This window comes from Leuciscus leuciscus (genome assembly GCF_965113295.1).
Source record: "Leuciscus leuciscus genome assembly, chromosome: 6".
Classification (NCBI taxonomy): Eukaryota; Metazoa; Chordata; class Actinopteri; order Cypriniformes; family Leuciscidae; genus Leuciscus; species Leuciscus leuciscus.
Window position 1 is genome coordinate 6,504,069 of NC_138730.1, and position 72,089 is coordinate 6,576,157.

At 40.5% G+C, this 72,089-nt stretch overlaps 4 long non-coding RNA genes across 6 annotated transcripts; 2 read left to right on the plus strand and 2 right to left on the minus strand.

The window, feature by feature from the left end:
* Positions 1 to 7,595: 7,595 nt before the first annotated feature.
* LOC309502057 lies at positions 7,596 to 10,755 on the plus strand. Its single transcript, XR_014207108.1, has 2 exons — positions 7,596 to 8,523; positions 9,164 to 10,755. It is a non-coding gene; the product is annotated as an uncharacterized lncRNA (long non-coding RNA).
* An 8,946-nt stretch (positions 10,756 to 19,701) lies between these two features.
* Positions 19,702 to 23,251, minus strand: LOC309502053. Of its 2 annotated transcripts, XR_014207102.1 has the most exons (5): positions 23,026 to 23,251; positions 22,185 to 22,371; positions 21,639 to 21,695; positions 21,071 to 21,143; positions 19,702 to 20,992 (listed from the first exon to the last, which is right to left on the minus strand). It is a non-coding gene; the product is annotated as an uncharacterized lncRNA (long non-coding RNA). The 2 variants fall into 2 exon arrangements; XR_014207101.1 differs by having other exon boundaries at positions 19,702 to 21,143; positions 22,189 to 22,371.
* An 11,168-nt stretch (positions 23,252 to 34,419) lies between these two features.
* On the minus strand, positions 34,420 to 46,323 carry LOC309502089. Of its 2 annotated transcripts, XR_014207141.1 has the most exons (4): positions 45,997 to 46,323; positions 45,785 to 45,879; positions 36,572 to 36,625; positions 34,420 to 35,328 (listed from the first exon to the last, which is right to left on the minus strand). It is a non-coding gene; the product is annotated as an uncharacterized lncRNA (long non-coding RNA). The 2 variants fall into 2 exon arrangements; XR_014207142.1 differs by lacking the exons at positions 34,420 to 35,328; positions 36,572 to 36,625 and adding an exon at positions 39,744 to 40,283 and having other exon boundaries at positions 41,611 to 45,879.
* A 21,010-nt stretch (positions 46,324 to 67,333) lies between these two features.
* LOC309501884 lies at positions 67,334 to 68,511 on the plus strand. The gene is made up of 2 exons (XR_014207032.1): positions 67,334 to 67,552; positions 67,819 to 68,511. It is a non-coding gene; the product is annotated as an uncharacterized lncRNA (long non-coding RNA).
* Positions 68,512 to 72,089: the final 3,578 nt, after the last annotated feature.

A 72,089-nucleotide genomic window follows, 5' to 3' on the forward strand; every position in this document is an offset into this window, starting at 1 on the left:
CCAGCTTAGTGCTTGTCCTTGAACACCAGTATAATTTTGTAGTCGATCTAAGAGTATTGTGTGATCTATAGTATCGAACGCAGCACTAAGATCAAGTAAAACTAGTATTGAGATACAGCCTTGGTCAGAAGCTAAAAGTAAATCATTTGTGATTTTAACGAGCGCAGTTTCAGTGCTATGATGCGGTCTGAATCCAGACTGAAACTTTTCATAGATATCATTTTGTTGCAAGAAAGAGCCCAGTTGAGCGGACACCACTTTTTCTAATATTTTAGACATAAATGGAAGATTTGAAATGGGTCTATAATTTGCTAGATTATTATGATCTAATTGCGGTTTCTTAATGAGAGGTTTTATAACTGCCAGTTTAAATGTTCTTGGAACATGACCTAGAGATAAAGACGAGTTAATAATATTGAGGAGAGGCTCTTCCACTACAGGTAACACTTCTTTCAGTAGTTTAGTTGGTATAGGATCTAATAAACATGATGTTGTTTTAGATGAAGTGATAAGTTTATTTAACTCTTTTTGTTCTATAGTTGTAAAGCACTGTAATTGTTCTTGCGGGGTGATAATTGAAGCTGAATTATAAGGCGCGATTGAAGATTGAACGTTTACAATTGTGGTTCTGATGCTTTCTATTTTCTCAGTGAAGAAGTTCATGAAATCATTACTACTGAACTGTAACGGGATATTTTGTTCGGGTGACGTCTGTTTATTTGTTAGTTTAGCCACGGTGTTAAATAAAAACCTTGGATTATTTTGGTTGTTTTCTATTAGTTTGCGGAGGTGCTCAGCCCTGGCCGCTTTTAGGGCCTTTTTATAACGTGACATACTGTCTTTCCACGCGATTCTAAAGACCTCTAAATTAGTTTGTTTCCATTTACGCTCTAAAATACGGGTTTCTCTCTTTAAAACATGCGTAGTATTGTTATACCATGGTGCTTTATTTTTCTCTCTGACCTTTTTTAATTTAATAGGTGCAACCACATCCAATGTTCTAGGGAGAATGGTGCTCATAGTGCTAGTTAGTTCTTCTAGTTCATCTGTTTGTTTGGGTTCAGGCGGCAGCTGAGACAGATTAGATAAGCAATTTGAGAAATTATCTATGGTGGATGGAAGGATTGTTCTGCCTGGTTGATAACGCGACGCCGCATGACATATTACAGCAGTACGTAATATGCAAGTTACCATGTAGTGATCAGTGACTTCATCACTTTGTGGAATGGTATCTATATCGGTTGGATCGGTTCCATGTGATAAAATTAAATCGAGTGTATGATTAAGACGATGTGTTGGTCCGGTGACGTTTTGCTTGACCCCAAATGAATTTAATAAATCTGTAAACGCAGCTCCTAACGCATCATTTGGATTATCTACGTGTATGTTAAAATCTCCAACAATTAATGCTTTATCGACATTGACTAATAGGTCTGAGAGAAAATCTGCAAACTCTTTTAGGAAATCAGCGTAAGGCCCTGGCGGTCTATATACGGTAGCCAAGGCTAGAGATAATAGGGATGTTTTTCTAACATCTAAGAGCGTAACATTTAGTACAAGTACTTCAAATGAAATAAACGTATAACCCGTTTTCTGAGTAACATTTAGAATATCTTTATAAATGGTTGCAACACCTCCGCCACGACCAATCAGACGGGGCTCATGCTTATAACAGTATCCAGGAGGAGTAGACTCATTAATACCGAAATAATCATTTGGTTTAAGCCAGGTTTCAGTAAGGCAAAGTACATCGAAGCTATTATCTGTGACTATTTCATTTACAATAACTGCCTTAGGTGTGAGTGATCTAATGTTTAGAAGACCTAGCTTTAGAAATAGTTTTTGTTTACTAATAGCAACATTTTCTGTTTTAATAACAATTCGATTTTTCCTAGATCCTGCATTAGATTTATTATTTGATCTCACTAAACGAGGAATAGACACGGTTTCTATGCAATGTTCTACACTAGTATTTATATCAGTTGAATTGGTGCAGCAGAGACTATGATTTGGACTTTTGGTTACTAGTCAAAGGGTATTTAACATTTTGGAGATGTTATCTGACAGAAGAGCCGCTCCGAATCTGCTTGGGTGTAAGCCATCAGCACGGAAAAGCCTAGGACGCTCCCAAAACAGATTCCAATTATTTACAAAGAGCAGTTTCTGCTCATTGCACCATGACATTAACCATTCATTTAGCGCAAATAATCTGCTGAACTTTTCATGCCCTAGTCGGTACGTGGGAAGCGGTCCTGACACAATGATCGTTGTTTCAGGCGATGTGCTGCGTACCGTATCGAATAGATTCCTGAAGTCTTTCTTCAGAATCTCCGTCTGGCGCAGCCTGATGTCGTTCACTCCCGCGTGCAGGACCACAGTTCCGACGCGCTCGTCACCGTTCAGGATCTCGGGAACGCGAGCAGCGATTTCAGAAACACGAGCACCAGGAAAGCAGTGACTTTGCACCTTACTTTTACCTAACGTAGCGTGTACGTGCCGAACGATGGAATCGCCGATGATCACAGCATCGTGTTCTGTTTCGCGTAGAGGGGAGAAGCGGTTTTGTGTGGATAACTCGAAAACCGGGAGGGTCGGAGAAAGTCTTGGTCTAAACCTGACTCGCGTCTTCCGCTGCGGAACCACCCAGGATTCGTGGTGGCGTGTTGGAGCCGGAGTGAACGAGACCATGGCTGATTGCGACCGATGCTGAGGAACGCACGGAGTAGACGCGGTCGGAGTCAGCGGGTTAGTAACGTTAAACACTGATTTGTGTGCATCGGCGCGTGATGTTTCTAGAGCCAAACACCGGTCTCTCAGCTCGGCCTGTCTCAATAAAAGGTTGTGGATCTGTTTCTCAACAGCTTCCAGCTCAGACTGCAGTGCGTGCAGCTCAAATGTGTCCTCACCTGCACCAAACGGTAGACTACTTACATCTGATATATTCGCCATTTTAACAGATGGACAGTGAGTTAGCAACGAAGCTACCAGTGATGCTATCAATATTAATACTAATTTATATTATAAGTTTGTTTGTTTGTAAGTGAGTGTGGAGAAGACGCGTTCAGCCGTGATCCACGGACGTAACCTTTAAGAGTATGCAGCGTTGGATCACTAATAGGCTTGAGACGCGTCTGCTCAACAGTCCGCGTCGTAACTATGAGGTTTTTTAGGTTTTTTTTAGTGGTAGGGGTGTAGAGTAGACGCACGATAGGCGAAAAAAAAAAAAAAAAAATTGTTTATAAGTGAGTGTGGAGAAGACGCGTTCAGCCGTGATCCACGGACGTAACCTTTAAGAGTATGCAGCGTTGGATCACTAATAGGCTTGAGACGCATCTGCTCAACAGTCCGCGTTGTAACAATGAGGTTTGAGCAGTGCTTCTTCAGTGAGGAAAAGTAGAAAATCTTCGTTGTAAGCGAGTTTAAAGAGAAAAATCAAGAATTATAAATCAAATCGATAGAGCTCAAAAAACAACAACACATTCAGACGCAACGCATGATAATAACAGGACAAGACATTACTCACCGTGTTTGTTGAGTGTTTCTTACTCACCTGAGCTTTTATGAACTCAAAGGCGCGAGAGAAAATAGATAAATAAAAATAGCAAAGCGCACGGGTGGCGTGATAACAGGCTAGCGAATTACTAGCGTGTTGTAACGGAAGCCAGCGATGTTGGGTAAGCTGTATTTAGTAGTAGTATAAACAACTAGAAATTGTAGTAAATGATGGTTCAAAACAAGGAAATACGAGGCTATACGAGGCTAATACGGAGCTTACAGCACCGAAGCAGACAAACTCACAGCAGGCAGCGAGGCAGACAGCCTGTACAACCTGTAGTCCATTATAACATCTACAAAGACAGCCTTCATGCTTTCAATATGGAACTAGGCAAAGCTAGACAGACTTTCTTCTCAAATATTATAAACTGCAATTTAAACAACACACGCACTCTTTTTGCTACTGTAGAGAGACTGACAAACCCCCCAAGCCAGATTCCCAGTGAAATGCTCTCAAACAGCAAGTGCAGTGAGTTTGCTTCTTTCTTCTCTGACAAAATCAATAATATCAGACAGGTGATCAGCACATCATTGAGTTGCGCTGGGGTCAGACAGATCAGACCACCTGAAAAAGTAGTAACTTTGTCTGATTTCAATCAAATTGATGGCAAAATTTTGGTAGAAACCGTACAGCACCTTAAAACATCAACATGCGCTCTTGACACACTTCCCACATCTTTTTTCAAAAGTGTGTTAAACAGTTTAGAAGCAGATCTTCTAGAAGTGGTAAATGCCTCACTTCTCTCTGGGAGTTTTCCAAACTCCCTGAAAACTGCAGTTGTCAAGCCCCTCCTGAAAAAGAACAATCTGGATAAGACCATATTAAGCAACTATAGACCGATCTCAAATCTTCCTTTCATAGGCAAGATCATAGAAAAAGTTATCTTCAATCAGCTGAACAAATTCTTAAGCTCGAATGGATACTTTGACAATTTTCAATCTGGTTTCCGACCGCATCACAGCACAGAGACAGCGCTCATAAAGATAATAAACGATATTCGCTTTAATACTGATTCAGGCAAATTATCAGTGCTGGTACTACTCGACCTCAGTGCTGCATTTGACACTGTCGATCATAACATACTTCTTGACAGGCTGGAAAACTGGGTGGGGCTTTCTGGGATAGTACTTAGATGGGAGAGGTTATTATGTGAGTATAGGAGACCATAAGTCTGAGTGGACATCCATGACATGTGGAGTCCCTCAAGGCTCAATTCTTGCGCCACTCCTGTTCAACCTGTATATGCTCCCAATTAGCCAAATAATGAGAAAGAACCAAATTGCTTTCCACAGCTATGCAGACGACACACAGCTGTACTTAGCCCTATCGCCTAACGATTACAGCCCAATTGACTCCCTGTGCCAATGCATTGATGAAGTCAACAGTTGGATGTGCCAAAACTTTCTTCAGTTAAACAAAGATAAAACTGAAGTCATTGCGTTTGGAAACAAAGATGAAGTTCTCAAGGTGAACGCATACCAGGGGTCAAACAACTAAAAATCAAGTCAGGAATCTTGGTGTGACACTAGAGTCAGACCTTAGTTTCAGTAGTCATGTCAAAGCAATAACTAAATCAGCATACTATCATCTAAAATATATTGCAAGAATTAGATGCTTTGTTTCCAGACAAGACTTAGAGAAACTTGTGCATGCTTTCATCACCAGCAGGGTGGATTATTGTAATGGACTCCTCACTGGCCTTCCCAAAAAGACCATAAGACAGTTGCAGCTCATACAGAACGCTGCCGCCAGGATTCTGAGCAGAATCAGAAAATATGAACATATCACACCAGTCCTCAGGTCTTTACACTGGCTCCCAGTTAGATTTAGGATTGATTTCAAAGTATTATTACTGGTATATAAATTATTCAATGGCCTAGGACCTCAATACATTGCAGATATGCTCACTGAATATAAACCCAACAGATCACTCGGATCATTAGGATCATATCAGCTAGAAATACCAAGGGTTCACTCTAAGCATGGTGAGTCTGCTTTTAGCTATTATGCCAGCCGCAGCTGGAACCAGCTTCCAGAAGAGATCAGATGTGCTCCTACAGTGGTCACATTCAAATCAAGACTCAAAACACTTTTGTTTAGCTATGCATTTACTGAATGAGCACTGTGCCACTGTTCGTCCGACTGTACTGTACTGTATTTCATTTTATTTTCCACAGAGAATTTCATTTTATTTTCATTTTATTTTCCGACCAATCCTCACTGCCCGACGCCAGGATAGAGCAGCTGTCCTCCTCTACAATCGCCACTTCTTCAGTGTCATCCACAACGGAAGCGGCGGCAGACGGCAGCCGTTGTCCGGGAGTAATAGACTCAGGTGAAGCGGGCGGTGAAGCTGGCGGGCGAACCGGCGAGCTTGTATCGGTTGGAGGAGGCTCCGGGACCCGCTGAGCACGGCGCTTTTTACGGCGCGGTACCACAGCGGGCGGGAGTGCAGTCTCGTGGAAGGATGCCAGGCGAGTCCTCAGAGTCGCCATAGGCAGTAGCTCGCAGTGAGGGCATCCGCTGTCAGCGAGAGCGAGAGCTGCATGTCCTTCACCCAGGCAGGAAACGCAGATGACATGGCGGTCCCCGTCGCTGAGTGGGGCTCGGCACGAGCCACAGAAGGTGCGAGACATCTTAAAAAAGACGCTCGAGCTCTTTTAGAGAGAGAGAGTGTGTGTCGCGGCTGCGAAGACACACTTATATGAAAAGGATATAGTGCGCCGGATAGCGCAGCAGGAATGGCGGCAGAAGGCGGCTCGGCCAGCGGCTTCGATGCAAGGCTCGTCCCGCTGAAAGGCTTTCTCGACGGTGCGGCTTCTTCTCTCTGGATCCAGCGATGCGTGAGCTCCGCTGAAGAGATGAAAATCAGCTATACCACCCTCTCGAGCTATATTTATAGCCCAAGGCCACGCCCGTTTCGGCGGGACGTGACGCAGTGGGCGCGAAGCGCCCTCATTTGAGCTAACGTCACGACGGGGCCTTCCGATAGGCTGCTGCAGTTGCCGCAGAGCAGCCAATAGGCGCGCGAGCTGTTTCGCCTATGTCTGTGTGCTGCCGCAACGCGTTTTACATTATTCCAAAATTAAGGATAATTTTTGGCTTCAATATCTCGCGGAAAAGAGATTTCCCCATAGCGTAAGATATTACGCAGTACGAGAGAACCTCTCGTAAGAGAACTGTAAGATCAGTTAGATTAAATCATAGACAAATGTAGTAAACTGAACAAGAAGAGATGCTTTATGAAAGGCAGTTACTGTGAATGAAACATTTCTATAGACGAAACACTTATTTTGTGTTGTGAAAAGGATACTTTGTGATTTTGTGTATTGTACTTACACAATTGAAAACATAATGAAATGTTTGAAAAAAGTGCACTTTTGATGATCTGTTGTGATATTAGCACTAGGAGTTTTGAAAATGTACACCTAACTTGTGAAAATAAATAGTACCAAAGCGAATAAAAAAAACTGTAATAAGTAATAATATAATAATAAAGATATAAATGTATAATTGTGTAAAATGTATTATGAAAATTGGCTAGCAATTTCGACAAGCAAAATCCACGATGGGACTGAGCTCGAATAGCTTCAGCGTCAGCGACTTTTTATTGTATGAAATCACTGTCAAACAAAAGGAGATGCAGCCTTTCGACAGACCCTCCAATGATCACGCAGAAGCCCGGAGTCCAGGCCAGCCCACTCCTCCATTCACTCCAGAGACGCTGAGCGTCCGTGGGCGGGACATAATCGCAGCATTTATCCAATGACCGTCTAGTTTTGAAGCACTGAAAAAACCTGTTGAAGTCAATGGACGCTGGGCTTCAACAGGGAAATGTACTGTGACGCTCAAGGGGGTAATCAATCTGTCACTTTACATCTGAGGCGTTTAAAGACTCCATTTGTCCATTATTTATTTCTAAAGAAACACGAAAATGTATAAAAGGCTCCATTACCTTGTATCTTACGTTATGGCCCCCGTAGAAGCAGTTTTTGTAAAAATAGGCTAACGATTGCGTCATAACCACGCGACTCTCTGTCCAGACTGATCTCATGAAATGGCGTATGTATGACACGCCAATTCGATTTCCATTTTTGGCGTGCTATCAACACGCATAATCGCTTTTCAGCGTGTTTATCAACGCCGTTGACTTACCGTTACATTACTTAGTCTGTATAGATATGACCTACCCCAACTCCCTAAAAGTCCCTAAACCTACCCGTCACTGGGGTTAATCTTCCCACACCTAAACATACCCATTTTATGGACAATATTAAAATGATCAAACGTAATGGACAGATATGTAGGAAAATGGCATTTTTATGAACAATATGGCATTAAAAGATAGTTTGAGCCACGAATCCTACCCCTACCCCTAAACCTAACCATAACCATTTCTTAAAACTACCTAGGCAACAATTATAAAGAAAAACAACAGACAGACGAGTATAATCACAATAATTTATTTATGGTTCCTATTCACCTTATTTTCCATGACAACAAGGGCGACGCCATTACGCTCATTTTGTCATCTTACTTCCGGCTGAGCGGGACTTCAACTTCCGGCTGAAAGGACCTACGCTAGTTTCTAGCGTAATTCTATAGTTGTAACAGTAAAATATGTTAAGTATTATATGCTCAGTTAGGGGCTGCCATAACAATTGGATTAAGAGGATAGAACAATTTAACCAACGGTGTTACGAACACAATGTAAAGCGATCGGATTGTTGTGGTGTACTTTATGATTTACACCCACCACCACCTCAAGACGACGAGGAGGAGCACCTGAGGCAGTGGCGGAAGGCGCTAAACTTGAAGTGCTCACCCAAGCGCTCTTATGTGTGTTCGTACCATTTTATGGACGGGGAGCAGACTGACGAACGAACACCCTTACCCAGAGTAAAGGCTCGGCTACGATGTTCTGGTAAAGAAGTCCCGACGGGTGCTGAACAGGTTGTCAGATTCAGGTAAGCTAACGTTAACTTACCTAACTGTTGTTCCCTAACTTACCTATCTATGTGCTTGTTAGCCTAACGTTAGATGAAGTCCGTTCTATGAATACATTTAAGATTAGTAACGAGCCGTTCACAAAATACAACGAATCTTGCATGATTACCATTGGTGAAAAGGAGAGATGCATTAAAAACGAGACACACAATCTCCTTACTCTACGTAGGTCAATATCAATATCTGAGTTAGAGATGTAGCTAGCTGGCCTCCTTACAGGAATAATGTGAGCTATTGTAAGACTGTAATGTACCATAATATATTGTACTATCGTGAATATTCATTCATTCTTTATTACAGACCCTTAGGTCCATTTCACAAAGTAAACGAAATGTAAGAAATATGACATATAGGTGATATATGTCATATTTTGGTGTAGCCAAACATGACACCTATATGTCATATTTCTTATATTTCGTTTACTTTGTGATATGGACCTAAGGGTCTGAAATAAAGAGTGAATGAATATTCACGATTGTGTGTCTCGTTTTTAATGCATCTCTCCTTTTCACACTGTTCTAAGTATGAGTGCCATCATAAATTCATTCTCATGATCTATTTTAAGTATTAATGTCAAAATGTTTATGGTTACTTCCATAGAACATCGATGAGCGTCAGTGTTGCAGTGGACAACTGTGAGGATGATCACAACCACATGCCCCAGACCTGTGATGCAGAAACACAATGGGAGGATCCATCTGTCTCTGACCACAACTACGCTCCAAAATCTCAACTCAACCTGAAGCCACCTACATCTGAAATGGGAACACAATGCGTTGAGCCAGTGCCATAGTACATAACTCTGCTGAGAAACAACCACCATTGTCAGCTCTACACAGGGTCGACATTGGATGCGTTCCATTCAGTTGCCGAGCACCTTACCAGTTCATACACCAACAGCTTTCAGCTACACACTTGGGATCAGCTCCTGATGACTCTGATGAAGCGGCGTCTTAAAGGGTTAGTTCACCCAAAAATGAAAATTCTGTCAGTAATTACTCACCCTCATGTTGTTCCAACCCCGTAAGACCTTTGTTCATTTTCGGAACACAAATTAAGATATTTTTGATTAAACTGAGAGCTGTCTCACTCCTCCATTTTTTTTCCCTCAATTTGTGTTCCGAAGATGAACGAAGGTCTTACGGGGTTGGAACAACATGAGGGTGAGTAATTACTGACAGAATTTTCATTTTTGGGTGAACTAACCCTTTAATTTATTGCAGGGTGATCTTGCTGAAAGGTTTGGTGTTTCTCAGTCCACTGTAAGGAAGGTGATTTTGCGTTGGCTTGACATCATGGAGAAGTGTTTCAGAGAGCAGTTTCCAAACACAACATGTAGAGCACAATATATCAAAATATCGCAAATGTATATATCGCAATATGCATAATTTTTTTTTAGCTTTAATAAGCTTTAATCAGTTTATATAATTCATACAGTGAAAAACTAAGCAGTGTTTTACTTTTACATTTGATTATTCAGTTTCTGTTGTTAAATAGACCTAATGTAGGATAACCTGAACCCTGTGGTTTACACTGATGTTAAAATAACACTTCTTATATACAGTAAAACACTGATGTTCACTTTCACAAGTTGAAGGGATGTTTTCTTGTTACAAAAAGAATGTGAAACACATATGTAGGTTATATAATTTTAAATCTAATTTAAGTTAATTTTATATACTTTAAGCATTATCGTATCACATATCGAATATCGCATTGTTTAATGAGTTATTATCGCATATCGCATTTTTCTTCAATATCGTGCACTTAATAACTTCTTCCAGGCAATGAAGTAATGGCAGACAGAGGCTTCACCATTACCGATCTCCTCTATGAAAGGAAGGGGAAACTTGTCCTTCTTCTGAATCTTGTAAAACAGATTTTACCTGTTATGAATAGTTATTTTTATAAACCTTTACAGTGTGAGCAGATGTTACCTGTTATGAATAGTTGTTTTTATAAACCTTTACAGTGTGAGCAGATATTACCTGTTATGAATAGTTGTTTTTATAAACCTTTACAGTGTGAGCAGATGTTACCTGTTATGAATAGTTGTTTTTATAAACCTTTACAGTGTGAGCAGATGTTACCTGTTATGAATAGTTGTTTTTATAAACCTTTACAGTGTGAGCAGATGTTACCTGTTATGAATAGTTGTTTTTATAAACCTTTACAGTGTGAGCAGATGTTACCTGTTATGAATAGTTGTTTTTATAAACCTTTACAGTGTGCCCATATTTTACCTGTCAGTCATTTATTATTAAACCATATAATGTGAGCTCTGTAGATTCCCCTTAAAACTTAAATGATTCTTCTAGTTAGAAGGAATAAGTCACGTCAAGTTTGCAAATGAATACCATCTTGGTTTATTACTTATGAAATGTAAATGGTGAAATGTATCTACATGAAGGTCAGCAGAAGGTGTCTCTAGCTTCCTGAAAACATCAAACACTTCTTACAGCTGATTTTATACAACTTATTTAATCATTCATATTTAACCAATTACCTAATCTCCTATCCTTAACCCTAAATATTCTCATTCCTTCTTATTTACAAATAATTTTTCATTGCTGCTCCATCAACTCCTGACCGGACGTAGTTAAATATTCCCATAGGTTAACGTTACCTCTGGCCACGTTAACAATGACGATGGATGAGACAATGTGAGACCAACTGATCGTCGTACGAAGTTTTCTCCGTGCTCCCAATTTAAAACATTTACGGTATTAACGTTATTTGTCATTTTGATAAAGTTTTGGCTAACTATAAACAATCTTCTAACTACTGAAATAGCTACCGGATGTGCCGTGTCAGTTTAGCGGAAGTCGGATGACAAAATGCGGATGCGCGAAGTATTAAAAGTGGGCGGGGCGGAATAAGGTGAATAGAACCATAATATACTAACCTTACAACACAACATCGATTCACAAAATACACCAATTTTATTAGCTTGATGTAATCCAAACCTTCAGAATCCATATTTGCAAGAAAAAGATCCAAACTCAGCCCTTTATCCAGTAATCGTCATCTTGACCGTAAACGTCAAACCCCGCGCTTGTTGTGAATTCAAATTCAAAAATTGCGCCCTCCCTCAAGAAGCGACAGGTTACTATGGTTACGGCAGTAATATCAAACGCTCATTATAACATCCATGCTAGATTATTGCAACTCTCTTTATTATGGGATTTCTAAGAATCAAATCTCAAGATTACAAGTTGTTCAGAATGCAACAGCACGTTTTTTGAAAGGAGGCAAAAAGTTTGATCATGTGACACCGCTTTTGAGATCACTTCACTGGTTACCGGTTCAATATAGAATCAACTATAAAATTTTATTGCTAGTCTACAAATCCTTAAATAATCTTGCACCATCTTACTTATCGGATTTACTCCACCCATATACTTCAAATCGAGAACTGAGATCAGGAAACAAATCCCTCCTTCGTATTCCTAGAACCCGCTTGAAAAAGAGGGGAAATAGAGCTTTCGAAGTGGTGGGCCCCACTCTATGGAACAATCTTCCTATTCAACTTAAAAAGGCTTCCACTTTGTCAGAGTTTAAAACAGCACTAAAAACATATTTGTTTGGATTAGCTTTTAACGTGTAATTTACTTGAAATTATCATTTAATGCACCATAATTGACTGTTGATAGTGATGTTGTTGGTTCATTATGTATTTTGTCGTGATTATTGTACAGCACTTTGGTCGGCCAAAAACCGGAAGTAAATGTGCTCTAGAAATAAACAAACTTGAACTTGAACTTGAACTTGGTACCGATTTTGACATTTTCTCATTAAATAAATTATTGTGATTATACTTGTCTGTCTGTTGTTTTTCTTTATAATTGTAGCCTATAGTTTTAAGAAATGGTTATGATTAGATTTAGGGGTAACGTTAGGATTAGCAAACATCCGGGGATAATGGTACGTGTAAGATTCACGTCTGAGGCTGTTAAACTGTGACATCTACACGTTTTCCAAAGGGGACTAACATGATTATTTCACGTACATTTTGCTCCGTTTCGCTCGGACATTGGCGTAGACATACACGCGGAAGATGACGGTTCGTTTCGGCGTGATCATACACGCGGATAGCTCAAAATGCGTATAGATAACACGCCACTTTTGACTTGAAAGTGGCGTGTATGTTTACGCAAAGTCATGATGTCATGTTGCTCTGTCGCACAGTAGAGAAATTACCGTATGGACAGGAGGAGAAGCTCGCGGGCAATCGGGGGGACGTGGAGGCATAAAGTCTGATAAATTCATGAATACTTAGCAAAAGTTGCTCCTGCTCCTAGCTCATGGACACCTCCTACTCACACTCTCCGTCTCTGCAAGATTCGGAAGGGAATGATTCAGATTTCTCGTGGCACAGCTACTAGAAGACAGACGGGTTGCTCACGTCAGATATACGTCGTCAAGCTCAGTTTGAGTCTGCACAGTTCGCTCAGCCATCAGGAAGTGAGTGCTTCTAATTGACTTAACTTTTCTCCGTTGAATCCAATGGGGTCGCTGTGTCCATTTCTTTTACTGTCTATAGCCCTATTCGCACGGGATTTGTATTACCCCTGGACCTCTGTAATTAAGAAATGACCCCCTGACGTCTGTGTTTTTGGTGGCTCATTCACATGGGCAAATAAATGTTCGTAATTCCCTCGAGTTTACCGCCTTTACAGCGTGCGCCCACCCATTCACACTTCACTAGCTGAACATGCTGAAACGAAGATCGCGCTACAGTATTGCAATTCAAAAAACGAACTTATTTAAAACCAATTTATTAGAGAAATATATGATATATATTATAGAATATGATATTATTGTATAAATATATAATATATCTTCTTTTTCTTTTATTCTTTGTCCATATTTACAACAAGCCTGCCTGAAGAAGGTATTATAAATACCGAAACGTCGCGATAGGCTTGTTGTTCTATTCATTTTATTTGGTTTATTTCATTTTATTTAATTTTTACTCTTTCACACTTTGATTTCTTGAGATACTTACAGGATGGACGTCTTTAGAGGCCGTGGGAGACAAAGAAATGCTCCACGATACAGACTACTAAATTACTGTTGAGAAGTTGTGTGTCCCTAAGCTTCAAGGTGCCAAGCATGTGCCACACCCCTCTTGGCTTGTTAATTTTACTATTAACTTCTAGCTCCACCCACCTGATCTCAAGCCAATTAGGACACTATCAGGCTTTATAAATTGCACCTGTGCCCACAGCACCTTCATTCTGGTGCACATGGATGCACTGTGCAGAGGACTGAGTTCTTTCTCCTTTGTGTTTTTCTGCGTGTGCGTATTTTACCATAAACCACACGCTCACACATACACCCCTACATACACACACATATCCAATACCTGATTTGGAAGGAAAATAAAGATCTTAACACCAGAGTGACTAGACTGGACCTGTTCTTACTGACAGCCCCATTGGCTTCAAGCTAGCTACCTAAGCATCCTCTTACTCCTTTTCAATTACACTACCACAAAAAGCGTCCAAACTTTCCAAAAGAGCTTCCATGTTGCGCCAAAATACTTAATTTGACGTTTCCATGACAACGGTCCGAGTTGAGCTTCCGGATCACGTCTTTTACTGTAGTTTGTTTTCTCTTTTGCAGCACTTCATAGTTTTTATTGGAGAAAAACTATAATCGGATTGGAGTAGAGCATATCGAGAGATTTTATTGTTAATATAGTTTTAATACAGACGTAAAATTGACTGTTAAACGGCCCATAATGGTTATTACGTTCTTTAGGAAACGATAGGCTCACAGAAAAACAGCCAAAATCACAGACATGGGGATTCACACGGGACTGGTATTATCAGAGGACCCCTGTGTTGGCCGAAATACGGTAGGTAATTTTCGGGGGAATTTTTACAGACATTTTTACAGACATGGCAGATTCGCACGGGATAAAAATCACAGACGACCTCTGCGATTATTACAAATTACCGGAGGTCCCTAGATAATACTAATCCCGTGCGAATAGGCCTTATGGTGACGCTGCGGGAATGTATGAGAAGGAAATCAAGTCAGCCGACCTGCTATATGTAAATGATTCTGAACGAACTCGTCTTTGAGATGAACGTGTTCTAACGCATTTTTAGTCAATAAAATGTTAACATAATAGTACATATTTGACCATTAATTTTTTGATATTATAGGGGAAGCCAAGCTTCCCTTGCAGTCTTAAAAAAATCCCCACTGGTAAGTATTAAAATTTAATCTGGCATAATTAAATTGAATTAATCTGAAATGTTTGAATATGCTATTGACAAAAAGCTGTTTACAAATACATATTCCTAAGTTATAGTCAAAATAATAAAAATGTAAAAAAAAAAAAGGAGGTTAAAAATAATTTGACACTAATATGGAATTTTCTCTCTCTCTCTCTCTCTCTCTCTCTCTCTCTCTCTCTCTCTCTCTCTCTCTCTCTCTCTCTCTCTCTCTCTCTCTCTCTCTCTCTCTCTCTCTCTCTCTCTCTCCCTCTCTCCCTCCCTGTTTTATATAGTGTTGGAACTGGGATCTCCTCTGAAGGACTGAGTACATTTGTGTTTGTGGACACGCATACAGACCAGGGAACATTCTGATGTCAAGTTCTGAACAGGGACCAATCTTTGGAGAAGTTCATTTATTCGCAAATGTGGACAAAAACATTGTGTTGGCTTTTTAAAGATTATTTTGATGATGACTTTTACTCCTATGCTGTGGAAAATATGGAGGAGTAGACAGTTAGACATTATTGATAATAATAATAAATATTTCTTGAGCATCAAAGAGACTTCTTTCAAAAACATTAAGACCCTTAAATACTTATTTTGGCCACCAGTGTACATGAATCCAACAAATTTTGGGAAATAAGTGAAATTATTTTGAAGGTGGGGTTATTAGGGGCCAAGCCCCGAAGGGGCAAGGCACCTATTGTATCTGTTAGTTTTCTTCTTCTTCTTATTATTCCGTAAATGGAAGTCTATGGCAGCCCTATGAACCGTACATAGGAAAATGATGAAATTTGGTACACTTCTAGTGATGCTAATGAATAGTAATTGGACCAATTTTTGAGCCTCTAGGACCAACTCTATAGCGCCACCACCAGTTCAAAAATTCAACATTGAAATGGTTATAACTTTTGAACCCTTTAATCTAGAGACATGAAACTTAGTACACCTGATTCCTCTCATCATGCTGATCACAATCAATATCTTACATTAAGACTCCGCCCATTACAGTAGTAGCCATTTTGAAAAGTACAGTATTCATTTTTTTCGCTACTCCTCCTTCAAATTTTGTCCAATTTTGTCCAACCATGTGCTCAAATGATCTTCGGACTGAGCCGCATAGAAATGACTGAACAGATTTTTTTTATTCATCTTTGTTCAAAAGTTATTGTGTCGCAAACTTAATGAGGTCAACCCAAAATTGGCTAAGAGGCTGTATCTCGGCCAAAAATTGATCAATCGAAACGAAAATTGGTACACTTCATCGGAAGTATGCTCTGAGGGTCTATGCCAAAGTTGGGAACAGCGCCACCTATGGGTCATGAGATATGGAAAATGGCTATTTTGGCCAATAACTTGTGAACAGTTTGTCAGAAAATCATAAATGTGGTATCTATGGATTCCTTGCGTCATGCCGAATCCGTCGATACCGATTTTGCCAGGATGGGATCTACCACGTGTCCGCCATTTTGATTTATGTCATAAATTGCAATATCTTATAAAGTATTTGACATATCGGCACAAAAATTGGTAAGGATCATCATTAGCCTGGCCTGAAGGTACCTGAGAAGTTTGAACACAGCGCCACCTAGTGTTCCAGAGGTATAAGGTATTTTGCAAAAATGCTTATAACTTTTGAAAACATTGTTAAAATTTTGATTGCTTTATGTCATTATGTTCCTTGGCTTATCCCAATTCCGACGATATCTCATTTGTCATTTTGCAACAATGTGACTGTCCGCCATATTGGAGCAAATGAAAAACAGTTTTTTCGCTACTCCTCCTTCAAATTTTGCTAAATTTTGCCCAAAATTTGATCAGATGTTCTTTGGACCAAGCCGCACAGGAATGACTGAACAGATTTTTGATATTCGCTACCGTTCCCGAGATATTCGTCTACAAAGTTGACCTAGCCTGTGTTTCTTGACTTATGCTAGTTAGCTTAGCATAATAATTGGTTAGCATGCTAACCAGATGCCATTCTTTCTAATGTGGCTCTTCAGCTATCAGGATAACCATAAGCTACATTAGCATTAAGCTAGCTTAGCATGCTAATCTCGTTTACTTGATTTTGTGTGCTCATTCATACACTGAACCCTCTCCTCTGCGGCTTTGAAATTCACGTCCTCTGAGTGGCGCAATCTGCTAAACCATGTATCTCAAATCCCGAACCATTCTGGTCGTGGGTTCGAGTCCTATGTGGGACGACTTTAAAGTTGTCATTTAAATTCCTTCCGGCTCTGCACTGCTGTTGGTGCTTAAATGCTCACTGTGCTTCATTTACATGTACATTTAATTTCTGATGTTTTGTTCTTCCGCCTCCGCACTGCTGTTGGTGCTTAAATGCTTGCGTGCTGCAGTGCTTACAGTACTTGCTGTGCTTGATGTACACGATGTGCTGGCTGTGCTTGCTGTGCGCCATACTTGTTCTGCTTGCGGTGCGTTTAAGGGCTTGGCCCCTGTATTGCTGCTTGCAGCTATATTGTGTCATGTATTGTGAAAAGAACTGTGTTTTGTCCTGTGTTGGACATTTCCTTTTTGACTGCTTAAAAATGTATTTATATTCTGCAGTTTTATGAATGTAATAGTTGATAGTTCATTATAATAATTGTATAAGCTAAACGACCAATGACTCTACAATCATTTTGTCAAATGCTAACGTTTTGTTTAGGATTTAATGTATGTTTTTTTTAACAATGTGTGCAGTGAAGGACAGCACATAATTAGTTTATTATTTCTGACATATTTAGTTTGTTAAAATCAACACAATGAATGAGTTAAAATTAACACAAAAAAAACGTTGTCCCTAAACCATTAATGTGTAAAAATTTAACAAATCATTTCCAGCATTGGCAGACTGTTTATTTTGTGAGGTATATGAAATGTTTTAAATAAAAAAGTGGTATTTTGTAATAATTTTGTACTTATGTAGGATAAAATTAAAATTAATTCTATATCAGAATTATGAAATCTAATTTATATTTAGTACAAATAAAAAAATAATTACAGTAGTGTACTGATTAGCTTGGTTTTTACAGTATTACACTGTATTACACAATTACAGTACCATGTAGTTACTGTAAAACTGAAATATGGTAATGGTACTGTAAATCTTAGTTACTGTAAAAAAAAACTTGAAATGTCTAACAGTATAGTTAAAATAAGAAATAGGTTATTAAAGAGAGTTAAAAAGTGATAAATCTTTTGATGATTTTATTTCATCCAAGAAAGCACAGGCAGTGGTAAGGAAAATAATCTGTGTAGCTAAAATAAATCATTGGAGAGAGTTGTGTGAATGAATTGGTGACAAGATAGACATCAGTGATATATGGGGAATGATTAGAAAAATGGAAGGGATACATACATTTAATAGTATTCCAGTTTTAATCAGTGGAAATAAACAAATTTTCAGTAATAAGTAAAAGGCAGAGGTGTTGGCTGAGACATTTGTAAAGGTCCATAGTAATAATAACATTTCAGAAGATATGAAGAAACAAAGAGAACAAAGTTTAAAAAAGATAATCCAGATGTTTTAATTCAAAAAGTCTCCTCGGAAAGTCCAATGGATGCATTCTTCACATTGTATGAACTCAAACAGGTGCTGAAAGGGGTAAAACCTACTTCTCCGGGGAAGGATGAAGTGTGTTACGATATGATCAAGCATTTATCAGAAAATGCATTAAATATAATCTTAAAGCTTTACGATGAAGTATGGGAATCAGGAAAACCTGTCTTCATGGAAACAAGGAGTGGTAGTAACTATTGCAAAGCCTGGGAAAGACCATTCAATTCCGACAAATTATAGGCCTATTGCTTTGACATCAATTAAATGCAAAGTAATGGAAAGAATGGTTGTCTTGATTATCATTTTATTTGGAGACCAGAAATTTGATACATCCATATCAAAGTGGGTTCAGAAAGGGACGTACACTGTAAAAATAAAAGGTGCCTGGAGGAACCTTTTGGGGTTCTTCACTTTGCCACACCGGCGGAACCGTCTGTAGATCCTCTAGGCACCCTTTAAAAAGGAGTGGTTCTCTGAAGAACCACACAAGTTTCCTGAGGAACTCTTTATGTGTGAAACCACTTTGGGTGCCTCCAGGAACCAAATTTCATTTTTTTAAAATATTTAATTTCATGTTGTTACTATGGTTACCTTTGACTTCTATTATAATTAAAGCTGCAAGCAGCATTTATCGGGGTTCAAGCATTTAAGGCCTTTAAGCACATAAGCATTCAAATACAGTAAGTTTTATTGATAATTATTAATCTAGGGAGTCCAGAGCTTGTACTGCGGTCTAAGAGTTATGAGTTTTGTACTATTGCTTGCTGTAGCGCCACCTATGGGCCAATCGGGGTCATAGTCTGATAGGTTGTCCCCAAATTGAAGCCTACCATCTGGTCAGGTTTCAAGTGTCATGAGTCTGGTTCTTTTCTCTGGCTTTTCCTTCCCTTTTCCCCCCTCTGCTGGTCACTTTCTCTTTTTCCCTTCTTCCCTCTTCAGCTGATTTTCATTAGCTGTGATCGTGCTGATTCCTTTCACCTGTTCTTCCTCTAGCCCCGCTAGCTATTTAATGTTCTCTGTTCCCTTTGTCATTTGCCAGATTATTTCGTGAGAGTACACTGTAAAAATAAAAGGTGCCTGGAGGAACCTTTTGGGGTTCTTCACTTTGCCACACCGGCGGAACCGTCTGTAGATCCTCTAGGCACCCTTTAAAAAGGGGCGGTTCTCTGAGGAACCACACAGGTTTCCTGAGGAACTCTTATATAAGGCACTGTGTGGAACCACTGTGGGTGCCTCCAGGAACCAAATTTCTATTTTATTTTATTTGTATTAAATTATTTTCATGTTGTTACTATGGTTACCACCACCATTAACTTCTGTTATAATAAACAAACTGAACCAAATACAAAATAAGAATTGTTTATTACATATTTTAGATCCATTTTAATACATACACTTCCATGCACTTGAAAAAAAAAGCTAGTAATAGAATAGAATAGAATAAGGCATTTATATAGCGCTTTCATATGTACTACTGTACACCCAAAGCGCTTTACAATCATATCAGGGGATCTCTCCTCAACCACCTCTAGTGTGCAGCATCCACTTGGATGATGCGACGGCAGCCACAGTACAACGGCGCCAGTGCGCTCACCACACACCAGCTATAGGTGGAGAGAGGAGAGAGAGTGATAGAGCCAATTCAATGTAAGGGGATTAATAATTAATAGATTAGTAATAGATTAATATCAATGAATACACACACACACACAAAAAAAGTATAATACATAAGTAACATGAATAATCAACCGTGTGTATACAATAGGCTACACAAGAAAAGACATCTCAACAAAATGCATGGAAAACACATGTTCCATGTAATAAATCAATGTAATTTTTTTTAATTTTGACTAATTAAAAATGTCCATCTTCACTTAATTTTAAAACATGTGTTTCAGTCCGCTTGTTAAGTCTGACGCCACAGTTTCCAAGTCCAAAAGCTCTATCAGATGCCAAAAACAAACAACAAACAGTGCTAATATACACTCATTGTGCTGTAATATTCCTGAAAATTAGGATCCTAACCGTTATCTCTATTCCGAAATCTCAGATGGTTAGTTATTCAGCTATTTTGAATCATAAAATGTTGAAGTCTGGGATGCCGTTTGACTGGAGACTGTATTGAAAAGCTTAAATGTGTGACTTGAATCAACAGTTCATAAATGGTTGTTGAGTATTCTCATGAAACAAGATAGAGGAAGTAGAAGTAGAGGCTTCGACCCGAAAACAGTATTAAGGTGCAGTAAAATTATCTGTTGTTCTGTGAATGTTCACTGGTGAATTCAGTCATTTCAATAAGAATCCACACGATCAGCAATTTTGTGTGGTGCTTCATACATTACATCGCTACACTGCTGACAATGGTCAATGGACCTTTTTGCCTGTGTAATTTCACGAAATTCACAAATGTGATGCACCTTTACTCGCTGCAACATAAAATGCAATCAATTATAAAATCTTCACAAAGGACATGTGAGGTACTTAAAGAGTTAGAAAAGTGAAAAGGTGCATCAGCTTCATTTTCTGTTTGTTTTTCCTCTTTTCTGGTGGATGGTCCAGGCACTTCAGTGATTTTCAGGTCTACAGGAGGATTTTTATTCTTGATCAAACTTGTATTTCAGCTTACCGAGATCCCTGCAAAGTACAAAATTTACTGTTAGTAAGGTTATTAAAGTTATTAAATAATTTCCTCAGCCTTGTGACGTTCCAAACCTGTTTGACTTTCTGTCTGTGGAACCCGAAAGCAGATCTCAGGCATAATGCAACCCGTCACCATTCAATATCACTGCATGAAACACAAGCATACATTTTTTTTGTAATTCATTCAAACCATTCTTATGTACACTTGTCTAGTTCAATTCAATGCAACAATTTATGTAAAAATGGTTAAGCTCCAAAAATGTCCCAGAAAAGATCCTAAAAATAGTCAATGAGTTCACAACTCATGTGTTATGAATTGTGTTGTAAGTCTTCTGAAGCCATATAATAGCTTTTTCCTTTTTTTTGTCGAAAAAGACTAAACTTGAAGTTATAATTCAGGGTTCAAATGTCTTATATTCAAATGCATATGATTAAGGTATAGCCTATAAAAAATGCATAGCATTATTAGCTCCAAACCTGTGATATTATTTTTCTGAGTATGAATGAGATTTGAGAGCATGAGGGAAGATTTTCAGAGAATAACTGATTAAAAAACACAAGTACACAGTCAAACAATACAATTTCACACAGAGAAAGTTCATAGTAATAAGCACTTGCATGTGGTGTATAGGTAACTTACTGTAATTCAATGTTGCCACTGAAATGTTCAGATTATTTTAGAAATGTACTGGTTGTTCTGGGGAAACAAAAGAACAAAGCTGATTATTCACAACATAATATTTATTGACCAGTAAATGGCTTTAAAATGGTATTTGAGAGAATGAGGGCACTTGTAAGTAAGTAAAGTTAGGCTAAACAAAAACAGACCAAACTATATTAACTGGCTTTTGTTATTCATAACAAACAATGACGACAGCAGGAATCAGTTAAATTAGTTAGGCTATATCAGCAATTTGAAGACACAGTTTTACAGAATAGGTTGAATTGAATGACTAAATCAATCGAAGACAGTAAGTCAATAATTTCCATTTGTTCATTAACTTACGTTAGATCAACGTAACGTTAGTTAGCATCGCGGCTAAAACCTTCATACCAGATACTGTGCAATAAACAAGTGGTAAACACAGTAAAAACATAGCAAAGTATAATACATGTAGTTTATATATATGTGTGTTTGAATATATAGTGAGTAGACTCTGTATTTATATTTATTTGGCGAGTTTACAAACCTTGTAACGGAGAGCCGAACAAACGGCGGAAGCTTTGATGAGAGGACGGAGCCGTTACCCGATGACGTCGATCAGCTGAGCTTTGATGTGCGCAAGCAGCGCGAGGATCACTGAAGCGACGACAGCAGAGGAATAGCAGCAGTTTCATGACAGAATAAAACTTTTCTCCTCCTGGTTCTTCTTCTTCAAATAATAATTTATGAAGAAGTAGGTGAAAATTATTATTTTATTACTATTATTTATTCAATAATAATTAATTAATTCTTATTATTAATATTATTATAATTTAGTGTTGTTGTTTAAGGTTTAAATTAATCAATAAAATAGGCCTATAGATACTAAATAAATGTAAGCTACCCAGGTGAAAAAGACGTAGGCTACTGTTAAATGTATTAAAAATGCATTAAAGTATATTTGTATTGTAGGCCTACTAAAAACACACTCAAGTACATTTTTAATAGTACGTCTTTTTCACCTGGGCATGTATACTGAATCAAACTTAAGTAGCCTATAATAATAATAATAGGATAATAATAATCTCATTCTGGCCTCACTGAACCATTGGGTTCCTCCAGATGCTGGCTTTAACATAAGAGATCTTCCAGGAACCACTTAAATGTTAAAAGATCTTCCAATAACCCTTTTATCGCATTCAAGTTCCTCTATTTTCCCCCAAAGCACTTCGAGGTCTCATGGTAATGAAAAGGTGACTCCAGAACCTCTGAACTAAATACAAAGTGCTTAAAGGATCCCATAAGTTCCAGCAAGAACCTCAAAGATTGTCAATGCTCCAGTAACCCTACTATAGGAGAAAGAGCTTTGAGGCACTTAAATTACATTTTGAAGTTCCTTGAGTATCCGACAGGATATTTGAGGCTCCTTTAGTTTTTACAGTGTATCATGCCAGTGGCTCTTCTCAAACCCTGCTGTTTCTGTCTTGTCTTGTCTTGTCTTGTCTTGTCTTGTCTTGTCGTGTCCAAGTCCTGTCTACAGTCTGGTTCAGGTCAGCTCATTTATCTCTCGCTCTACTAATCATCTGTTCTACACTGTGTTCAGCTGTCCCGCTGTCGACGAACGCCCTGTGCTGTTGTCTATGCATTGCTACTACCGCTCTTTACGAGGAGACGAGAGGTCTGAGCTCAACCGGCCGATCTCCCTGACGTTCTGCTGCACTTCACCCTACGAGCGAGAGCTGTGAGAGAGTTGCTGACCCGCTTGGAGGATTTATCTACGGAGTCTGTTCTGTTTTCCTTTCTAAAGACTTTTCTTCCGCATAATCTGCAAGCATCCTGTGTTCCTGTTTGAAGAACTATTATTTTGCTCTCTCTCAATAAACTCTGACTTTTGTTCGCATTTGGATCCTATCTCTTCTTTACAACATCAAGTCTCTAGGCCTTACGGTTTGGCCTGCACGATGCGTTTTACGAATCCTTACAATTATAATAGGGTTTCAGCATTTCATGCTTGAACCCCTAATAAACAAATTGAACCAAATACAAAATAAGAATTGTTTATGACATCTTTTATATTCATTTTTATACATACACTTCCATACACATGGGGAAAAAAAGCTAACTATAGATTAATATCAATGAATACACAAAAAAATTGTATAATACATAAGCAACATGAATAATCAACCAAGTATATGCAATAGGCTATACGAGAAAAGACATTTCAACAAAAGGCATGGAAACACATATGTTCCATGAAATAAATCAATGTAATTTTTTTTAATTTTGACTAATTAAAAATGTCCATCTTCACTTAACTTTAAAACATTTGTGTTTCAGTCCGATGGTAAGTCTGACATCACTGTTTCCGAGTCTAAAAGCTCTATCAGATGCCAAAAACAAACAGTGCTAATATGCACTCATTGTGCTGTAATATTCCTGAAAATTATGATCCTAACCTTTATCTCTATACAGAAATCTCAGATGGTTAGTTATTCAGCTATTTTGAATCATAAAATGTTGAAGTCTGTGATGCCGTTTGACTGGAGACTGTAATGTACACTATGCCTTTTGAAAAGCTTAAATGTGTGACTTGAATCAACAGTGTTCATAAATGGTTGTTGAGTATTCTCATGAAACAAGATAGAGGAAGTAGAAGTAGAGATAGAGAAGTAGAATTCCAGTCATTTCAATAAGAATCCACACGATCAGCAGTTTCGTTTATGGTCATAAGTGTCACTTTGGGACCAAGTTGGTCACTGGAATTCGCTAGATTTGACCAACAGAAAGCTGCTTGAAAGTGACTCCTGTGTGAGCTGTGCTTCATACATTACATCGCTACACTGCTGACAATGGTCAATGGACTTTTTTGCCCGTGTAATTTCACGAAATTCACAAATGTGATGCACCTTTACTCGCTGCAACATAAAATGCAGTCAATAATAAAATCTTCACAAAGGACATGTGAGGTACTTAAAGAGTTAGAAAAGTGAAAAGGTACAGCAGATTCGTTTTCCGTTTGTTTTTCCTCTTTTCTGGTGGATGGTCCAGGCACTTCAGTGATTTCCAGGTCTACAGGAGGATTTTTATTCTTGATCAAACTTGTATTTCAGCTTACCGAGATCCCTGCAAAGTACAACATTTACTGTTAGTAAGGTTATTAAAGTGATAGTTGTGAAATTTAAATAATTTCCACAGCCTTGTGACGTTCCAAACCTGTTTGACTTTCTGTCTGTGGAACCCAAAAGCAGATCTCAGGCATAATGCAACCCGTCACCATTCGCTTTCACTGCAACACAAGCTGAAAAAAAAATTGTGTAAATCATTCATGAAACCATTCTTATGTACACTTGTCTTCTTAGTTCAATTCAATGCAACAATTTATGTAAAATGGATATTCTGTTAAGCTCCAAAAATGCCCCAGAAAAGATCCTAAAAATAATCAATGAGTCCACAACTCATGTGTTATGGGTTGTGTTGTAAGTCTTCTGAAGCCATTAAATAACTTTTTCCTTTTTCTTTCTTTTTTTTTTTTTTTTTGTCGAAAAAGACTAAACTTGAAGTTATAATTCAGAGTTAAAATGTCTTATATTCAAATACAAATGATAAAGATATAAGAAAAAATGCATAGCATTATTGGCGCCAAACCTGTGATATTATTTTTCTGAGTATGAATGAGATTTGAGAGCATGAGGGAAGATTTTCAGAGAATAACTGATTAAAAAACACAAGTACACAGTCAAACAATACAATTTCACACAGAGAAAGTTCATAGTAATAAGCACTTGCATGTGGTGTATAGGTAACTTACTGTAATTCAATGTTGCCACTGAAATGTTCAGATTATTTTAGAAATGTACTGGTTGTTCTGGGGAAACAAAAGAACAAAGCTGATTATTCACAAATATTTATTGACCAGTAAATGGCTTTAAAATGTTATTTGAGAGAATGAGGGCACCTGTAGTAAGTAAAGATAGGCTAAACAAAAACAGACCAAACTATATTAACCTGCTTTTGTTATTCATAACAAACGCCAATGACGACGGCAGGAATCAGTTAAATTAGTTAGGCTATCTCAGCAATTTGAAGACACATGTTGAATTGAATGACTAAATCAATCTAAGACAATAAGTCAATAATTTCCATTTGTTCATTAGATCTAACGTTACGTAGTTAGCATCGCGGCTAAAACCTTCATACCAGATACTGTGCAATAAACGAGTGGTAAACACTGTAAAAACGTAGTATTGTATAATACATTTAGTTTATATATGTGTGTGATTGAATATATAGTGAGTAGACTCTGTATTTATATTTATTTGGCGAGTTTACAAACCTTGTAATGGAGAGCAGAACAAACGGCGGAAGCTTTGATGAGAGGAGCCGTTACTTTCCCGATGACGTCGATCAGCTGAGCTTTGTTGCACGCGAGCATCACTGAAGCGACGACAGCAGAGGAATAGCAGCAGTTTCATGACAGAATAAAACTTTTAACTTAAAACTTTTCTCCTCCTGGTTCTTCTTCTTCTTCATATTATTAATATTATTATTATTTAGTGTTGTAGTTTAAGGTTTAAATTAATCTATAAAATAGGCTTATACTAAATAAATGTAAGCTACCCAGGTGAAAAGACGTAGGCTACTGTTAAATGTATTACAAATGCATTAAAGTATATTTGTATTGTAGGCCTACTAAAAACACTCTCAAGTACATTTTTTTTTTAACTTGTTATTCATATTTTTCACAGAACAAAACAAAAAGAACATTATCTGAGACAAGTGATAAAATAACAAATATAATACAGAGAAAAATAATAATAAATACAAATATACAGTATATATATATATATATATATATATATATATATATATATATATATATATATTGCTGCACCTAATATGCATGTTCACATCTCAACAAACATGATACAATAATATACAGCCCTATAATGAAATAAAATATACAATGTATATATATATATATATATATATATATATATATATATATATATACATACACATACATACATACACATACATACATACAAAAAAATATATATATAAAAAAAAATATATATATATATATATATATATATATATACACACATACACACATATATATACATACATATACATATAATAATAAAATAATAAAAAAAAAAAAGTGCCATCTCTGATTAAAAAGGTCAGTTTTCAATTGTAATGATGCAGTCATTTTATCCATCATATAAATCTGTTTTAGTCTCTGTTTCCATTCGGTTACAGTTGGTGATTTCACAGACTTCCAATTAGCCGTAATGTTTTTTTTTGCAATTAGTAGTAGTGCCCGTAAAATATATCTTTGGTCGGCATTGAAAACTTCAACTGATATAACACCCAATAAGAAAAAGCTTACATTTGAGGGAACTTCTCTTTTTACAATTTTCTCCATTTCTTCTTTAATATTTTTCCAATACGCAAGGATGACTGGACAGTCCCAAAATATATGTGTATGGTCACCTGTTTTACCACATTGTCTCCAGCATAAAGCTGCAGAGGGGTCTTTTACAAAATGTGAAATAACCAGAGGAGTATGAAAATAACGTATTTAAATTTTCCAGTCGAATTCCTTCCACTGTTGACTATTAATTCCCTTATGGCACCTATAACAGAGTTTATCCCATAACTCATCCTCTATTACTGTATTAGCTTCCATTTCCCACTTTTCCTTAATATTGTAAGTGTTTCCAACCATGTCTGTTAACAATATTTTATAAAGATGAGAAACATGTTTACCAACAGGGAGACGTTTTTCTGAAATTGTGATAAAATATTGGTCTATGCCATTTGGGATTTTGCCAATTCTCTCTTTTTCCTTGTGGTTTGTAATGTAATGCCTAATTTGCAAATATCTATACAAATCACTTGAGGGAAGATCAAATTGTTCCTGAAGTTGTGAGAAAGACTTTAAGTGTGTTTCTTCAAAGAGCTGATTAAAAATAAAGAGGCCTTTAACTGCCCATCTCCTAAAACCATGGTCGCACATCGAAGGTGGAAAATCTACATTACCCACTATGGGCATAGCTCGAGAAATTGTTCCAACATCCTTAAGCATTTTCTTTACTTCTGCCCATACCTTTATTGTATGTTTTATCCATTCATTTTCAATCTTCATTTTATTGACATGTTTTAGATCCATAAAGGGTAGGGCTGACAGTTGTACACCCTTAACTTCCCCTTGCTCTATTTGAGTCCACTTTGCTTCCTCATCTCCACTGATCCAAGTCACAATTGCTGCTAGTTGAGCTGCCCAATAATAACCTTTTATATTTGGCAAAGCCAGACCTCCTTTATTTTTAGCCAGATGAAGTGTTTTAGGTTTAATTCTGGGTCTTTTGTGTTGCCGTATAAATTGAGAAATTAATTTGTTTAACATATTAAAAGTGGAAATTGGAACTCTTATGGGCAACGACTGGAATAAAAATAGGAAACGTGGGAGCAGGTTCATCCTTACGGTCTCAACTCTGCCAAACAAAGATAAAGGAAGAACTTCCCAACGACCTAGATCACTCCTTATTTGATTAATTAGCTTCTTATAGTTTGCCTCAAAAAGTCTTGTAGTTTCAGGTGTGATAATAATCCCCAAGTACCTAAATCCTTGTTTAGACCAGTGAAATGATACCATCTCGTTTAGTTGTTTAGGCCATATTCCTGATATCATCATTGCCTCTGATTTATTTTGATTAATTTTGTATCCAGAAATGTCTCCATAGTCTTTTAGGCATTGCATTAGTCGCGGTATTGAAGTAAGGGGATGTTTTATAAAGAGCAGGATATCGTCAGCGAAAAGGGAAATTTGATGAACTCTCCCCCCACCATCCTCAACCCCCTCAATCTGAACATCCTGTCTTATTGCCTCCGCTAGAGGCTCGATACTAGAGCAAAGAGAATGGGTGAGAGAGAGTCACCCTGTCTTACGCCTCTCTCTATATCAAAAAAGTCAGAGCAATGTCCGTTAACTCTAATTTTTGATTTGGGATTCTTGTACATCATCCGGAACCAAAAGGTAAATGTTTCACTGAAGCCCATCTCAATTAATGTTTGTTCTAAAAATTGCCAATCAACCCGATCAAATGCTTTCTCAGCATCTAAGCTGAGAAGCATTGACGTTTGAGTACCCTTTGCCATGAGTGACTGAAGGTTTAATGCTCTCCTTATATTATTTGTCCCTTGGCGGCCTGAAATGAACCCCGTCTGATCTGGTTTTACTAATTTCCTAATGTATTTTTGTACTCTAGTTGCTAAAATAGATGTTAAAATTTTATATTCCACACACAGAAGGCTAATAGGACGATAGCTAGAACACTGCAATGGATCTTTTCCTTCCTTATGCAGGACTGTGATGATAGCCTCTGACCATGACTCTGGAGGGTTCCCTGAATTTAACACATAATTATATAACTTACATAATACTGGAGTGAGGTCATCAACAAACACTTTATAATATTCTCCTGCAAATCCGTCTATTCCTGGCGTTTTGTTATTTTTTTAATTTAATAATTGTTTCTTTCACCTCCTTTTCTCTAATTGGCTCTACTAACGCAGAGGCTTCATCCGTTGTCAATTTGTCTAATTTAAGATTTTTAAAGAAATCATGTATTTTTTCTTCTTTCAATTCCTGATGTTGACCCTTATATAATTGTTCATAATATTTGGCAAAGGTATTTGCTACTGCTTTTGGGCTAGTTTCCACATTGTTGGAATGAGGTTGTATAATTTTAGCAATTGTTCGACTAGCTTGTGCTTTCTGTAGTTGAAATGATAATAACCTGCTAGCCTTGTTTCCCAATTCATAGTATTTTCTATCGATAAACCTAAGGGCACCCTCTGCCTTATAGGTCAGAATCTCATCTAACTTGGCTCTATTCTCTTTAAGTTTATTAAATACTTCTTGTTTTCCACTTCGTTTATGTTCATTTTCTAATCTCTTAATTTCAGTTTCTAATTCTACTTGTTTTTTAAGTCTGTCTTTCTTTAACTTTGATCCTATAGATATTATTTTCCCCCTTATTGTGGCTTTTCCTGCGTCCCATAAAACAGTAGGTGAGACCATTCCATTGTCGTTCAAAGCAAAATATTCCATTATTGCTGATGTGGCATAATGAGCTGAAAGTCCATTTGTTGGCGTTCTAAGTTATGTGACGTCATTAATCTGCGCTTGTATTTAGGCTCCTTGCGCGTCTTCTGTGAACGCTCGCCTGTTTGCTTCATGCTGCTGTGGCCGTGTCCAGCGCGTCTTTTGGGAACTCTCGCCTGCTCGCTTAATGCTGCACGCTTGTACGTGTTGTGACCGCTACTAGCGGACAACAATTTCCCATTTGCGTTTCATTACAAACATGGTTTTGGCTTAATTCGGATGGCTGCTGTGCAGGCGTCTGTGGACTTCAGGTGCGGGTATGACAGGTTTTAATTTATTGTTGTCGCCTTAAAGTGTAGCAACTGGTTAGATGGCAACTCTCCTGCATTTGTTTTTGTTAGTTTGTGATTTGGTGTGTAAATGACGACTGCATTAAACTATTGAGGGTTTGTCCTTTTGGGTGCCTGGCCCCGCAGCTACGGTAGGTCACCATCTAACTACTTTTAAAAATGTATATGTGCATATATAGATTGTCTTAATCGTTTGTGTGAATTTCAGGAGAACTACAGTTCGTGCAGTGTCACCGCTGTTTTGTCATAGGCCATGTTTGATACTGCTGTGATACAATGTTTTGATACTGCTGTGCTTTGTTACATCTTTATATTTTCTGCTTGCACACACTTCCTCAGTGGATATTTTGCCCATATTAAGATCTCAAATTATCGACAAATTATTTTCTTTCTTTTGTATAATTTTCCATGTCTTAAATTGTTTTTTTGGTAAATATAAAGAGACTGTTGAATTTGTTTACTTTAATTGTTTTCTTCATTTGATTGGGCCTATTAAGGTTGAACGTCAAGGCCTGTTGGTGGATGAGTATTTGCCATCCACCTGTTAGCTTGTATAACCTTTTTTTAATCTTTTCTTGTGTGTGTGGTGTGTGTGTGGTGTGGAGAGTGTTCTTTTTCAGGAGCTGTGGCCTTTTTGGCTTAGGAAATTGATCGTTTCCCTCCTATCTTTGGTGGTGGTGTCTACAACGTGTGTGTGTGTGTAACACGCATATCTCTTGCAAGGCCGCAGCTTCCTTTTTGTGAACAGTGTATTTGACTGTTTGAGGCTTGTCCCTTTTTCTGTGTATGTTTTTTTTTTATTATTGTAAATTTATAATAAACTTCTTTTTTGTAATTTTGTATAAATACCCGTGTCTCCATACTTTTCTGTCTTTAGTGGGGAACCTGTGCGCGGATAATATTCTCTGGGTGAAATTTCCAGCGTGGCGTAGTCTAAACTAAAACATATAACATAGGCCTATATAGTGTCCTTTGTCCCTGTGGTTGCCACACTGACCTTATTTCTTCTCTTATATTAACATCTGTTAATAGTGAAACATTAATTCTCCAATACTTCATACACGGTTCCAATCCCAAATCAAGTGTCATTTGTACTGGGCTATGATCTGAAGTGGTTATTGGCTCAATAACACAGTTTTTAACTCGGTATGTGTCCTTTTTGAACACCAAAAAATGATCCAGCCGTGAGTAGCTTCCATGCACTTGTGAAGTCTCTCTCTTTTGGATGAAGGTGTCGCCAAGCATCTATCAACCCTAATTCCTTCATCATATTCATTAGACTTTTTGACATTCTGCTTTGAGGTTTTGAGGATGATGGTAATTTATCTATTCTATTATTCAGTACGCAATTTAAGTCCCCACCCATTAAAAAAAAGCCTTCCCCATGATCTGCTACCAAATGTGCAAGCTTTTTGAAAAATTGTGGACAATCTTCATTTGGTGCATAGGCATTCAAAAGAGTTAATTTAAAACCAGCAATCCTTCCTATGACCATAACATAACGACCCTCAGTATCCTGGAAAACCTTTTCACAATGAAAGTACACAGACCTACTAAATAGTATAGTTACACCTCTCTTTTTACGTTTCCCATAAGAGCTACTGTAAACCTGATCCACCCATTCTCTTTTTAATTTTTGGTGTTCTGTTTCTGTGAGGTGAGTTTCTTGCAGTAAGGCTATAGAGCACTGCATTTTCTTCAACTGTCACAGTATCTTTTTTATTTTAATTGGGTTGTTTATTCCTTTTATGTTGTAGGTAATTCAATTAAGTAATGCCATCATTGTATTTATACTGATTCATGTAACACAGCCCGAATCTCTCATAAGCATCTGTTAGACAAAAACAAATAAAATAATTTAACTCCAAATGTACAAAGTTAAAGAAAAATAAATTTGCAACCTGCCTCAGATAAAACAAAACAATAACATTATGAACATATAGAACAGAACTTCCACATTTCCAGTCAGACACAGAGAATAGACTATAACTATGTCTGACCCCCGGTGATAATGGGACAGAGAGTGGTGACCTAATCCCTCTGTGGAGAAAAGCACCCAATGTGCAATAATGACTAATATTACACTAGCATGTAAGAAAGGTCTTAATGAGTGTGACCCACTCATGTAAACATCAAGAGTCCGTCAGAACTTTTTCCTTTTTTTTTTTTTTTTACCCTTTGTGACACCTTTACTTTTTTATTTTGTATTATGCTGTTATTGCTTTCAGTCTATGCATTGTTCATACACATTCAACATTATGTGTGCCCTTAGCAGCCCTAATCTTAAATCAAACTGAAATAAATTTCAAGTGTTATATACCTCCGACTACTCATCTTCCTCTTGAATCATAGCCTTCAAGTCAGCTATCGCCAGCATGTTGGTTCTCCTCCTCTTCGCGCTAATGGTCCATCCTCCAGTTAGTTTCTCCTCGATGCGCTCTTTCTCTCCGCACTGCACCTCTACACCCATCTCTCTCAAAGTATCCGCGGCATTTGTCAGCGAGGGAAAAGTTTTTTTTCTCCCGAGTCCATCTGGACTTTCAGTCGTGCTGGATACAGACACTTTGCCTGAATGCCCTTCTGCTTTAGCTGCTTGACGACTGCGTGAACCTTAGCTCGCTTCTTTTGTAGCTCAGGAGAATAATCTTGATCGAAGAAAATCCTCTTGTCTTCAAACATCACCTTTCCTTGGCTCCATGCTTGCTGCAAAACAATGTCTTTCACCGCTGCGTCAAGGAATCTCACAATGATTGATCTGGGGGGAGCCGCTGGATCTGTCGGTTTGGACTGAAGTGAGCGATGCGCTCTTTCAATTTTAATGTCCAAATTAGGTGGTAACGTCAGTACTTTGGGGAGCAGGGCTTTCACAAATGCAACCACGTCTCCATGTTCACTCTCCTCCGGTATTTGAAATATTCGAAGGTTGTTTCTCCTCAGCCTGTTTTGCAAATCATCACAAACAGCTGAGAGTTGTTTTTCGCGTTGAAACAGGTACCGTATCACACCGTATTCCTCTATTTTCCCCCAAAGCACTTTGAGGTCTCATGGTAATGAAAAGGTGACTCCAGAACCTATGAACTAAATACAAAGTGCTTAAAGGATCCCATAAGTTCCAGCAAGAACCTCAAAGCTTGTCAATGCTCCAGTAACCCTACTATAGGAGAAAGAGCTTTGAGGCACTTAAATTACATTTTGAAGTTCCTTGAGACAGGATATTTGAGGCTCCTTTAGTTTTTACAGTGTAGTTCACTAGATGCTGTTGTATGCTTGGAGAATGAAATAAGGAAAGCTCATGAGAATAAAGAAGCGGTAACAGGAGTATTTTTGACATTGCGAAAGCGTATGACATGGTGTGGAAGGAAGGACTGCTAATGAATTTAGATCAAGTGGGCATCAAGGGGAGATTATATAACTCTTTTATGAAAAGTGAGAGTAGGTACTGAATACTCTGATATTTATCAAATAGACAATGGAACCCAAGGTAGTGTTTGTAGCTCCATCTTTTTTAATATGATGATAAATGATATTTTTGGGGAAATTGTCTGCAGTATATAGGGAAAAAATGCAATGGGGATTCCGGCTTTCAGTTGTTAAAACCCAGGTAATATTTTTTTCAAAAAAGAAGAAAAATCCTGAAATTAAATTACAATTATAAAATCAAACACTAGAGCAAGTAACAATAATTAGGTATCTGGGAGTGTGGATGGATTCCAAATTAACATTTGGGTCTCATATTCAGAAGATAGTTGATAATTGTAAGAAGGGTAAGAAAGGATAGTTGATTGTGTTGAGGTGCTAGGCAGGAGTGGATTGGGGTGTTACAAGGCTTAAAAGGGTATATTGTGCATTAATTAGGTCATCAATTGATTATTGTAGAATAATATATGGCTCAGCATCAACCTCACTGCTTACTAAGATAGAGGTGATTCAAAACCAAGCTCTTAGAATATGCTGTGGAGCTTTTAGATAATCTCCTGTGACAGCTTAGCCAATAGCAGGTAGAAATGGGTGAAATGGCACTTGGCATTCATGAAATTCAGCTACAAATGGTATATTGGACTGGTATTAAAGGTCATTTTACAAATCACCCAGTCAAAAAAATGTTGGAAAACTGCTGGGATTATAAGAAGACATATCTGAATAGCTTTAGCTGGACAGCAGGCAAGCAGGCCCAACAAAAAGGCATCAGTAATATCAATATTAGCCCAACAGAGCCTGCCAGTCTATCCACCTTGGCTCTTCTCTATGCCAACAGTTGATCTGCAAATACTTAAGCAAATAAATGAAAACCAGAAATATGTTCCAAAAGAGATAATAGTGCAGCAGTATTTTAATACTTAAATTTTTGGCAAATGTATACAAATGGTTCAGAAACTCGGCGTTCAGCCGCTGCAATGCATATTCCTCACTTTAAATATAAATCTGCAAAAAGAACTGCTAACAATATATCAGTTGTTGGTTTTAATAAAGACTCGGAGCACTCATTTCTCAGTAAAACCCACAGAACAAAAAGTGCGTCACACTTTACTGTGTTTTCAACCACATGTGCATCTCTTCCTCTCTTCCTCTGTGAAAAACGACCAGAATACAAAAATATGCTTAGAGCACCACCTAGTGGTTATATTATCAAAATGAAAGGAGAAATTGACATTTGAGACAGCTTGATAACTTAAACAGCTTTAACTGAAATACACACAAGTTTAATATAACTATTCTGGTAAGAGTGTTTTTTTTTCCAACAAGAGAATGTGTCCACTCGTACTAAACATCCTCTCCGAAGGCACACTCGTGGCAGGGACACAAAGACACTTTCTGGCCACATTTGCCAGAAGAGGCATTTCGTCAGCATGCATTTTCCACCATGCCAGTGGGTCAGTGTCCGTGCTGATGGTTGGAAGAGACTTGTACATCTTCATTGCAGACTGCAGATTGCATCTCTGCGATGTTTTCTGAGGTGTGGTCTTTAGGAAACATTTTTTTTTTATTAGTGGAAAAATATGTTCTGGATGGTACCTTGTATATTGGGACTGATTTCTTCATCAGGTGGAGAAAGCCAGGTTTTTCCACTACTCTAAAGGGCATCATGTCTTTAGCAATGAAATAAGCTACACCATGATTCTGGCTTGTTTGGATGTAGGATCTAACTTGATTCCTTTTGCAAGTGACCATGTGGCAGTTGGTTGAGCTGGATCAGGAAGTGTTTTATAGAGGTAGCCTGACCCTAAAGAATTAACAGAATTATAAACATGATTTTTTTTTTAAAAGCATGTAACTACACATAACCACATAATGAACCAACAACATGGATGTAAATGGGAACTGAAATGTGGGATATAAAACATGTCTAATCAATCAATCGAATTCATAAAAACGTAACTTATTTGTATTCTTAACTTATTATTTATTAAATAAGATAAATGTATTTTATTTCCACATAACTTCTGGGTTGTCTGATATAATTTGTCTGGATTCTATGATGTAATACTAAATATATTATTGAAAATGCAATCAGATGAAATGTAACAACTTTTGTTTGTCTGCAGACTCTCCACAACAGAGGTTTACAACAGAGGTTTACTAAATTAAAACACAAACAAAAATCTATATTATTTCTTAAATAATGTTTAAATAAACTTAATTATTATTGTTGTTGTTATAACTTTAAGTTGGCTACATTCTATTGTACAACAGTAATATATTTCATATTCTGGACCCTGTATAAATGCTGATGTATGCAAGTAAAAGCTGAGAAGGTTTCTGAACACCAATAGGCTTCATGTTCCTGATTCTCCCAGGCCTGTAATTCTTTTCAATTAGTGAAAAAGGAACAAGATAGAGATAAAATAATCTAACAATTAAAAAAAAATCATGGTTTTGCCTAAAATCATAGTATGAGATAGAAAAAAAGCACAATGACAAGGTTAAATATCTTTGAATAATTCATCATAATGCATAAAAAATGCTATTTATTTTATTTTATTTATAAGCCTGAGGGATGAAACGAGAGTTGAATTCAACAAGAAAAAGAGGGGAAAATGAGAGATTTAAGCCACTTGCTTGTGGATGAAATATTTTGCTTATAAAATAAAGAAATTAAAACATATTCAAGAGATAACTATTTGGGGTTTTTGTAATTAAAAATAATATAAGGATACAACTGTGGGTCTTATTAGAAGGGTTAAAAATATAAGAACTTAAATCAACCCTAAATGTATTTGCTATACTACAAACACGAAATAAAGGGGCAGCTGTTTTTTCAACAAGACCACAAAATGAACAAGTTTCATCAATATCAAGATATTTACAGAGAGATGAATTAAACCTTTCGCTCATATCTTTTAAGCTGTTGTGCTTGTGATAATGTCGTAGGTCACACGATTACATCAACATGGCAGATGTCCGGATCGCATTCATACTTCATGCTTTCAGGCTATTTAGCGCTCATACTTGTTGAAATTAAGTACCTATTCAGTGAGTATGCAGTTTCAAACGCAGCCACTTTCTGTCTTCTTCTGCATCTGTCACAAGCAGAAGAAGGGAGATGGTCTGAGGCATATGTTGATTAATTTATTCTTATGCATTTAAACTACAATGTAGAAAAAAGTTCATGATGCAGCATCTCCCTCTTGTGGCTTTGAGTTGCATTTAAATAGTTATCACCTTTACCCTCTTCACCTGTAGAGGGGCACACACATAAATCAAAGAATGTATTAAAATAATGAAATGCTTCATAATGCATAAATTAAATACAATACATTTTATAAGTAAGTACTTGGCTTCTACAGTTTTAATACATCAAGTTATTATTTTTTTGTAATATTTCAGTACGGACCTATTGAAAATAACCACTAAGGTGGACAGTGAATCATTTTATTGAATCACTTTTACTTCTCCACAAGTTCATCTGTATTATGCTTTTAGTACGATGTGGTGTGTATCCTTTTACTTGTTCAGATACTGAAAACCAAAAAAAACAAAAACTAAAAAACCTTAAAATCAAATCATAAACAGGTTATTTAAATCAACAAATATATTACAGGCAGTTTCATAAACTGTCTCCTGAAATGATAAATTCCTCTCTTTGGTTTTGTTTGTTTTTGTTTTGTTTTTTAAATCCAGAATACTCTAACTTTGTTCCATTTTACAAACTTTTTGGGTACTGTGATATTTGTATATAAAAGTAAGTTTTTCAAAAATAACTAATAATACAGTAAGACGCATATTTATTGTATCTTTTATGTATTACTTTGGTAACAATTTACAATATGGTTTCATTTGTTAACATTAGTTATCTACATTTGTTAACATATGAAATACTTCTAAAGCATTTATTATACTTAATGTTAATTTTAGCATTAACAAATTTTTACAATCAAAAGTTGCATCTATTATTATTTAATGGACCTCAGCTTAATTTAACTAAAAAGGCACAGTTGTATTTTTATTAACTAACATTTACAAAGAGGAATATATACTGTATAGCTCAATTAATGTTAATGCATTATAATTAGAACTAGTGGGACCTTATTAATTGGTATTATTTCTTTAAGTTTTTTGTCTGGATATTTAGAGTGTTTTCATGCACAGCAATACGCTGATAAAAATCAGTTCATTGAAATATCCCGAATTACTTGTTTACAAGTAAACCCCAGCATCCTTAAAAAAACTGTCTATAAGTTGTTTTTTTCTTTTTTCTAAGGAATAGTTCACCCAAAATTGAAAATTTGCTTTGAAACTCTTGATGAGAAGAGTACCATTGGTTTCCGAATCAGAGCACAGGAGAAGAGCGACTCATCTAACTCGTGCCTAACAGAGTGAAAGAGGTTCTATACAGGCATCATAGTTGCATGATGACCCAATGACCTCCTAGATATTTGTTCTTTATAGAGCTGTGTGATTAATGGTTAAAAGATTGCGATAATGATTCAAATACCCCATGCACTCTTTTTCCCAAATGACAACAATTCGACTATTTCTACTAAACCAGTGGTTCTCAAACTTGAGAATTCACTTTCACAAAAGTACTTGGTCACGAAGGACATCAAAGTCTTTACAGCGCGATTTGCCAATGTGTAATCCTGCATGCAGGACTCTCCAGAAATCTGGCAGTGATTTTTGTGATCCACTAGTAGGGTTTCAACAAGAGCCTCTTGCTCAGAAATGGGCAGGTATGTGCCGTGGCATGCAGAAATTTGTTTAATTGTGAGGGTGTGTGTGTTTTTAATGATCTGCATCAGCTCTTTCACACAGGAAAAAACATCACCCAGATAGACCAGTATTATGAGCCACTCTTTGTTGTGTAAGCGGTGACACAATTCAAAAGGATGTTCAAGAAAAACAGATTTAAGTTCATCCCTCAATTCAAACTCAGTACCTTTGCCCTGGACAGCCATCGAACAGCAGAATGGACTAACAGTGTGACGTTGTTGCTGCCCATTTCATTGCACAATGTAGACAACATACAGGAATTTAAAGGCCTTGCTTTAACAAAGTTCACAATTCTCACAGCATCGTCCAAAATCTCCTTCAGACGGCCAAGCCGCACAGGGCGCAACTGCTTGCACTCGTTACAACTCCTCTATGCTTTCCTGTCATGGCTTTCGCTCCATCAGTACAGATGCCCACACATTTTGTCAAAATAACATCTCCTCCCCAGTTGCCCTGCCATCCAACGGTTTGCAGAAAAGTACATCTTTCATTATTGTACCTTCATAAATGTAATTACCAGCAGTTGAGCTAAACCAGCTACATCCGTTCATCCATCAATTTGTAAAGTGTGGAATTCTCTGGCATTTATGCGAAGCAATAGTTTTAAAACGTGTTCTGCCATAGCGATGTGACGTGATGCCAGTGCTGTCTAATGATGGCATCATCTTTATTGTTTTTTTGTTGTTGTTGCTTTAACTCACCATGTAGGATGCTTCCAGACCCTAAGGTTTTAAGGTTTTCTGACGCTGTTAAAAGGGCCTTGCTACTTCCGAGTTGTTTTAATTGTCTTTCAAAAAACTGTTTCTGAATGCCTGTGCAAAAATGCTGGTTTCATGCAGTTATGAGAGAGTACTTTTGCATATATAACGCACTGTGGTCTGGGATTTTCTTCAATGCCCATGTATGTAAAGCCAAATAAATATATTTCTCATAAATGTTACGCCTCTTTGATGGTCTTTCTGCGAATTGCTGGTAATGGTGAGATGTCGTTTTGGCTTCAGATGCAGCTGTCAGTATCGGTGTCAACCGTAGCATGCGGTTCACTCCCCCTCGCTACTGAAGCGCTGTCAGTTTCGGTGTCAACCGTAGCATGCGGTTCACTCCCCCTCGCTACTGAAGCGCTGTCAGTATCGGTGTCAACCGTAGCATGCGGTTCACTCCCCTTCGCTACTGAAGCGCTGCAGAGGGACCTGAGGTACGCAGCTTTTCTGTGTCGTTACCTATAGCCGTGTGCTGTCGATACCAACTACATGCGGCAAGTCAAGATGTGCACTTACATTTACATTTATGCATTTGGCAGACGCTTTTATCCAAAGCGACTTACATTGCATTATCCTATACATTTATACATAGGTATGTGCAATCCCCTGGGATCGAACCCACAACCTTGCGTTGTTAACACAATGCTCTTACCACTGAGGTGACCTTTTGACCTTTTATGGGACATCCATTTTTTTGTTTGTACACTAGAGGCGGCATGCACTTATAAATTGTACCTACCTGCAGGGGTGTAGCCATCATTTCAAAAGTGAGGGGGACAGAATGCCAAGCGTTATACTTTTTTTTTTTTTTTTGCAGACCTTTGTTGACAGGTTTTTGCTTAATTGGCTTAATATGCTATTTATTTTTAAAGCAATAAAACAGAAAAAAAGAAAGAAAGAAAGAAATGCAGATGTTCTGTACTTTATAATGCACATATATTGTACTATATTGTTTACATATTTCAAATTGTTTTTTGTGTAGGCTACATCAAACTTCAAGCTTTTAAAACTACTTCAAACTTTCTGGTTAGGCTTTTTCAAGACAACTTAAAGTTTGTCTACAAATTTTTTTTATCTAACAATTGTAAAGTGTTACCAAATTATATATGGTAAACATCATGTAGGCTACACGTTACAGCGCTGCATGATTCAAGCAGATATAGTGGCTGTTAATGCATGGAAATCCAAATTCAGCATTAAAGGAACACTCCGACTTTTTGAGACTTTAGCTTATTCACATTATCCCCCAGAGTTAGATAAGTCCATACATACCTTTTTCATTTCTGTGCGTTCTGTAAGTGTTATTTGACGCACCCACCGCTAGCCTAGCTTAGCACAAAGACTGGATGTAAATGGATAGTGTTAGCATAGTAATCCCAATAAGTGACAAAATAATTCAAACATTTTCCTATTTACATGTTGTGATCTGTATAGTCACAGCGTGTACAAAAAACAAGGCTATATGAGACAGAGACCATTTTTAATCGTATAAATACTGGGAACTATATTCTCACTCGGCGTAGGAGCACAGCTAGCGTTACTTGGGCGGAGTGATCAGCGCAGCACACGAGACGCCCACACGAGACACACTGTATGCAATGGCAATACTACAATTTCATTGAACTATGAATGATCATTATAACAAAATCACTTACTTGGTGGACAGCTGACCATTAGGTTCACTCGGCATGGGGCGTTTCTTCCAGTTGATCTTGTCACATTGGGGAAAAAAAACGACAACTGCCGGGTGTATTAGGGCAGAGAAATCTTCCGTGGAAGTGACGCAAATATTTTGATTGTCATCAGCCCTTGACATTGATGGCAATACCCGGTCCCATTCATTACAACAAAGACACTCGGTTTCTGTGGGCATAGGTTGGCATGTTCCACATTTACACCACCAGTCCGTGTTCGTTCTGATTCTCTGTTCGACATCTTGTCTTACAGCTTCCAAAGTTTGTAACTCCTCGTCTGTGTATTCTGGCTCAAACCTATATGGTTCGGGATCTTGGTTTGATACACAGTAAAATTCCTCTGAGTCTGACAATTCCTCAAAGTCAGCCATGATCATGAGTCACGTCTAGCGAGTTAGTCACGTTTGTTTTGTTTACGGAACCATCAACAGAACAGGGCGTCTCGTGTGCTGCGCTGATCACTCCGCCCAAGTAGCCACTCCGCCCAAGTAACGCTAGCTGTGCTCCTACGCCGAGTGAGAATATAGTTCCCAGTATTTATACGATTAAAAATGGTCTCTGTCTCATATAGCCTTGTTTTTTGTACACGCTGTGACTATACAGATCACAACATGTAAATAGGAAAATGTTTGAATTATTTTGTCACTTATTGGGATTACTATGCTAACACTATCCATTTACATCCAGTCTTTGTGCTAAGCTAGGCTAGCGGTGGGTGCGTCAAATAACACTTACAGAACGCACAGAAATGAAAAAGGTATGTATGGAATTATCTAACTCTGGGGGATAATGTGAATAAGCTAAAGTCTCAAAAAGTCGGAGTGTTCCTTTAACAATCACCATCTTTATTCTAATTTGAAGGGCTTTCATTACATATCTGTGAAAATAAAAGACATTACGAATAAAAAAAAGACTGAAAATAAGCGTTTGTGCGGGTAGTGAATATTTTCAATTTCCAACAAAACGTGTTAATTATTCAACTCGAGAAATAGGCAGTGTTATTCATCATTGTACAACACAATTCAGACACCACATAACAACTTACAGTGCTTGACTTTTTCGGGAAAGAGTTTTTTGCCGTTTTGAACTTATTGCGACCTCTATGAAAATGATGGATCCAGCGGGTGCGAGCATGGGCGTGTCGTGATCACAGTCTATGGTCGTGATGCATGAGTGACTGATTACCATGGAAACGTGAAACTCCCGTATCTTGACTCTTTGAATTTTAAATCTGGATGCATACACATTGGCCCGCGAAAACCTCAACTTGTCGTGAACACAATTGCCCAACGAAAAAGTGCGGGGGACGAATTTACATTTTATAAAAAGTGGGGGGGACACGTCCCCCGCGTAATCTACGCCCATGCCTACCTGTAAGAAACACATGCTTAGTTGAATGTTACTTCATTCATCATTGTTTTATGTTTTATGGGGTGCACTTATAATGTAGTATGATTTTTACATGAACAAATGGTCTTAATTTAGAATTAAAAGGCATTTGTCCTGCATAGATTTTAGTCCCCTAATTTTAACGCTGTTTGAAGGGGCGTGTCTGCTGGGACTTCAGTGTAAACGCCCACTGCTGTTATTGGCTGCTGTGAGGCTTCATTGTAAACGCCCACTGCTGTGATTGGCTGCTGTGAGACTTCGGTGTAAATGCCCTTTCCTGTGATTGGCTGCTGTGAGGCTTCAGTGTAAACGCCCACTGCTATGATTGGTTGCTGTGAGACTTCAGTGTAAACGCCCACTGCTGTGATTGGCTGCTGTGAGACTTCGGTGTAAATGCCCTTTCCTGTGATTGGCTGCTGTGAGGCTTCAGTGTAAACGTCCACTGCTGTGATTGGCTGCTGTGAGACTTCAGTGTAAACACCCACTGCTGTGATTGGCTGCTGTGAGGCTTCAGTGTAAACGCCCACTGCTGTGATTGGCTGCTGTGACACTTCAGTGTAAACACCCACTGCTGTGATTGGCTGATGTGAGACTTCAGTGTAAACACCCACTGCTGTGATTGGCTGCTGTGAGGCTTCAGTGTAAACACCCACTGCTGTGATTGGCTGATGTGAGACTTCAGTGTAAACACCCACTGCTGTGATTGGCTGCTGTGAGGCTTCAGTGTAAACACCCACTGCTGTGATTGGGTATCATCTTTGCATATGAAATAGCAAAGTATTACTTGTGGAACTCTCGCGAAAAATTGTAGCACGTTTTTACTATTACAGCTCTCAAGGTTAATTAATCGTGAAAAGTGTTGATTACAGCATTATATTTAGATCTATGGCATTATATTTAGATCGCAGAATGAAAGGTTGCAGTGATGAGCATTGTAGCCGATCACATACATGTTGAGCGCAAGAATGCAGTGATCTCATCATTGCAACTCGATTTCTGCACACTATCGAATGCTTTCAGCATAACTAACAGTGCAATTACAATGTATAAAAGACATTTGTTGATTAATACGGGAGTTTTGGTGCAAGTCCAGAACTCAGTCACTGATAAACTCTCACTGTTTGATTGACAGCTCCAGAGATTGTAAAGGGAGGGTTTTTAGATTGCTTTCTATATATAATTTAAGCACAGTTTAAATAACAGATTATTTTTTATCGTACTAATAGAAACAATGTGAAGTTGACCGTTTAGTCACTGGTTTGATTTATTGACACATAGACAAAGAACATCTGACTGTACCTGAATCATTACATATCAGAAATCACTGGTCACAGATCAGACATTAGAATTAACAGTTACTTACATGTTGTCACATTACTGTTGAGTCCATATCATAAAAGTCTGTTTGCAAATTTAGCCATCTTTATCTCTCGCTTGCTCTAGTAACACAGTGTCAGCGTCTCTCTGTTACCTACTACATGACATGCACGAATCGGTGGGCGGGGCTAAACAGGCAGTGGTGTAGAAGCAGGCATTGAACTTCTACAGAGGCGGTGTTTAGCCACCCTATTACGTAATAAAGTGGCACATTTTTTAGTTTTGGCCGAGCGGCAAACACTCTGTCTCTCTCTTTAAACCAACACTGAAGTGACTTAAACTGCAATTCTTCGACTGGCCGCTAGAGGCTGGATGCAAAAGGGAGTTAAAGGGACACTAGGCAAGCCTGAGTGTTTTTTCTCTACGAAGCTCCCCCTAGTGTCTGGTAGTAAATACTTTCAAACACTCTGTCGTAAAAACGAACTGTTGTCCCTCCCCCCTCGCCACGAGCAACCCAGCTGTCAACCCAGCTGAGCAGAGGAACCGGCTATTTCAAAACCAGTTATGTCTACCGAGGCAAGTAAAGCAATATTTTCTTTCCAACTGATGCTGATTTTAAATTTTTTATTGTGTTGTCATGCATACTAGTATTTTTACCGGGAACGAACGATATGAACGAGGCGAACTACTGCTTTCGTGTTTTTTTTTTTTTTTTGGGAGAGTGGGCATGAGAATAAAAAATATATCAGGGAATAAAACACAGTTTATTCCAAAGATACTTACAAGTGCAACAGCAAGAAGGCCAGGTCAGCATCCGTTTTGCAGGTTTCTGTTTCTCTCAGTTCTCGCCATTCTGAAAAAGCCGGTCCGATATTTACTCGAGTCTGACTTCTTGCTCGGTCAGTCTCCCGTTTCCTCTTTCGTTGCTCCTCCGACAAAGATTTCCTAGCTTTCTGCTTCTTTTTTACAGGCTCAGCCATAACTCAATCTATCGTTGCCCTTTGCTTATAGCTAGTCTGTGCTTGAACGGGGGCGTGTACGTGTGCAGTGCCGTCAAGCAATTCGTTAAATCGCGAGACCTGATATCACGCGATACTTTCTGGCGGCCCAAAGTTGCAAGTGAGTTTTTTCCGCTCTCGGGCACCAGGGGGGTGCGAAACCACCACCATTCAACCCGAAATAAGTAATATAACCATTCCAATGACTCCGAAGCTGTTCAGTTAAGGTAAAAAAGTTACTTAGAGCACCTTTAAATCTGATTATATGATTATTTCATACAGTTTAATACAGGATTCCGTTGTTGTCGAGTATCGAGAGAACAACCAGCACTGTTTTTCAGTTGTTTTCCTCTATGCACATGCACTCATGGATGTCTGACAATTTCAGATGTCTGACAAGTCGAATTCGAGTTTCGAGTTCAGATTTAAAAACGTCTACAAATATAGTGGCTACACTCGTTCTGCAGTACCGTTGCGCTCACGGAACAGATAGGCATTATATGCTAATTTAACTTTTTAGTGTTAAATAAAAAGTAGCGTCAGATGAAATCCTGCAGGTGATCACGTCGAGCTAGGCGGGCGTGGTTTCAGCAACCACCCACGTCCCGCCTCTTTGCCCATTTTCTGTTATCCGGGAGTGACGCGCTGCCAAGATGGCGACGGCCAGACATTTTTAGCTTCAAAAATGCTCTTCAGAAACCTACGGGTGACGTCACAGACACTATGCCCATAGTTTTTTATAGTCTATTGTTTTGGCAGATTGGCTTCAATATAAGCTGTTTTTAGACTAACAAGAAAGTTTTGATTCTGAAACGTACAGGATGTTTTTATAGTACAATGACCATTTATATGTCAAAAGATCAAGGGAATTTAGATTTCTCAGTTCATGACCCCTTTAACCTGTTAAGCTTCACCAGAGCGCCGACGCACTGAATTGTTCTTTGTTTAAATAGTTCAAAGTTACTATTAGATTTAATGTTATTACCTTGACAATACATCATTAAAAAGATATAAGATTCAAGTTTCAGTATTTGACTACTATTTTATTCTGAGAAACTTATAGTGTGTCAGGAATCAGTCAGGCTCATTCACATCCACAACACAAAGATCACACTCACCCGAATACTAATCACCTGCACCTGTCATCAATCCCAGCAATCACTGAGCACTACAAAGGAACACACCTCACCTCCAGTCCCTGTTGATCCTTGAACTAGGAAAGACCCACTAACCTGCTCTCTGTGCATTTCACACTATTGTTCCCGAACTGTTCCAGTCTCTTTCCACAGGTACACCCTTGTGATACTTACTTGTTTTCCTCGTCCTGAGATCCCACACTCTCCTTGGTGTCCATGCTCTGCGTTCCTCGGATTGTATTTCATGCCACATTCAAGCCTGCCGTTATCTGCAAGAGAAAAGACGGTCATTCATCAATGTTATTCTCACAGTACCTGTTTGTGCATCTGAATTTGCCTGCTGTCCAACGAAAGCTTCATTAAAAGTTATTCTGAATCCTTCTAACCTTGTTATCCGAGTGTATATCCTGACATAGTGACAGTTATGTCCAAATTCACGAGTTCACATGTTAATGAAATCTGATGTAATATTATAATACGTATTTGGCTTGCTGTCCGGGGGGAGGGCTCCGAGCTCGGAATTCGGCCCGACCCCAGAGTACTCCCCCCTATGAATGTATAGCTCATAGGTATCTATGAGCAGACCCAGCCGAGTGTGAGGTGATGGGGTGGTGGCGGGATGCTGAGAAATTAGTCATAAGACAGGAGGTAAGGGAAGGCTTTATTTATACTGGCTTCTTCTTGTGCTGATTGGATGATTACCTGAACATGCTCCTCCCGAACTGTTACATAAAACTTCATTTTGTGTCAGGAGTTATGTAATGAAAACATTTGTCGATACTTTTAATGAATTATGAGCATCAGCCGCTCCCAGTCAGAGTGCCATGAAAGCGCTTCACAAAACAACGTCCTTCAGGGCTTTTAGCTAAAAAATTTGCAGATTTGGAGAAATATTGATAGATTCTCATAGGTTTGTGTCAGATTTCAATAGAGAGGAATAATATTTATTGAATTTATACCCAAATGTGCCGATGTAATCATTATGAGCGCTGGATACTCTGATGTACTGTGTTTTCAATACACTGACAGCCTGAGGGCGCCCTATGCACATAGAGCCATGTCATGTGACATTCCAGGAACTCCCTGACAAAGATGTTTTGGAGACAATAAACATGATTGCAACGATATATGACTTATCTGTGTTCTTCGAGCCATGTCAGGTATTTTCATAATAATATATTATATTTATAATGTAATTCTAATCGATATAGACTTTATCATTGTGCAGAATACTATAAAATAATATATTTTCTGTCAGATTTTTTTATCGGAAGCATATCAGATCACAGAAGGTTATTTAAAATAAAGTAAGTTTGGAGCAAAAACATGGTTTTAATCTCAAAAATGTCATGTATTGATGGTGTGCTAAGCTAACATGCCACCTAACTGTTATTTTTATGAAAAATAAATAAATAGGAATGCTTACTGAAATCTTTTTTCAAGAAGGGCATTTGATACAGTTTCAAATGTGAAGTGAGCGTAACAGCGTAAATATCCAGTCGTTAGTAATTATAATGCAGACAAAAGAAATGCATATATATAGAGCCATAACCAGGCCAGGGAGGTGTGAATGTGTGCAGGAGAGACTGAGACTGAATGGGGCTCGTTTGCACCACAAAACAATAGAGACAATTATAGACTGAATAGATGCTTAGAAGATGAATTGGAAGCTATTTATAACAATTTTGTTCATTATGACAATAATTTATTCTACATTTACAATAAACTGCCAAGTGTCAGCTTTCAAATGAGACCATACTTGTGATTTTAGTGCAAAGGGTTCATGAACTATATCTATTTTAGTTTGGGTATGCCATTTCTGGGCATTTTTCAAAAGTGGGGGTGCAGGCTAACATGTTAAGAGTGCGATATAATAAAATTAATGGTACATTTCAGTATTTTCTTCAAGTACCCCCTCATTTCGCGTACCCCTCGGTTTTGTGTGTGCGCGTTGGAGATTAATATTTTGAAAATAATGTGGTATATTATGTTTTTTTTTTTTTTGTGCAAACAAAACACTCACATCACTTCATAAAATTGAGGTTAAACCACTGGAGTCACATGGATTACTTTAATAATGTCGATACCTATGGGGCTTGTAAGTGGTAATGGAGGAACAGAAAGCTCTCAGATTTCATTAAAAATATCTCCATTTGTGTTCCGAAGTTGAACGAAAGTCTACGGGTTTGGAACGACATGAGGGTGAGTATTTAATGACTGAATTGGGTGAACTAACCCATACATTTGTAGTGCAACAAATGCTGATTGTATTTTATAAGTGCCATTTTTACTTTTATTTTATCGAGCTAGTTTCATTCGATTCTGAACATTATTCTAAAGCTTCTGTTTGTATTTTTGTGCGGAAATTTTTTTGGGAATCACAACACTCACTGGAGCCAAGACAGATGCAACAAGCATAGAGGCAAAACAAGTGGAAAAAGGTGTACTCATTAATGGACTTTGAGTGTGTATATATTAACTTGTCTTTAGATGGAATGTTCTTAGTTTAATAGAAGATAAGCTCAAACAACGGAATTTGTATCATAATTTGCTAGCATTTTATTTGAATCATTTTTATAAAAAAAATAAAATAAAAAAAAGAAGCAAAAATCTGAGATGCAGTCCCTTATGAAAAAAACCTGCATGGTTCATATACAGCAACCATATCTTCCTTATTTAAATCCGCCAGAATTACCTTCTGTGATTCATGTAAGGCCAATACATGTCCTATACAAAATCAGACCGATTATGGCCACTTTCATATTAAATAGCACACATACAACTTGTAGGGGATTTTTGCGTTACATATCAATACTGTAAAAAGTCTTATATGAGTTTTATATGACAAAAGTATGCAAAGGTGTATGGTATTAGTAGAAAATAACTGATATTCATATACAAATCATTTAAAGTTCTTATATTGAATCATATGCTGGTAAAATTAAAGTCATGTGGGATTTATGTCACGGGGTGACAAACAGCTCCAGATCTGTATGAGTGTTTGTCGTCATGACAACTAAACGGCAGATTGACGACAGGTGTAGGGACTTCACTCTGAGCATCTGATTGAGGCCACTCCCGCTTTTAGAGAGGATAAAACACACGAGGAGGAGAAGGCGGGGTGTACTGTGCCATGCTGTGGTGCTGTGTTGGTCTTCTGCCCTGTTGATCTGGATCGTCCTCCCCCCGATCGTTGGTGGTTTCTCTCTCGTGGGGAATTGGTTATGGGCACTGCAGTTGAGGGGTTGTCTTGAAGGAAGAGGAGCGTTGTTTGAGAGGACGCGAGGACGGCCCAGAGGAATGAAACGCGCTGACTGAGCTGGAGAAGAGAGAGATGAGTAGTTAACAAACTGAATCTCATAATTGCATTGTGTTCTCCACTAAATTGGGTATTGGATTGAAGTGTTTGGAGCATGTGTACACCCTTCACCGAGTGAAATACTGATTCTTTGTCGATCTCTCACCTCCTCTCCCCGATTGGAGTTCAGTGAAGTCCGTCTGTGACCGCGAGGAAAAATCTTTCGAGTGTTCTGTCCGCCCCTGGCGATCATCAGTGCGGTAGACCAGGACTTGCGGGTGAGTGCTGGCCTTATGCGCACTAGAAGAGTGAAGTTGCAGTGTTTAAATTGACGTTTCCCCTCACGATTGCATGCTTAGAGTTGGATTGCAGTGTGTGTGTGTGGAAGAATATCTTTATTGCTGTGCAACCGCCCATGCGTCCTGGGGGTCTACTATCTACCGTGAGAGCTGAGTGAGATTGCTTACATCTATGTGCGGTTTCTAGAAAGAAGAACCTCCGTGAGATAACATCACCCCATTTGAGAACTGTGTATTGCTGTTGAAGTTGATTCTGTCTGTCCTAGAGAAGCCCCGCTCAGCCTGCGACTTTGAGCCTGTTGCAGTCCTAAGCCCAACTGCACGGTGTGAAGTTATCTGTCCCCTGCAACCCACGTGAGAGTTGTGTATTGCTGTTGAAGTTGATTCTGTCTGTTCTAGAGAAAGCTCTGCTCTGTCTGTGACTTGGAGTCTGCTGCAGCCCTGAAGCCCAACTGCACGGTGTGAAGTTATCTGTCCCCTGCAACCCACGTGAGAGCTGTGTATTGCTGTTGAAGTTGATTCTGTCTGTTCTAGAGAAAGCTCTGCTCTGTCTGTGACTTGGAGTCTGCTGCAGCCCTGAAGCCCAACTGCACGGTGTGAAGTTATCTGTCCCCTGCAACCCACGTGAGAGCTGTGTATTGCTGTTGAAGTTGATTCTGTCTGTTCTAGAGAAAGCTCTGCTCTGTCTGTGACTTGGAGTCTGCTGCAGCCCTGAAGTCCAGCTGCATGGTGTGAAGTTATCTGTCCCCTGCAATACACGTGAGAACTGTATACTGCTGCGTGAAGTCTTCATCTCGTCTGCCTTAGAGAAAGCTCTGCTCTGTCTGTGCCTTTGAGTCTGCTGCAGCCCTGAAGTTCAACTGCACGGAGTGAAGTTATCTGTCCCCTGCAACCCACGTGAGAGCTGTGTATTGCTGTTGAAGTTGATTCTGTCTGTCCGGGAGAAGCCCCGCTCAGCCTGCGACCTGAGTCTGCTGCAGTTTTGAGCCTACCTGCATGGTGTGAAGTTATCCGTCTCTTGCAACCCATGTGAGAACTGTGTATTGCTGTTGAAGCCGATTCTGTCACCTGTGACACTCATCTGTCTAACGCTCTCCCATTGAGAGTCTGGCACCAGTCTGTGAAGGGAGTGCGCCTTGATCCCTCTACTCACCTGTGATACTCACCTGTCTAACGCTTTCCCACGGGGAGTCTGGCACCAGTCTGGAAAGGAAGTGCACTTTGAACCCTCTACTCACCTGTGATACTCACCTGTCTACTGCTCTCCCACTGTGAGTCTGGCCCCAGTCTGTGGAGGAAGTGAGCCGTGATTTCTCTACTCACCTGTGATACTCACCTGTCTACTGCTCTCCCACTGCGAGTCTGGCACCAGTCTGTGGAGGAAGTGAGCCGTGATTCCTCTACCCACCTGTGATATCCACCTGTCTAACGCTCTCCCACTGTGAGTCTGGCACCAGTTCGTGAGGAAGTGAGTCGTGATCCCTCTACCCACCTGTGACACTTACCTGTCGAACGCCCTTCCACTGTAAGTCTGACACTCACCTGTGAAGGAAGTGATCCCCGTTCTCTCTACTCACTTGTGATACGCACCTGTCCAACGCTTCCCACGGGGAGTCTGACACCAGTCCGTGAAGGAAGTGAGCCTCGATATCCTTACTCACCTGTGATACTCACCTGAGATTCTCGTCGGTCCATACCCGCGGCGGTGCTGTTCCGGGTTCCTGGGAAGAAGAAGACAAGGAATTTTAGATTAGGATTTCTTAATTGCTTTTTAATAGAAAATAAAGTTGCCATTCCTTTTACTCCTGCCTCTTGCCTCCTCCTTGATACGCTCCTCTGGGTGACAGTGGTTTAGGGGTGATCGCAGTCTGGCTTGGCCCACCCCGACCTGTGACAGACATTTGGCGTAGTCGGCAGGATTCACCTTGAGTTGAGCGGTCAGAGGTTGAGATGGCGGAGGGGGAAGAGCCTGGGAATCGGCCACCTGTCATGCCGATTTTCATGGGTGCTCCATGGGCCCCGAGGTATGGAGGTCCGGGGTCTGAAGTAAGTTTGTCCCTGTGGAAGACCCAGGTGGAATATCTGGCGGGGCTCCAAGGGTTGAGTGCCCTACAGAAGGTCCAGTTTGCCTTGAATTCCCTGGAAGGGGAGGCGAGAAGAGAAGTTCAGGCGGCACCGGAGGCCAACCGAGCGACGATCCAGGCCATTTTCGACTTTCTCACGGGGCAGTATGGAGACACTACCCCGGTAGCTGTTCTGAGGACGAAGTTCTTCAATTCTCGCCAAGGTCCTCGGCAATCTGTGCGGGCCTTCGCCTTGCAGCTGCGGGAGCAGTATTCTCGACTCACGGGGAGACAGGACCATGGCCTGGGGGGCGAGGAGGTGTTACTGCGAGATCAATTCTTGTTGGGGCTGCGAGAGGGTCCCGTACGCCAGAGCTTGCGGGTGCAGCTTCGGAGAGAGCCAGACTTAACCTTTGAAGAGCTGAGACGAGAAGCCCTGGCCCTCGAGCGTGACCAGGCGGAGCATGTGGAGGCTCCCAGTTGTCTAGCTGCCAACGTTGTTGACCCCCTCCCGGCCCCTCCGGCACCCGATTGGAAGCAGGCCCTTCGGGAGGAGTTGAAGCGGGATGTTCGGGAACAAATGTCTGAGTTGTCCAAGTCCGTCATAGAAGAGCTCCGTCGAGAGCGCCCACCGCCATCCTTTCATTCCCGAGAGCGGGCTTATTCTGACGGGAATCGCCCTTCGGAACGCCGTCCTCCCCGGCCAGTGGGCTCCCGATTCCAGTGGGACGAACAGGGGCGGCCCATCTGTAACGGCTGTGGAGAGCCCGGGCACTACTTCCGCCAGTGTTCCGCTAGACGAGCATCACGAGGGGGTTTTTAGAGTCTCCGGCCACTGTGGGTCAAGTGGTCGGGACCCCCTTATCAGACCCCTCTTCTGCATCCTCTCGGAATCATTTGATAGGCCGTTGTCCAGTGGTGGTGGCCCAAGTTAATGGTCAAGAAATCCGCTGTCTCTTGGACACTGGCTCCCAAGTGACCTTATTTGCCGAAAGTCTGGCCCATGAGCTGTTTGGCACCAATGGTAGGTCTCCTGCCGAAGCTCCCTGGTTGACGCTACATGGTGCCAACGGGCTGGACATACCGTATGTGGGATACCTTGTGACTGATCTGAAGATCCATGGAGTTGTAGTGCCTCAGAAGGGGGTAGTAGTTGTCCGAGACCCGTGTTTGGGGTCCCATCGGGCCTTGATCGGGATGAATGTTATCTCGGAGTGCTGGGAGGAGCTATTCCGGAGTGGACCGGCGCGAGCAACCGTAACCCCAGCCAGTCGGGAGTGGGATCGCATCAGGGCCGATTGCCGCCGGATATGTCTGGCCGAACAACAGCACGATCGAGAGAGTACAGGAAGAGTGGCCTGTCGCTATGCCCTGTCGATCCCCGCTCAGAGTGAGGCTGTAATCTGGGCCAGACTGCCCCCTCGACGTTATACTCCGCAAGAGTGGGTTATGGTGGAACCCCATGAAGAGGGTCCCAGGGTGGAGGTGGCTCGAGGACTGGCAACCGTTCAGGGAGGCCGAGTCTTGGTGAGAGTTAGGAACACGAGTCCCTTCCTTATTCACCTGTATCATCGTCAATGCTTGGCCCGGGTGACCTCAGTAAAGCCGCAGCAGGTTTGTGAGCAGGATGAAGTTAACTTCCAGCGGGTGGGTCCCACGGTGGTCGAAGTGGCCTTAGCCCGGGCCGGTCCCGGGGTGGAGGAGACCGGAGGACTGCCCGGCTCACTTGAGGGGAGAGTCGTTACGAGGCGACGGACTGCGGGAAGAGCAAGTGGGACAACTTCATGAATTCTTGAGGAAGTGGCAGCACCTGTTTTCCACTCACGAGGAAGACTATGGTCGCACCGATGTAGTAAAACACCAGATTCCAACCGGGGATGCCGCGCCGAGCCGAGAGCGTTACCGACCTGTACCCCCGACCCTGTACACTGAGATCCGCACTCTGTTGCGAGGAATGCTCGACAGAGGGATTATTCGTGAGAGCAGCAGCCCTTGGGCCGCACCGATAGTGTTAGTCCGCAAGAAGACAGGGTCTTGGAGGTTTTGTGTAGATTACCGTCGGTTGAACCAGGTAACCAAGAGGGATGCTTTCCCACTGCCCCGAGTGGAAGATTCTTTGACGAGCCTTACGCAAGCTGCCTGGTACTCCACCCTCGACTTGGCCAGCGGCTATTGGCAGGTGCAGATGGACGAGCGGGACCGGGAGAAGACGGCATTTACCACCCCTTTCGGTCTCTATGAGTGGGACCGGATGCCGTTCGGCCTCTGCAACGCCCCCGCTACATTCCAGCGGCTTATGCAGTGCTGCTTGGGCAGTCAAGTGATGGATACCACCCTTGTCTATCTGGACGACATCATCACTTACTCTCCCGATTTCGAGTCCCACCTGGAGCATCTTGGGCGAGTCTTCCGCTCCCTAGAACGCTATGGACTAAAGCTACAGCCCAACAAATGCCAGCTCTTCAGGAAAGAGGTTAAGTTTTTGGGACACGTGGTCAGTGCGGCAGGGATCTCCGTTGACCCAGAAAAAGTGAGGGCAGTGCAAGAGTGGACAGCTCCCCAAACGGTGCGCCAAGTTCGGTCATTCCTGGGCTTTGTGGGCTACTATAGGCGATTCATCAAGAACTTCTCCAAAATCGCCAAGCCCATTAACCAGCTGTTGGGAGGTATGGGTCGAGCACGGGGCCGAGGATCCCCTCCCATTCAATGGGACTCCACCTGTGAAGCCGCGTTCCAACAGCTTAAACAGGAGCTTCTACAGGCCCCAATATTGGCATATGCCGACTTTAACCAGCCCTTCATCCTGTACACCGATGCTAGCCAGCTAGGGTTGGGAGCTGTCTTGGCACAGAAGCAACAGGGGGAGGAGAAGGTGATTGCCTATGCGAGCCGAAGTTTACATCCTGCCGAGAAGAATGACTCGAATTACAGCTCCTTTAAACTCGAGCTACTGGCCATGAAGTGGGCGAAAAGTTTAAAGACTACCTGTGGGGGACTAAGGTACAGGTGGTCACAGACAATAACCCGCTGGTACACCTACAAACAGCCAAACTGGGGGCAGTAGAGCAACGCTGGGTGGCACAACTGGCCAACTTTGATTACCAGATTCAGTATCGGCCAGGCAGAGAGCACACCAATGCTGACGTGCTGTCCAGGCTACCGGGTGTGAGATCGGCCGGCCATATACCGACCCCAGGATCAGGGTCCGACGAGGGGCTGATGGTGGGAGTTGTTGAAGCACCGGGGCAGACACCTGAGGATCCCCCTCCCTGTTGGGGAAGGGAACCACAACGCTGGAGGCTGTGGCAGGGCGAAGATGGAGATGTGCTGCGGGTGCGGACATGGGTAGAGCAGAGGATTTGGCCTGAGGGGGCAGAACGTCGAACTCAGACTCGGAGTGTGCGAGGCCTGCTGGGACAGAGGGAGAGACTCTATTTGAGGGATGGGGTGCTCTGCAGGGCGCTTCAGGACCCAGGCCAAGGAGAGGAGGTCTGCCAGATCGTGGTCCCCGAAGGCCGAAGGCAGGCTTTGTTGGAGGCGTATCATGTTAGGATGGGACATCAGGGGCAGGAGAGGACATTGGCTTTGCTGAGGCGACATTTCTACTGGCCTGGGATGGAGGGCACCATCAGGACTTACCTTCAGGGATGCCCCCGTTGCACCTTGTTTAAGTCCAGGAAGGAAGCACGGGCACCGCTGGCCCCGATTCAGGCCAAGGCACCTCTGCACATGGTGGCCATGGACTTTCTCACTCTGGGACGACCAGTGGATCAGATCCAAAATATTCTTGTTGTCACCGATCTGTTCACCAAGTATGCTTGGGCCATCCCCACTGTGGATCAAACTGCCCTTACGACTGCCAACGCTCTCTGGAGGTATGTGATTCAGCCCTTCGGATGTCCGGAAATCCTCCATTCAGACCAAGGGGCCAACTTTGAGTCGAAGGTGATCCGTGAACTATGCCAACTGTACGGATGTAAGAAGACCCATACGACCCCATATCACCCTCAAGGGAACGGAGGGTGTGAGAGGTTTAATCAGACCCTATTGGGCTTGCTGGAAACTCTGGAGGAAGAACAGCAGGGCCAGTGGGCAGATAGGCTCCCAGCAGTGATGCAGGCATATAATAACAGCATACACAGTACCACCGGTTATGCCCCTACCTACCTGATGTTCGGCCGACATGTAAGGCTCCCAATGGATATGCTCTTGGGAACCACTGGGAGAGAAGAAGGAGGTAGTCTGTCCGATTGGGTAGCGAGTCACCATCAACGCCTCCAGTCTGCCTATGAACAGGTCGCCGGCCGGATTAATCAGGCAGCGTTAAAGAACAAGAGACTATACGATCGGACTGCCCGAGAAGCCCCGCTACTGCCTGGGGAGAGGGTGCTGCTGCGGGATAATCGCCGACAAGGGAAGGGAAAATTGAGCAACCGATGGGAGGCTCAGCCATACGTCGTTCAGCGACAACCCCATTCGGACCAACCTGTATATGCCTTACGGCCTGAAGGGAAGACGGGCCCGGAACGGGTTTTACACCGCAACCTGATCCGCCCCTGCCCGAATTATCCTAAGCCAGTGGTAGAGGACCCACAGGCCGAGACGACGTGGATGCCCCCACTGGTGGGATGGGCAGTGATCCCAAGGGGCCTAGGCCCAGGACCACGACCTGAAGCCCCCCTCTCTCCACCTCGACGTTCCCAGCGGGAGAATCGGGCCAGCCCCCAGCCAGGTACGGAGACTGGGTGTCGGGAGACCGTTCTCGGGACTAGAACGGTTTGGCGGGGGGGTATGTCACGGGGTGACAAACAGCTCCAGATCTGTATGAGTGTTTGTCGTCATGACAACTAAACGGCAGATTGACGACAGGTGTAGGGACTTCACTCTGAGCGTCTGATTGAGGCCACTCCCGCTTTTAGAGAGGATAAAACACACGAGGAGAAGGCGGGGTGTACTGTGCCATGCTGTGGTGCTGTGTTGGTCTTCTGCCCTGTTGATCTGGATCGTCCTCCCCCCCGATCGTTGGTGGTTTCTCTCTCGTGGGGAATTGGTTATGGGCACTGCAGTTGAGGGGTTGTCTTGAAGGAAGAGGAGCGTTGTTTGAGAGGACGCGAGGACGGCCCAGAGGAATGAAACGCGCTGACTGAGCTGGAGAAGAGAGAGATGAGTAGTTAAAAAACTGAATCTCATAATTGCATTGTGTTCTCCACTAAATTGGGTATTGGATTGAAGTGTTTGGAGCATGTGTACACCCTTCACCGAGTGAAATACTGATTCTTTGTCGATCTCTCACCTCCTCTCCCCGATTGGAGTTCAGCGAAGTGAAGTCCGTCTGTGACCGCGAGGAAAAATCTTTCGAGTGTTCTGTCCGCCCCTGGCGATCATCAGTGCGGTAGACCAGGACTTGCGGGTGAGTGCTGGCCTTATGCGCACTAGAAGAGTGAAGTTGCAGTGTTTAAATTGACGTTTCCCCTCACGATTGCATGCTTAGAGTTGGATTGCAGTGTGTGTGTGTGGAAGAATATCTTTATTGCTGTGCAACCGCCCATGCGTCCTGGGGGTCTACTATCTACCGTGAGAGCTGAGTGAGATTGCTTACATCTACATGCGGTGTCTAGAAAGAAGTACCTCCGCGAGATAACATCACCCCATTTGAGAACTGTGTATTGCTGTTGAAGTTGATTCTGTCTGTCCTAGAGAAGCCCCGCTCAGCCTGCGACTTTGAGCCTGTTGCAGTCCTAAGCCCAACTGCACGGTGTGAAGTTATCTGTCCCCTGCAACCCACGTGAGAGCTGTGTATTGCTGTTGAAGTTGATTCTGTCTGTTCTAGAGAAAGCTCTGCTCTGTCTGTGACTTGGAGTCTGCTGCAGCCCTGAAGTCCAGCTGCATGGTGTGAAGTTATCTGTCCCCTGCAATACACGTGAGAACTGTATACTGCTGCGTGAAGTCTTCATCTCGTCTGCCTTAGAGAAAGCTCTGCTCTGTCTGTGCCTTTGAGTCTGCTGCAGCCCTGAAGTTCAACTGCACGGAGTGAAGTTATCTGTCCCCTGCAACCCACGTGAGAGCTGTGTATTGCTGTTGAAGTTGATTCTGTCTGTCCGGGAGAAGCCCCGCTCAGCCTGCGACCTGAGTCTGCTGCAGTTTTGAGCCTACCTGCATGGTGTGAAGTTATCCGTCTCTTGCAACCCATGTGAGAACTGTGTATTGCTGTTGAAGCCGATTCTGTCACCTGTGACACTCATCTGTCTAACGCTCTCCCATTGAGAGTCTGGCACCAGTCTGTGAAGGGAGTGCGCCTTGATCCCTCTACTCACCTGTGATACTCACCTGTCTAACGCTTTCCCACGGGGAGTCTGGCACCAGTCTGGAAAGGAAGTGCACTTTGAACCCTCTACTCACCTGTGATACTCACCTGTCTACTGCTCTCCCACTGCGAGTCTGGCACCAGTCTGTGGAGGAAGTGAGCCGTGATTCCTCTACCCACCTGTGATATCCACCTGTCTAACGCTCTCCCACTGTGAGTCTGGCACCAGTTCGTGAGGAAGTGAGTCGTGATCCCTCTACCCACCTGTGACACTTACCTGTCGAACGCCCTTCCACTGTAAGTCTGACACTCACCTGTGAAGGAAGTGATCCCCGTTCTCTCTACTCACTTGTGATACGCACCTGTCCAACGCTTCCCACGGGGAGTCTGACACCAGTCCGTGAGGGAAGTGAGCCTCGATATCCTTACTCACCTGTGATACTCACCTGAGATTCTCGTCGGTCCATACCCGCGGCGGTGCTGTTCCGGGTTCCTGGGAAGAAGACAAGGAATTTTAGATTAGGATTTCTTAATTGCTTTTTAATAGAAAATAAAGTTGCCATTCCTTTTACTCCTGCCTCTTGCCTCCTCCTTGATACGCTCCTCTGGGTGACAGTGGTTTAGGGGTGAGCGCAGTCTGGCTTGGCCCACCCCGACCTGTGACATTTATACACATTTTGTGTCATTTTTGTGTTTTTCATACAGATTTCATGTTTTGATGACCAACATCACTTATATGCAGTTGGCAAATTTGGAAATTGTACAGTGCAGAAGCTGGTTCGAGGATGTACTGTCAAAATATCACTGACCTTTATGAGGACTGTTCATTTTCCTACAGGATTTGAAAGAGCAGTTGAAAAGCAATGACATTGTAATACTGTGTATTATTCACATTAATTGTGAACTGTCTGGGCCTGTTGTTTGTAAACAAATCATAACATATTATTGCAAATTAACAAAATTTAGTCAAATTTGTTTCTAGAACAGTGATTAAAATGTTGAAAATTGGCTTGAATATATTTTTTTATATGTGACATGAACTCTGGTGGTAATGCACTCTAAAAACTTTTAATATGATTTACTAAACATTTTTGGTGAAACATTTTTACACTTAAAATATTGATTAAATTTAAAAGCAATGAAATCAATTACATACACTGTATGAACTGAGTAAATGTAAGTAAAAATAAATAAAAAGTAGATCTGAGTAATTGCATTTGGTACATTAACAAATAAATTTGAGTAGAAATAATTGGGGGAAAACATTTAAAAAACAATATTTATGAGTAATATGAACTGTTTTTATATACGAGTAATATTAACTTTTTTATTACCTCTAAACCTTTGTAAAAATATTCCATACAACCACCAGTATAACTACATGGCATTGGGCTTTATTGTCGATGAGTAGCCTACAGCAATACAGCATATTAGTGTTGTCACGGTACCAAAATTTCAGTATTCGGTACCGATACCAGTGAAAATCCACGGTTCTCGGTACCAATTTCGGTACCAAAGCTTAATTTAGATTAAATTTACATAATTATATTAAAGTGTATATCACAAAGATGGAAACTGTAGTATTAAAGCTGCCGTTGGCAAGTCTGGCAGATTGGGTCGATTAGCCAAAATTTTGAATGTTTACAACTCTCATGCCCCTCCCCACTACCAGCGAGCACCCTCCCATCGAGGTCGTGCTCGTCAGTGCGTGTGTACCTGATTTTCTGTGAACGCGTCCGTCTCTTCAGCATCTATCAACACCATGGACTCGGAGGTAGGCTGCCCTGGCTAATCTATCCATAGATAGCAATAACCGAGGAATTGGAAGCTTGTTAGTAGATTTTCTCTCCGCCATCACGCTTCATGCAATCTCCAGGCGAACTTCAGGCGTGGCGTGTGCATGTGATATTAACGTGCGCGAGTGAGGGGGGATCTGTGGCGTGTGCACGACCTGTGATTGACAGTCAGATCTCACACACCCCAGCGCTGATTGGACCTGATGAAGCGGGAGCGGTGGATTTTTGCAAAACAAATAACACGCTCCAGGTGGAGTTAGAAGCTCTGGTTTTTTTCTAAAACCACCTTATTTATGTTGTTCTGTCGGATTATAGTGTCAATTTCACTGAATATGATAAAAAAAATTTTGCCGACAGCAGCTTTAAAAACACTTTACAATAAGATTCCATTTGTTAGATAACATTAGATAAAATGACCTAACAAAAAAAAAACAATAGTTATATACTGTCGCAATTATTCTCCTTTAGGGGTTAATTTAAAAATACATTTTTAAAATCAAAAGTTAACATTATTTCTGTTAACATTATTTAATGCACAATGAATGAAGTGAACAAACATGACCAATCAAGTGTTTTGTATTAAATAACATTCACAAACATTAATTAATGTTGTAAAAATATATTGTTCACTCAATGTGTTATGTTAGATAACGCATTAAGTGATGTTAATGAATGGTATCTTATTGTAGCATTACCAAACTATACAGGAGATAAAATGTTTTATTTGACTTGACTATACTTTTATTTAATCCAAAACTGTATTCATATTTAACTTTAAAAGGGCTTTTTAAACCTGCTAAGAGTTATCCAGCCAAGAATAAGACTAGAACTGCTTTTCTGATGGACTGATATTAATGACGGCTTTTTATTTCTCATCTCCATAAATATATCTAGTAGTAAAGCTAATGCAAGGGCTAGAAATCAATTAATAGGCCTATGTCACACTTCCTCGTCGTCATGGAGAGCGCAGTTCGCATAAGCGGTTGTACTCCCGTGGCGTCTGTCGTTGCTATGCATCCATGAACGCACATGGAAAAGCGAGTGCGCCGCTTCTATTATGAGCAAGAAACATTTACCTTTTAATTACCTCACAACAATAAATGAAAGTCAAAATACATCAAAATACAACACAGCAGCCGCATAAAAGGAAAACGGACATAAGGGAAAAAACGTTTGCTTACCATGTCACTCATAAAACTACTGGGCCTGAAATGCAATTCGTTACATCAAACACAATTTTTACAAAAATAATTTGGCAACTCGAGCGCCAAAATAAACCCCAAAGAAAACCCTCCCTACACCAAAACCTCCTCAAAACATATTACCTATAATGTCCTGAATTAGCGTCTAAACCACAACATAGCCTACTGGATTGGAACAAGCTCTCTCTCAAACGCTCCATTTACCCGCAAAACACCGAAGCGCTCTAAACAACTTCCTAATGAACTACGAATTTCAATGAGGGAAACATATTCCTCAATATTTGAATCGTAAGCATTAAAAACAGGAAAAGACCGCAGCATTAACATAATCAATGCCACGCGGGCTACAACAACAATACTCACAAGCCATCCGCTAGCGTGGCCATGACCGAAACGACCCACGCCTGAAAACAAAGACTAGCGAGCGCGCACGCGCGAGAGAGAGACGCAATCACACTTCCTTAAATAACTTCCCAACTGATTCCCCCCGGATATACGCTCAACAGCGCCATCCCCAGTACGGAATAGGAAGACACATTGACGACTGTCACAGTTATATTCATTATCTTTAGGAATATAGTCGTCTGTTTTTAATGCAAGGCGTTACAATCACACGAAAAGACAGGCGTGAGTCGACACTCGTTTAACTTAGGTGAGTCAAATTGCGTCTCTGTGTGACCGGCTCGAGTCATATGATATAGGCATTGACTCTAGGGTGCTCGACTACGCCACCTGGGGCCTTTCACACCAAGATGTAGGCTACCTAGACCTCCAACACCTTAATTTAGACAAGAGGGCTCTCACACATACCCCTTTTCCACCAAGGCAGTGCTGGTGCTGGTTCGGAGCCAGAGCCTAGTTTCAAATCGGTTCTTTGTTTTTCCACCGCCAAAGCACCAGCTCCGAACCAGTAAAACTGGTTCTTAAGTAGCACCAAATCATTGCAGGGTCTAGAGCGGAGCCAAGAAAGAACCGCTTGCGTCAGAGGCTGGGGGCGGGGTTACCGTGGCCAACAAGACTGAAGAGAAACTTGTGACCGCCATTTTTAAATAGCAGCTATTCGAGCTAATAGCGGATCGATTATAATATCCGTCTATATAAGTTACGGCGAGCTGCACGAACACGTTGGATTCGCCGTGTTTGGATGCCGATTTATTTTCGCAAACCCATGAGCATCCATAGTAACGCAACGTCTATTATTGTTGATGCCTTGTTCGAGATGCATCGGAGCAGCGTGGACCGATCAGAGCTGCGGGAGTGTTTGGAGATCATACGACTCCTTGTGCTTTTTGATCGCTTTGATTTCATGTGCTGATCGTTCTGCGGGAAGCCGATGCATCTCGAACAAGTCTGGTGTGTTTGTGTTTGGCGCTGCCGCACTAGCGTTGCTGGGCAACATGATACGTATGCAGTGACGTAAGATATAGCTCTGTTGTGGCTCTCTGGCCGGTGGAAACGCAAACCGGTTCTTAGTAAGCTCGTCAGTCGAACCAACTCCGAACTGGCAATAGCTCTAGCTCTGAACCAGCACCCGGTTCTTGTTGGTGGAAAAGGGGTAACACAGATACTAAAAGAATGACAGAGACGTAGTATTTCAATATAAAAGTACAAACATGTTTATTATAAATAATTCAATAAAACAGTCTGGTGTTTGTTTCCCCGAATAGTATGGGGCGACACAAATTAAGCCCCCTAGACCAGCCAGAGGGAGGTAGTGGCTGCCACCAGGAACATAAAAGAAAGCGAATAATAGTCAAATGGATCAGCTGTTTGGGAGAGGTTACCTATCCTAAAGAAGCAGTGAGGTCGACACCACCCGTGCCTCTGAATCTGCGGCCTATTCACACACGTACATGCACACGCACACGCACACACACACACACACACACACACACACACACACACACACACACACACACACACACACACACACTACAAAGAGTGATCACTGCAAATAGTGAAGTGCACATTACCACTACAAATACTGTGCGCAATGCGTGAAGAGGGCTCAATCCGGCGACCTATCCCACGAAACAGCTTCAACACTCTGGTTCTCCGGAACAGAGAAAAAAGGTTTTATGTTACTATTAAACCTAATAAACCAGATAAAGAAATAAGCAAAACTGATGTTAGCGTTACCACAGCAAACTACTGGGGCAGCCAATACCACACCTATTACTGAAACATAAAATAACAAAAGAAAGAAAAGAAAACAAAATGAGGCAAAAGCTACAATTACATTAAATTCACCGGAGGCAAAGCAGCAGTGACAATCTTTCTCTAGGAATAGCACACTCAACATACACGGAAATCGGACTCCCTGGTTACCTTCCCCGTATGCAAACCTCTTGGAATGTCACACTCAACATACACGGAAATGGGACACCCTGGTTACCTTCCCCGTATGAAAACCTCAACTCGTATCCCCATAGACAATAACAGACTGCGCGCGCACAGTGTCTTCGGCCGAGACCTTCTGTAAATCAACCATATGCTACCCGGAAGCGTCTTGTACGAGAAATTACTTTGTTTGCCACCCGGAATGCCAGTTTTATACAACATGCCACTGACACTAATGAATGACTAGCCACTTGCAAGCTAACTAGAGGGCGTGGCTGAAAGGAAGAGGGATACGGTAAGCAGGGGCGTCGTAAAGGGGGGGTAAAGGGTACCGAGTACCCAGGGCCCGAGGCAGGGGGGGGGCCTTAGAAGTCAGTTTTATATACATACATATATATGCACTAACATTTGTATAGCATTTATGTACAAATAAAAAAGTTCCTGTGCAAAACTAAACTTGTAGTTAGGCACTGGTTTGGTATAAAATAAGTCATTTTCATGCTGAGGCCCCACCACCCCTCTCGAATCAATGTAAATGGTACGACCCGCAGTTCAGGTGCTTCTGCTGCGGACCTGCGGTCGGTCGGTGAATCAGTTGATGAGACAGGAGCTGGAGTGAGCCGTGATGGGAACTAGGAAGACAGGGGAAGAGTCATGTCTTTCCTTAAGAAAGGAAAATCAGGGGCTCAAAAACGAAACGAAAAGAAGATTAAAGAGAGAAAGGCAGATGAGGGCAAGCAGTTGCTCACTCAGTTTTTTTAAAAGAAAGGTGAGCTCCAAATGCATCATCGAGCATTGACATTGTTTTAACATAAATATCTACTCCAGGTAGAATAGCATACATTTATGTTCGTACTCTCCCACTGCGCAATGTGTCGTCGTAGTGACGTCATTTTCATGTAATTTTTGGACGTCCAAATTTGGTCCATTGAAGGGGTTGTTTTGTAACGCCAGGCGACGTCTTTTTTCGACGTCTTCCGCACGTCTAATGTTGACGTCCGTCCACAAAAGTTTGTTTACAATAAATCACGCTCAGTGCTCTCAAACAAAACAGTGGCTTCTCACACTCACACACTCACACTCACACACACTCACACACACACACACTCTCACACACACCTTGCTTTACCTGGGAATCGAACTCATGATCTTCTGTTCCAAGCGCCAACGCTCTACTGTTTGAGCTACAGCATCAGTCTTGTATGCGTTTCCAGTTATCAGTCTAAACATGTTGAATTATTAAATCAAACAACAAAATTGTTGATAAATGTGTAAATAAAACACGAAGAGCCTCTGAAGACGCGTTTACACACATCTGGAGGCCATGCGGCACGAATGAGGCGAATTGAGCGTCTGGCGCGAGTGATTTGAGGGTGAGAGAGTGAGATAATTTCTGATTATCGCGTTTAGGCTAAAAATAGGTTCGGCGCTTGGAACAAGATCACGAGCATCTTGCAGTACATTTTAAATATTTTAAATATAATATTTTAAATATTTTAAAAATATATTTTAAATAGCGATTTTGAAACGTGGATGGAGCAGTGAATAGGTTCAGTACACAGCAAAATGACATGACAAACTCGCGTTTTGGAAAAGAGCTCTTCATTTGTAAATTAAACAAATATTAATAATCATGTAAATTTCCTGCACCTGTCATAGACGTCCAAATGACGTCCAAAAAAATGACCCAGTTCAGGTCCAATGTTGAACGTAAATATGACGTCCAAGTTGGGTCATGGTTGGACGTCCAAATAGTGGACCTAGTTTGGACGTCGAAAAAATTACCCAGTTCAAAGGTCCAATGTTGAACGTCAATATGACGTCCAAGTTGGGTCATGGTTGGACGTCCAAATAGTGGACCTAGTTTGGACGTCGAATAGATGTCCAGAATTGGTCATGAACCGACGGACCCAATATAGACATGATCTGCATGTCTATCCGACGTCCAATGTTTAGTGGGCTATTTGAATTATATATCAATACTTTATAGTATCACAACCTACATAGCGAGCAAACAATGTTTCTGGGTAAATAACGGAGTGAGAAGCAGACGGAGGCGGAGCTGGGAGCTCAACACACTGCCACTCCAGGCAGCTGCGCAGCTTGTCTCCTCTTCTGCTGCAGTTCTCCCCAGAGTCAGAAGTTTACATGAAAACACTGTATATTTCCCTCCATTGTCAAAATCTAACACCCGCGGAAACACAGATCGTTAGCGCCTATTTTACCACAATGTTATGCAAATTAGCTCGCGCACGCTCTTACATTAAGTACAGGATTGTTCTCAGTTTAATGCACATCTTAATGATTGAAAATGACTTATTTTAAAAACGTAATTCAAAGACTGAATGTCTAGTTTGGCGGTTAGTGTACCCTGTGATTCTATAGTCGGCATTTATTTTAAACAGACAAATAATCATCAATTATCTTGTACTTTTGACAATAAAACAAAAATATATTAATCAGAGTGTGGCTTATTTTGTTTACATTTTAAGTGTTTTTATGATAAAAATGCAATACCCCACCCATTGGTATCACTATGGTATTTGGTACGGGGGCCCAGCAAGATGGTTTGTACCCAGGGCCCAAAATTTGGTGCTACGCCCCTGACGGTAAGAACAGAAGGACAAACATGCTGTGGCAATTATTCTGCCGGTTACATTCGTATGTTCTTTCGCATTAAATAAAATGATTTAAAGCTCAGTAAGGATTATACAGATAAAATAAAACATACACAAACCTGAATTTCACAGAGGAAATGTACCAATTCTGCGCCGCTGAGGAGAGGAGAGGAGAACTGTTCTGGACTGGAGAGAGTTCAAACAACGCTCGCTCACTCAACTGTTGAGTGTCGTCACGTCAGAGGGTGGGGGAGGGGTGCATTGTTTTAATAGAGTAAACTCAATCAATTTCTTATGTGTCTTAAATATTAATAATATTGATTTTAATTAAGTAATATTTGTGGTTCTTGAAACAGATCAGTTTAATTATCCATTCTCAAATATTGTGATGGAAATTTGTAGTTATTTGTTATTTTGTGATACTATAATTTTTACAAGATTTTAACAGTTAAAAGACTGAAAATGTTTTACCAGTAAAATCCTTGCAATGCCTTGCTGCCCGTTTGAATAAATCTTTACTTCCAACACCCTTGACTTAGTTTTTATTCATTTGTAAATATATTCAGATAGTATTCATCCTAATGCATTACAGTTTACTGTTACAGTTTTTCTCAATCGATTTGGTACATTTCTCCAAACTCAGGTAACTGCTCTCAAAACAGTTAACACAGTGATCTGTACACTTTGTAATTGTCCTAAACAGATAGTAAATGCTCCTTCATTTCATACAAATTACAAATCAAAAGCATAATTTTCTCAAAACACTGTGCACAAAATTCCCTAATGTTATCACAGCAGTTCATACAGCCAACCAAATCTTTAATATATCAGGAAAAACATTTGCAACTTTTTCATTGGTCTTCACAAAGATCACAAGCATTTTTGTACCATTTTCAAAACACAACAAACAAAACTCTGTGAATTGTAAAATAGTCAGTTGCACCCCTTATGTCCTCAATTAACCCAAAATTGATATCTGATGAGTTAGTAATCCACTTAACACAGAAAAAGCCAATTTCCTAATTGTTCACACAGCTGTCTTAATTACAACAACTACAAAAGGGGAAGAGAAAAACAACAAAGAAGATGAATGTGGAGAAAAGACAATAAAAAAGAAGAAAAATGAGCAGTGGAAATGGAAGAGGTGTAAGAGTGAGAGGTGGTGGACAGGGCAGAGGGAGAAGAAGAGGAGATGGAGAAAGAGCAAGAAGAGCTGAAGATGTAGGAGAACGAGAAAGAAGAGCTGAAGATGTAGGAGAAAGAAGAGCTGAGGATGTAGGAGAAAGAGAAGGAAGAGCTGAGGGTGTAGGAAGAGGAGAAGATAGAGGAGTAGAGGGAGAAGAGATGGATAGATTGGAGGGCAATGGTATAGTGGAAAGAGAAAGAGTAGAAAATATAAGAAGAGATGGACCGAGAGGAAGAGGAGGGCAAGGTGTTAGAGGAGGGCAAGGTGTTAGAGGTGGGAGAAGAGGTAGAAGGATAGGGTACACACGTGTTTCAAATGAAATCAGAGCCACACTTATTGACCATGTCATAAATCATGGTCTCTCACTGAGAGAAGCTGGGCAGAGAGTTCAGCCCAATATAAACAGATCCACAGTGGCTTCAATTATCCGCACATTTCAGAGGGAAAACCGGTAAGTAACTATATCATTCAACTTCTACAATGAGAGTCCATGTAGTCTTGTTTGACACAGGTTTAGATTTCTACAGTAAATGTTCCTGCTTGTCCAAACATTTTTCAGAATTGAAGTTAGAGAACATTCAGGTGTACGAACAAGACTTTTTTCAATTGAACAAGAGCATGCCATTGTTGACATGGTGGTCCAGAACAACACCCTTCGCCTCAGAGAAATTCAGCAAAGAATAACAGAGGACAATCAACTGTTCCACAATATCCACCAATGCAGTCTCTCCACAATTGTTCTAAGGAGAAATGCAATCCGAATGAAGCAAGTATACAAAGTGCCCTTTGAGAGGAACTCTGTTAGAGTGAAGGAGTTGCGATTCCAGTTTGTTCAAGTATGTGCAACCCAATTACTGCACTTTTACTGTCAACACAAAGATATATTTTTCCTGAATTTTAAGTGTCCATAAACTATTCCATGCTACTGTAAGTGAAAAGATTTGATTGCACATTGAAAAGAACATTGATTGCAGTCAATACTACTGTGAAACTGTTGCTGAAGTTTGAGTTCACACTTTGAAGCAGCAGTATACATAGATATGCCTCCATTACTGTAAAACACTAACTTACTGTATTGTACCTTGTGTTCTTTTTACTCTAGAGAATCTTGGAGTTGGATAGCAGTGCAACTCATTATGAGTACCTGTATATTGATGAAGCAGGCTTCAATCTTCACAAAAAAAGAATAGGGAGAAATGTGATTGGCCATCGTGCTACAGTCAATGTCCCTGGACAACGAGGAGGCAACATCACTCTCTGTGCCGCGATTTCTACAACTGGTGTTGTGGCACACAATGCTGTCTTGGGACCATACAACACAGCAAGGCTCCTAAATTTTTTTAAACCTCCTCAATGAAATCCTATTTCCGCAGGGTGATCAGGAGCAAATGGTGCGGAATTTTGTAGTTGTTTGGGACAATGTCCAATTCCACCATTCAGCACTGGTGCGAGAGTGGTTTGAGAATCACCCACATTTCAGGATGGTGTTCCTTCCACCATATTCTCCTTTCCTGAATCCAATTGAGGAATTCTTCTCCTCTTGGAGATGGAAAGTACATGATCGCAACCCTTACAACCAAGTAAGTCTTCTTCAAGCGATGGAAGAGGCCTGTGGAGATATTGGGGCACAAGCATGTCAAGGATGGATACAGCATTCAAGGCGTTTTTTCCCACGATGCATGACTCGTGAAAATATTTTTTGTGATGTTGATGAAATTCTCTGGCCAGATGTAATTGAGAGGCATGATCAATAAATTAATTGATTCAATTAATGCAGGTTTTTTTTTTTTTTTTTTTACCTATGTACTTATTTGCATTAAAAAAGAAATTGTGCGGTGACAACTCATTGTTATACACCTGAACTCCTCATTAAATAACTTAATGAAAAACATGTATTTTCAATTATTTCTTTGTGTATCTTTTGCTGAATTTGTTATCAAATCAACAGAGAACACACTTTTAGTTTTGAAGTTAATATTGAATTTGAATAAATGTATTACTAGAATAAAATGCTGTGTTTCATTGTGCAGTGAATACTTAACTGTTTCGTCAACATAAGAGTGCATTTAGTTTGCTGTGTTAACTGTTTTGAGAGCTGTTACCTGAGTTTGGAGAAATGTACCAAATCGATTGAGAAAAACTGTAAAATTATTCTTTACAGGATTGTATTGGCAACTTTAGTTGTCAAGTAAATTTTGTATTTTAGTGACATTACAACATTTTGCTGCAAAATAAATTACAAGTTTTTTTTTTAAGTTACTGTAAAACAATTAAACAATTGTACAGTACTATAATGTAATACATTTTACAGCAATTAACAACATTATTACACAATGTAATTTCTGTAAATTCTGCAGTACATTTTGTACAGTTTAACCCCGCCCATCTTATTACCTGTTTGATTCATTTGCCCCACCTGTCCTCCCTCGTTACCTGCCTTGTTCTTGTGTTTGCAGTCCTGTCCTGGGTTGTCATTGTATGATTAATTGTAGGATTAGTTAAAGAAGTCTGTATGTCTTGCCTGTTCATGTCCTGCCTTGACTGATGAATCATTATTTCAAACTGATTAAAAAAAATATTCAAACTAATTCATATTTTGATAGACTGCAGCTACTGTATTAATTGTTAAAATCTCTAGTAAATGAACATGTTAATTTGTTTAGTTGTCTATTCAGAATCGGTATTTCTATTTTAAACAAAAATGTTGTGATATCCAGAATCGTGCAGCTGTTCATTTAAATGTTGAAACCTGTGGTTTTGTGGCTCTGCATGACCATGATTAGATGAAATCACACAGACAAGCTCTGCCCTCTTGAAGATACATGTTGAGAGCGCCATCAGACACAACAACGATTGCTACGTTTTTGACAGTCTTGTCCCTTTCACCTTGTGGGTCACTCATCCACATGTGGCCTTAAAGGACAAGTTCGGTATTTTACACTTAAAGCCCTGTTTTCAGATAGTTTCTGATGAAATACAATGGTTAAGATTGAAATTTGGACAAATGCTGCTGGCCCGAGAATTTTCGGTTTCTGTGGTAGCAGAGCGGCCTTAAAGACCACCGAGTGGTCAGGGGTGTTCACTGATATGCTCACACATAAATCGCTGCAAAAGATGCTTTCCAACAGGTTTTATTGTAGTTTTTCATCCAATACAAGTCAATGGAGTTTCACGTCTTTGTAAACGAAAGTTTAATGCGTTTTAGGAAGGATTATTCCAGTGCACCTATGCAACCATTGTGGAGGTGGGGGGTGGGGGGGGGGTGCTACCACAGAAACCGAAAATTCTCGGGCCAGCAGCATTTGTCCAAATTTGTCCAAATAACAAAGAGTGAAAAATTTAAGGGGGTCTGAATACTTTCCGTACTCACTGTATATATATTTGTTTTTGTTTTTTTGTACAGTACATGGACAGTATACACCAGAATGCATTTCGAAATAAAACAATATGTTTGTCCCCACTGTCATGACTGTCAGTATTTTCATCGAATATTTTATAACTACAGACTTGCGTGTGCACTGCATGTTTAAGTGTGTGTGGTTTTCAGGGTTTGTGGGTTGAGGAGATGAGGCGAGGACTCAAGTGCAGGAAACAATGGCTTCTTTAATAAAAAACAAGAACAAAACTATCCCGAGGGGGAAAACAAGAGGCTTGGCTTGGCACGGCTTGGCACAACACGTAAGGTACATTCAACAACGATCCAGCACAGGACTGCTAACACAGGGAGAATAAACACGACAGGTACAGGCTGATGTAAACGGACCGTGTGCTACACAGAACACAACAACACACGCAGACAACAGAGCACACAAGAACGAGCGAAATCTCATCCTGTGCGCTCACAACAGAGTACAAACACGCGGAGCATGAGTGTCCGAATCCCGACACCGAGCGGAAGCCAAACTAGACCGATGTGCCGTGATCCGAACACCACGCACCGCACATGTAACAAGGCGAGAATGCTCGAAACCGCGCGCCCACACATACACATAACAAAACAGGAGTGTCAGGGCTCTGTCACAAAACCAAGAAATAACCTAGACAGAAGTGACAGAACCCTGCCAGTGGTACTCCTGGATTTATAAACACAGGTTGGGCAGCCAGTTAAAGAAGTCCAAATTAGTTTTTATTGACTCCTATTTTTCTTCATCGGAAATGCACTCCAGGTGGAAGTCATTTCGGGATTTGACAAAAATTGCTTTGCTGTTACACTTTGACTGACTAATGATAAAAGAAACCGCAGATGGAAATTACACCTGGAAATATAAAAACAAAATAGATAAGTCAGTATATAACAATATAAATGCCCAACATGTTGTAAGAAGTCATTAACAATACTTATCCAAACTACATGTAATGCATTTAGTGAGCTAATAGATTGGTTCTGGTGGTTGTACTTTCTTCACTTTATTACACTGTAAGTGGATTTACAGTCAAAGACTAAGAACCAGATATGAGGAATGAAGACCAGGAGTCAGAATTATAATAAATTGAAGAAAAGTTTTACTGAAGATAGTTTGCAGTTTCATCAGCAGAAGTTCAGCTTCAAGACTCACATGGGAGTTCGTAGGCCACTCCTCTAACATAGATCACAGCAGTTATACCCTTCAACACACACACACACACACACACACACACACACACGCGCACGCGCACGCGCACACACACACAAACACACACACACACACACACACACACACACACACACACACACACACACACACACACACACACACACACACACACACACACACACACACACACACACACACACACACACACAGAGCAGTTATACCCTTCACCAAGGTCTAAGCTACGTCCTTGCTTCAGGTTGAATGATTCTCATTGGCTAAGAAATAGATAAACATAGTAATTTTCCACACATATACAGATAGACTGAAGCATATCTCCGTCGATTATGCGGCTGACACTCAGACCCTGAAATTAGACATGTCGTGACCTTCCAGATCGCAGATTTAGGTTGCTGGGCGCGAGCATGTCCCGAACAACAACTCAGTCAATCTCCAATAATGTCACTTTTAACCTGATCCTGTTATGTCTGTTACCAGTCCAGCTGTAAATGACTGTTACCAGTCCAGTTTATTCCAGTTTGGTAAACCACCAGCAGTTGGTTACTACCCAGCTGTGAAGTTTATGAGGGGGTAAACCATTTCTACTGAAATTTAACCCAGCAGTGGGTTACACAAAACTTGAAAATAACCCAACAAAATGACCCAATAGACAGAACCCAGTGGTCTGGATAAAAAATAACCCAGCACAGCCCAGCATTGATGCTTTTAATGTACTTGCCGTTAAATACTATTATTTGATTTAGACTGTTTAATTTCCATTCACTTCCTAAATTACCAATAT